The sequence below is a fragment of the Phragmites australis genome, chromosome 4, assembly GCF_958298935.1.
Source record: "Phragmites australis chromosome 4, lpPhrAust1.1, whole genome shotgun sequence".
Lineage (NCBI taxonomy): Eukaryota > Viridiplantae > Streptophyta > Magnoliopsida > Poales > Poaceae > Phragmites > Phragmites australis.
In genome coordinates, this window is record NC_084924.1 from 23,723,926 (window position 1) to 23,796,014 (window position 72,089).

Here is a 72,089-nt window from a genome sequence, read left to right on the forward strand (position 1 = left end):
GAGGTGTCAGAGGATGAAGAAGAGTGCGAGGAGGTCGCTAGTGGGGCCTTCTCTCTCACCTTCCCAGCCTCCTCCTTCGCTGTCAAAGTCATCATCATCTCCGCAGACGCTTGCTTCTCCTCATCGCTCTCCCCATGCAAGAGACCCCAGTCGGTCTCCTCATCATCGTCGGAGACATCGGTGATCCCAACGGGCGTGGCCTCCTGATCCAAGGGTCAGGACGGAATGGCAGGCAGCCGCCTCCCCTGCAAAGATGGAAGCAGCATGTCCGCCAGTGCCTCTGCCGACGACTGAAACGGTCCAGCTCCCGAAGAAGCCATCGAGATCATTGACATCTCCGAAGAGGATAAGGAGGAAGACAACGCCATACTCAAGTCATGGTTAACTGCTAACTCATAGGGGTTTGGAGAATCCAGCGGGGTGATCCCAGCTTTATACCCGGGCCAAGCAGCCACATAATCTTGGGAGATGAAGCGGAACCGGCCAAGTGGTGTTCCCCATTGAATGCTTGAGGTGACCATGGCCATACCCCGGTCGTTCCACCAACACGTGGTAGCATTCCACGACGAACACCTCGTTTTCTCGCACGGACGTCCTGTCACATTAATAACCCAGACTCCTTTTGGCGCGTGACAGGGGTGTGGGCACAAGACCCTAAACGACCCCCTGCATTGTCCAGTCAGAACATGGCAGTGGAACATCTTATCCTGCTAGGCATATGCATGGGGTCCCCTGATCCTACACGTAATCTCTACTCTGGCGACCTCAAAAGGCAAGAAGAACCAGTACCGAAGGAATCCGGATAGCCTGTATCGGCCTCGGCACGTACCCTGAACTGCACCACCTCCATCAACGCCCCTCTGGCCCGGGGTCCCGACACTGCGCATACCAAGTCCAACAGGATCCAGAGCATATCGCCACCACCAATACACCATCAGCCTTGGGCCTTGCCATCGATGCCCACGGTTCCCAACGAAAGAAGTTCTTAAGGACAGGGAATTGCCATCGGGTATCCTTGATACTATACCAGGCTGGAGTTGGTTTTCCTCTACATCCTCTCCCCCCTCTAGAACATCGGGGCTTGAGAATGAGGAGGTACTATTGGGGAAAAATAAACCATCCTAAGGATAATGGTTGAAAATTACTATCCAGGTCCCTCTGAAGCCTTAATCTCCAGACCCTCAGCTAAAGGCTCGACCTCCGAAGGCATCGGGCTCCTGCGTGCCACCTCTTCGTACTCGCGAAGCCTTCCCATGACTCAGAACCACACCTAGCCCCTTCGAAGCCTTCGGCCTCCGAACTCTCAGTAGCAGGCCTGACCCCCAGAGGTTGTGGACCCCTTCGGGCCACCTCACCGGCGCCTGGACAGCTTTCCGAAGCCTAAGATATAGCAGGCCTCCGAAGACAATATCAGGGGGAAAAATGTCTCCCCCTGCCACTGACCTGATGTGAAGTGATGGGCGATCAATGCCGATGCAAGTGGTGCTATCTTGACACCCCAGTGCATTTAAGACTGCCCTGACACCCCTGACAGTACATCGCTGTTGGGGGTCGTTGTTAAGGACCCCGATGGCCCCATGGCTTAACCAGCCTGGCTTCCCGAAGGCTCAGCCTCCCAAAGCCCGGTTTCCCAAAGCCTCGGTCCCCTGAAGCCTCGGCCTCCCAAAGCCCCGGCCTTCTGGAGTCCCGCCTCCTGAAGCCTTCACCTCCCGGAGCCATGCCTCTTAAGGCCCCTGTTTCCAGCTGCTCGGGCCAGCTTCCCGGAGGCTACAAGGTGAGTCATCAGGCCTCAGGAAAGATCTGCCAGAAGGGGAGCACCGATCATACTTTGCCTGCAAGGAAGTGACCGGCATTAAACGCCTAGGCTAGTGCATGCCAATCTGACACCCCGTCGTAATGGAGGCTATCCTGACACCCCTGACAGTGCGGCACCGGGCCGCAGTTGGCGACCGGCTCACCTCTCAGGGTGCTGGCACCGCAATGGTTACTACGGTATATATTATCTCCCATGTAGGGTAGAAATTAGTTATCCGAGATATGGCCAAGTAATTTGATCAGATCCCAGATATTTGTACATTGTTAAAACTTGTATCATCAAGCTACACACAGCCCTACAAATAGGAGCCATGGTGGCCTGGGTTAGAGGGGGTTGTATGGTAGAAAGAGACAGAGGTGAAAAATCACCAAGTCATGCTATCATACTCCTCCCAGATCGATCCATTTTTTCTACCATCAATACATTCATGGTGTTCCTTCCTCTTAAACTTCATTTCCAAGCTTGAGTCTCCTCCTTAGAAGAAACTCTCGCCGTACTTGCTGAGGCAAGAAGTACTCTTGCTCCAACACAATTCATTCCCAAAATGACATCCAAACCCATTGAGTCAATCACAATCAAGTTAGCTTGGAAGGTGACTCCATTTGTGAGAATCCAGGCATCTCGAACTATATACTTGTCACACCCAATTTTAACGGCCAAAACTAGATGAGGCTTATGTGTGCCCAAGATATTCAACACACATAAGGACGTCACAGGTGAAGTAACAAAAGAAATACTTTTATAGAATAAACGTTTAACTCTTACAGCAATTGACATCTATTGTCTACTATGAAGATATCTACAGCTAAACAGAAACACTGGTGCCCAACAACACCACATGCAACTGACCGGGAGACACACGCCTAGAACGTCACAACCTCGTCTTGACAGTCTTCAACATCTTTACTCACTGAGCAGCACCACACATGTCGCATGGCATAGGGAAAATAGCAAGTGTGACCACATGACGCGTTTAGCAAGTATACAGGAGAATAATGGTGTGCAGGCTTATAACAAGGACAAGGTGACACAAGGGTTTATTTGCATAAATGCGAGTAAAGAAAACTATGTAACTTTAAAAACATTGAACAATTATCAAGTGAATGCATAATTCATCAAACCATTTAACTTCACCTAGTGCCAACCCTCTTGCCAACTATAACCACCTAGTACCACCAGTACTACCATACTATAACCATAAGCATTTCCACCACCATACCCAAAACAAACTTATCATGTGAGGATCTAAGTCTCCCATAACCGCAGGCATGACTGTTATTACAGTTTTACACTCTGCAGAGAAGTGAACCAACTTTCCCCACGAGTCGTGATTTCCATGTTGCCATGTTTGCAAGACACTTAACACACACTAGTGGTGTGCCGCTAGGAGATCACTACGAAGCATTGACCTGGTTAGATCCTAGTACTCCAACAAATGTCAGCCAGGTGTCTATCCAATATGCTAAGCCTTACCCATATGAGCCTCGTGGTTGTTACGTTACTTTTTGGGTCCTTATATGTGATACTTGGGCAAAGACTATCCAACTAGAAAATAACCAACAAAACCTAACTCCAATGCTTGGAACGTATCCACAAGCCCACCATGTGAACCACCATATCAAACCAACTCCTTGCCCAAGTTTTAGGGTTCCATGTTACTAAATCAAGTTCATCATCACCAATGCACAAGTCCATTAATCTATTAAAAGACACTTCCCAACATCCCATCAGCATGGCTAAGAAATTCTACCCAAAAGACCAATATCGACTATCATCTAGGATTCAAGGGATGTGAAGGAAAAACTAGGGCAAACCCTAACATAGGTGATTACCCATCAAGTTACACTGCATGCAATTTTGTAAAGCGAAACATTTAAGAACATAGGTTCAAGATGATCAAGAAGTGCACTTGTCTTTTACCCAATGTTGCTTAGTGTTGTCAAAGTCTTGGTCTTGAAATTCCTCGAACAGATCTGAAGTGTTGTCGACTAATCGTGATCTCTATCGACAAACAAAGGCAACATCGAATAAACACCAAACAAACTCTATATTGGAAAACAAAAAAAATAGAATGATAGACTGGGATCTTTGATTGGGCTAGACCAGGAGAACAGAAATTTACTGTAGTTTTTATGGGGAAGGGTAAGGTTATAGAGATCTGGATGTTAGCAAGGGAAAACTACTATAAAGATATGAGAGTTGGCACCTAAAACTAGCATGATTGGATAGATCATATTTCTAGAAAAGTTTGAGCGCAAGAATCACTCAAATCAGAGCTAAAATGAAGAAGTTATGGCTATTTAAAGATCCAGGGTTTTTCTATAAAAGGCTTTTTTTTGGAATTGTTTTTGTACTGGAACATCTTTTTACTGCACAAGGGCTGACTGGGCTGCTGACTGAGCGATGATTGGGCTGACATGTCAAAAAAATAGATGACATGGCACTGAGGTGGCAGATGACGTGGCTGGTTTGCTCTGAGATTAAAGAGGGACATGTGTCAACACGATGCTGCTGGATAAGGGGTATTCTCTAATCTAATCGGGACCGCACACTTTAGATCTAACGACTCAGGGGCGGTGGGTGGCCAGAGGAAAAAAACACGGTGGAGCCGAGGGGAACACGGTTGTGATCTTGCCAGAGATTGGCGCAGACCTCATCTTTGGCTTCAGAATACGACGACGAACGACGGAACACAATAAGGAGAAAACAACGAGTCCGATTAGGGCCTTACAGAGGGTGGCACGGCTCGAGAAGGAGGTCGGCGACGATGGAGGCAGTGAGGGAGCTCGGGATCTTGACGGGGAGGCAACTCCGACGGCCAAGAGGAGAAGGTGAGGGCGCACAAGATTCGTGGAGGGCCAGCGGGTTTTTTGGGTGGCTTGGGTGCCGCCGAGCGACACTAGAACGATGTGGCGGTGAGCTAGGCCAAAGGCGGTGGCAATGGCGAAGGCGGATCGCAATCTCGGTGACTTGGCTTAGGATTTGGTGAGTTTGCTTCATGGAAAAGACAAAGGGGTGGCGGGGGATATATATAGGTGAGTGGAGAGGTCTTGGGGACTCTTGGGACTCCGAGGCGGTGGCGCTGTCAGACTTGGACATGACGGCGAGAGTCTGGGTCAGGGACGATGAAGGGCACGGGCCCACCTAGCAGTGGCGCAAGGCAAAAATGGCAAGGGCTGGGGCACCTTCAGTGCGAACTGAGGCAACGGCAGCTGGGTCGATGGGCGTGTGCGGAAAGGGGCCGGAGTGGTCGGGTCCAGACGGGGAGAGGAAAGGAGAGGGAGAATAGGTCGGCTCGGCTGGGCTGAAAGGGGAAAAGGACAGGGAGCGGGCCGGGTTGAGATGGGCCAAACCGAGAGAGGGAAGGTGGGCTGAGATTTATGATTTCTTTTGATTTGGGAATTCTAGAAAAGAAGAAAAGCAAATAAAATCCTAAATAAAATACCAAATGAGGCCTAAAATTCTAGGAAATTTCAACAAGCTTTTGAAAACATTTTAGAAGCTGAATAAAATATTTTGAACTTATGAAAACATTTTAGAACTTACGAAATTTTAAAGAACTCAAAAGAATTCAAATAAACTCCAAAGAAGCTCAGATAAAATCCAGAGAAAATCAACAACTCAAAATAAAACCTATATGCCTATTTATCAACATGAATGCATTCAAACAAATAATAACCTTATTCAAATTTTAATTTGAATTTAGAAAATAGGATTTTTCCTATTCTAATTATTTAATCTATAATCTAATCTTGAAAAATTTTAAAAATTTGAGAAATCTAAAAATTAGGGTGTGACAATACTTCAAAAATATATTCCCACCAGGCGTTGTTACGAGATAAGGAGTAGACATGACTTGAATGGAAAAAGCATGGGTCATGGCACAACTCCACTTGACAAAAGAATGAGAAGCCCCATAAACGAAGAGCACCATTGTCGAGTGACAGTTGACGGGGAGCATGCTTAAGAGCACACCGATCTCCTCTTGAGCTTCCTTAACGGTGATGATATTGATATTCCATGCTTCAGAGCTAGAACCCTCTATGACCCGTGAGGTGATGGCATAATTGGGGTATTTACCACACCGTCTTGTTTTGGATATTGGCAAGGTGCCCAACTTGGCTACAATTGAAGCATGGACCCCCTTTTCCATGATCTAAACTGCTTCTCTAACTCTTCACGGCTCCTTGGAATTGCTTGTGGGAAGGAGAAAAATGGGCCAACCACATGGATTGTGGAGGCACCATGGTCATAGCATGAGATAGAAGTGACAGTTCTGTGCATGGGCATTGCCCAGTGTCTCCGTAAGAAAACTGTGCATCCCTCTTGCGTTCCTTCTCCTCTTCATCTTATACTCCACCATGATTGACTTGCTCACCATCATGTTGAAATCCTCAAAGCTATGGGCGTAGAGCATCTCTTTCATCTTCGTTGAAAGCCCGTCCATAAAGTATTCTTGTTTGAGTTCATCGCTGGAGACATATTCAGGTGCATACTGAGCCAGATAGTTGAACTCCTGAACATAATCCATTACGTACTTGTTCCCTTGCTTGATGTCGAGGAACTCTTGCTTCTTGATGTTCCTCATACCCGTAGGGATATAGAAAGCACGGAAAGCTATGTGGAACTCTGCCCAAGAGATGAGGTGGCTAGGTGGTTGCATGGCAAGGTAGCTCTACCATCATGCCCCGGCTGTGCCTTGAAGTCAATGGGTGGCATATCGGATCTTGTCATGGTTGTCACACCGCACAAGACTAAGCTTCTGCTCAATGGTGCGAAGCCAATCATCAGCATCACTACGGTCTTTGACGTGGGTGAAGATAAAAGGTTGAGTATGGAGAAACTCAAAGAAACCTCCATGCGGGTTGACTTCGCCTCCAATAGGATGGGCCGTGTTCTTAGCCATGATCTTGAGAAGACCCAACATCTGTGTCATAGTTGATAGCAGAGGTAGTCCTCCATCACGAGTTTCTGAACCTTCTGAGTTGTTCTCACTAGCACCACTATGGGTTTCATCCTATTTGTGATGACTAGATGAAAAAGAGGAGGACAGTCAATCTCTAACTTAGCAAAAAGTGGTGTCGGTCGAATCCCAACAAGTGACGCAGGACAAGGAATCATACAATAGGGAGAATGAATGGTCAAAGGTACAATGCAACATAAGCGAACACGTAGCCTAGCTCACAGCCCACAACAGCTAGACTACATGCTGGTGGTTAGACCGCTACTTGGGGGTCAGATCGCTGAAGTCTGGTGCTAGCAGTAGCCTTTCCACCGCAAGTCCCACACAACAAAACTTTCAACTATGAAAACAACTCAATTCGACAACCACGATCGCCATCTAGATAAGATCACGGACATATTACACTTAGGGGCATATTATAGCTAATTAATCATTCAAAAGCTAATGAAGAAGAGGGTATGCCCCATCACTTCTCTTGTCTTCACCATCTTAGCGTTCAAAGGCGATCATCCTCAACCCATTAAGAAGGAGGTGAGTTAGGAATCAAGATTAAACATGTTATGAACAAGACAATGTATGAAAAAAATCTAAAGACTGAAAGTGCATCTAGCCCCTATGTGTGGTTTTGGTAATTAATGACAATACCTATGGACTAACAATGGTGTTGAGTTTGTTAGTAGGTTGTTCCATAGGTGATGCATGGATGAGAGATATGCATGAGCTCTAAGTGAATGGGGAGAATGAAAATGCATCAAGATGAATGAGCTCTAGGTGATGCTCGGGTAAGTGATGACAATGCTTATGGACTAACAATCATATTGAGAATTGCTATTAGGTTATTCCATAGGAGATGCATAAATGATGAAGCATGGATTCTTTGAGAAATGTCATGAGTTCAAAGAATTACATCAAAAGTCATTGAGATTTTAATGATGCTCATAAGAAGAAGAAGAAGCTCAATAAGATTAGCAATAAGCTTGAAGGCTAAGTTACTTGTAGAGATCAAGTAACTAAAGGTATGCTTGTCAATAGAGTTTTATGGACTAACCCGTGTGCTATGTGTTTAAGAATGAGTGGGGTTAGGTTCTATATGAAGATTGACAATATGCATGAAGGCTAATAAGTTACTTGTGGAGATCAAGTAACTTAAGGTATAAATATTGTCATTTAGGTTTTATGGACTAACCCATGTGCTTTGTGCTTGAGAGTGAGTTGGGGTTAGGATCTATAAGAAGGCATAAGTTGAATTGAAATCATATATGCCAAGAGTGAAGAACAAGAGTGGACTCCATATTTGATAAAATAAATTCCTTGAAGATGTCGAATACAAAATGGTTTTCTATGGCAAGACGGTGAAGGGCAAGCAAGACTCGGCTGCGATGGACCATCCGGTGGTGAAGGGCAAGCAAATGGCTTGGCGCCGAAGGACCAAGGCGATGGTGAAGAGCGAGTGAAGCTTTGCGCCAATGGACTGTGCAAGGCCATGAGAAGCTATGAGTGATTCGCATCAATCACATGAGGAGTCAAGAATAGATGGAGTGAAGATTTTATGGAAGTTAGTAACCCTCAAAGGTTTGAAAGTAAGAAGCGGTACCTGAAAGTTTTCAAATGCTCAAAGTGGTTCAAATGTGTTTTATCTTTGAAATTGAGTCTAGGTATGCCGCACTATTAAGAGGGATGCAACGTGAGCTAATTATCGCATCTCAGTGCTCAAGAGTTCCCAACCAAACCCAAAGTGAGAGTTTGTTGTTAAGAGTCCAGAGCGGAAAGTGTGAAAGTGTCCAAAATGGGTTTTGGAGTGTTGCTAATTTTATCCTATGTATTTTAGGTCATGAATTCAGTTGGGATGTGTAGCCCTCTGAATAAGCTTTCCATAGAGTCCAAAATCGTCAAAATCAGACTTCGGGATCAAAAGTTATCGCCGTTTTTCGGAGGTCAGCTGTGCTGTACTCGGAGACTCCGGTGAAGACCGGATTCTCCGGTACCTGGAGTGGCCGGAGACTCCGGTATAGTCCGGATTTTCCGGTAAAGTCCAGAAAAGAGCCCAACGGCTAGTTTTTTGAAGTGGGCTATTTATACCCCACTCACCCCATCCTTTGGGGTTGCTGTAAGGGCACGAAAGAAACACTTTTTAGAGCCAAAAGAACTTCATCCCACTCCATTCTAGTGTGTGATTTGAGAAGAAAAGTGAGTTGGGTTGAGAGATTGGAAGATTGAGTGCAAGTGAGCTAAATCCATTCTTGAGCACTCGAGTTCATCGGCAAGAAGTTCGATTGCGTTTGTTACTCTTGGAGGTGAAGCCTCCTAGCCGGCTAGGTGTTGCCCGGTGAGCTCCCGCACGTGTGGTGAGCCGCGGGATAGTGTGTGAAGGTCGATCTCACCTCCGAAAGGGAAGAGATAAAGCTAGTGGATCGAGGAAAGCGGTTGAAGGAGACCCGGCTCGTTGGAGCTTCCTCAACGGAGACGTAGGATTCACGGTGGTGAATCCGAACTTCGGGAAACAAATCTTTGTGTCTCCTCTCTTGCTTCTTTACTTTTGAGTTCTTGTTCAAATCTTTGTGCATTTTGCTCGATCTACTTATTTGTGTGTATTTGAGTGTAGGTTCTCCGTGGATCTACTTGGAATCATCTCCGGGAACACACGACATCACTTGGTTTGAGCTAGAACTCTCTACCCATCCTTTTTATTCAGTTTCGGGCTATGTTCTGTACAGAAACCGGAAAATCCGGAGTTCACCGGAGTTTCCGGACCTGCACAACCCGGAGACTCCTGTCTTCACCGGAGTATCCGGTAAACAGTAATTTCAGGCATATGAACAGTGTTTTCAGCAATTTTCAATTTAAGTTTTATTGCATATCTCTTGCTAGAATTGAATAATTTTAGTCACCTTAGGATTGTAATTTTCATACTTATTTAGGGTGATTGTGCACTAGTTGAGCCTAGCATATTTAGGTTTTTCACTTGTGAAAAACCCGTTAGTTTATATTCCGCTACAAGTTTAGGCCAACGGTAAAAGGGCACGAATTTTTGTAAAAACGCCTATTCACCCCCCCTCTAGGTGATATCATTGTCTTTTCAAAGACAAGGTGAGGAATAAAGTTGAACAAACACTTAGGATCTAAAGATAAACTTTAGTGGGTTGCTTTAGTGATGTTGACACATTTTATTAACCCATCTCCTAAGCATTTTTGGGCTACTTCATTAAACCAAGCTCTGATACAACGCTATGAGAAACCATCTAAATAGTATTCTAATTTATCATTTAGTGGATCATTTACATAATAACGACTGCAATGATTAACTAGTATACTATCTCGGTAGTCCCGGCATGTGTTTTATGCCCAAGATCAGAACATACGCCTTTCCAACATATATCATCACAACAAAGCTTAATAAACAGTGAGTAATGAAATTATATTACAAGTCTTTCAAGGATTCTCATTCAACGATTTACAACGCACGAACACTAGGAGGATAAAAGAACAGCCTCACCTCTTAGCCACCTAGAGATACTATGCAGCGGAAAACAAAATCTATGAACAACCAAAGATGGGTGAAGCCATTTGTCCTGAGGCACCACCCCAAAATATCGCCACTCGAGTAGTTTGCACTACTCCTGCTCATCACCTACATCGGCGAGCGTGAAGTAACCAAACACTAGCTCCTTCTCACCTATGGCACCTGAAAAAGCAGCGTGAGTATGGAGTTACTCGCAAGACTTAATCCATAATGGAATTAGACTAAAAGGGAGTGTTATGCTTGCTACTAAATCTGATCTTGCTGAAATTTATGCTAATAAGCTGTCATGCTATGCTTTGATATGCAAAGAGGCCTTAGTTTCACTCAAGAATATAGCTAGCTCTTTGCCTCCTGCTGTTGCTAACCTTTTGCAGGAGTTTTTGGATGTATTTCCAGCTGAAGTTCCCCCGGGATTACCACTAATTCGAGGGATAGAACATCAAATTGATTTGATTTTGGGAGCAACTTTGCCAAACCGTGCTGCATATAGGACCAACTCGGTTGAGACTAAGGAAATTCAGCGACAAGTTCAAGACCTTTTGGATCGTGGGTACGTACGAGAAAGTCTTAGTCCTTGTGTTGTTCCTGTTCTTTTGGTTTCTAAGAAAGACGGTAGTTGGCATATGTGTGTTGATTGTAGAGCCATTAATAATATTACTATAAGATATCGTCGCCCTATCCCTAGGTTTGATGATATGCTTCATAAGTTGAGTGGTTCTGTAATTTTCACTAAAATTGGCTTGTGAAGTGGATACCACCAAATTAGGATGAAACTTGGAGATGAATGGAAAACTACATTTAAAACTAAGTTTGGCTTGTATGAGTTGTTAGTAATGCATTTTGGGTTAACTAATGCACCTAGTACTTTCATGCGATTAATGAATGAAGTTTTACATGCTTTCATTGAAAGATTTGTGGTGGTATACTTTGATGATATCTTGATTTATAGTCAATCACATGAGTCACAGTTTGATCATCTACGTGTTGTTTTTAATGCTTTGAGAGATACATGTTTCTTCGGTAACCTCAAAAAGTGCATCTTTTCCACGGATTGAGTCTCTTTTCTTAGCTATGTTGTTTCTCCACAGGGAATAGAAGTGGTGACAAAAATTGAAGCCATAAAGAGCTGGCCAACCCCTAATACTGTTACTCAAGTGATAAGTTTTCATGGTCTTGCAGGGTTCTATCGGCGTTTTGTGCGGGATTTCAGCACCATTGCTACCCCATTGAATGAATTGATGAAGAAAGGAGTGGTTATCAAATGGGCACCTACACAAGAAAAGGTATTCAAGTTGTTGACAGAAACACTTACCCATGCTCCTTTACTCCAACTCCCTGATTTTGGTAAGACCTTTGAGCTAGAGTGTGATGTTAGCGGGATTGGAATTGGTGGTGTGTTAATTCAAGAAGGTAAACCTGTTGCATAGTTCAGCGAGAAATTAAGTAGGCCAAGTGTGAATTATTCTACCTATGATAAAGAATTGTATGCTTTAGTTCGTGTGCTTGAAACTTGGCAACATTATATATGGCCCAAAGAATTTGTCATACATTCTGATCATGAATCACTGAAACATATTAGGAGTCAAGCTAAATTGAATAATTGACATGCTAAATGGGTCGAATTTATTGAGTCTTTTCCATATGGCATAAAACATAAGAAATGAAAGGACAATGTGATTGCTGATGCGCTTTCTAGGCGTTATACCGTGTTATTTCAACTTGATCATAAGATTTTTGGTTTAGAGACCATTAAGAACTTATATGCTGCTGATTTGGACTTTAATGAAGTGTTTGAACATTGTAAAGAAGGGAAAACATGGAATAAATTTGTACTGAATGAAGGATTGCTATATCGTGCTAACAAGCTATGCATTCCAGCTAGCTCCGTTCGTCTTTTGTTGTTACTAGAGGCGCATAGAGGAGGATTGATGGCACATTTTGGAGCAAAGAAGACTGAAGATGTGTTAGCCGCCAACTTATTTTGGCCAAAGATGAGACGAGATATTGAAAGCTATGTGTCCTGATGCACCACTTGCAATAAAACTAAGTCTCGCTTGAATCCATATGGTCTTTACATGCCTGTTCTTGTTCCTAGTGCACCATGCGAGGATATTTCTATGGATTTTGTTTTAGGACTGCCTAGGGCAATGAGGGGGAGGGATAGATTTTCTAAAATGGCACATTTTATACCTTGTCACCAGAGTGATGATTCTACAAAAATAGCTGACTTATTTTTCAGGAAAATCGTTCGACTACATGAAGTGCCTAATACTATCATCTCGGATTATGACACAAAGTTTTTGAGTCACTTTTGGAGATCACTTTGGAATAAATTAGGGATGAAGCTGCTTTTTTCTACTACGTGTCATCCCCAGACCGACAGTCAAACAGAGGTTGTCAACCGTACATTATCGACCATGTTATGGGCTATTCTAAAGAAAAATTTGAGGATGTGGGAAGAGTGTTTACCGCATATTGAATAGGCTTACAATAGGTCGGTACACTTCACCACCAAGGTAACTACGTTCCAGGTAGCATATGGATTTAATCCCCATGCTCCTATTGATTTACTACCTTTGCCTACTTTTGAAAGACTTAATTTAGATGCCTTCTTAAGTTGAATGAAACAACTAAAAAGAATATAGAGAGCATGACTGAAATGTATAGGTTTGCTGGAAGTAAAGGTAGGAAGAAAATAAAATTTGAACCAGGTGATTTAGTTTGGTTGCATTTGAGGAAGGATTGATTTCCGGAACTAAGAAAATCAAAGTTAATGTCTAGAGCTGATAGACCATTTAAAATAATTGAGATAATTAATGGAAATGCATACAAATTGGACCTACATGTAGATTTTAGGGTTAGTCCCACATTTAACATTTCAAATTTGAAGCCCTACTTGGGAGAAGAAGACGAGCTTGAGTCGAGGATGACTCCAATTCAAGACGGTGAGGATGATGAGCCCATGGCTCCTTCAAATACGATCAATACCGCCAATAATCCTCAAATCATACAAGGTCCAATTACAAGAGCACGTGCACGATAATTAGACCACCAGGTGAACTCGTTTCTCACTGTTCATATTTCCTTGGATGGATTACTACTAAATTCTTTTGATATTTTATTGCTTAGGAGCATGAGAGAAGCGCTACAACCTTACCTAGATATCACCCCTCGAATGTCAAGTCTACTTAGACTCGAGGCTGAGCTCTAGTCGAAGTTGTGGTCGTGGTCGAGTCTCAAGGCAGCACGCCAGTAAAATGGGCCTAACTCCCTCGTACGAAGTCCTTTAGGCGTTCTTGGACTTGCTGGAAAGCTTCTATTGAGCCCTTCCTAATGGATCTATGCTTGACTAAATATTCCTTATAGTTTAGTCAGAGTAGAAGGAATAAGGTGATGCATCACCGTTCTGGACCCTGTCTGGTTTTGTGCACGCCTCTTTCCACGGCTGCACAACCCTAGGTTGACCCCCTTATGTCCCCCTATAAATATATGGTAGCTGTCATAATTTAGGCTCGGGTTTAGCTTATATTATTTTGTTTTAGACAGTTTCACCATTTATCGATTTGTTGAACCCCAAACTTGAGTATTTCATTGGTAATTAGCAATATTCAGATTGCATCTACCTGTTCTTTCTTGTGTTCTTGATTCGCTTGCAGGAAAAGACTTCTTGGTGAGTTCAACCATGTCTTAGCATGGTTGATAACCACGGAGTAGTGGTGTAGTGGTTGCGAGGGTTCTCGATCTGTTCTGTTCAGAGCCTTTCGATCATCAACGTCGAAACTCTACCAATCGACTTATCATATTACCTTTTAGAAGATCGGGCAAACACGCATCTAGTGGAAACTCCTTCGGCGAAGAGGAGGAAGGGAATGAGCTCGGAAAAGCCTTTGGGAAGCTCAGAGGAGCCTCTCCTGTCGATCTTCGGTCGTCAGGGCCATCCTATCCCTTCTCTCCCTCGGTCCGTGTGAAGAGAATGAGAGTGAGAAAGAAGTGAGAGAGAGACCAGTCGATGGATTAAGTCGAAAGCCACTGCACACTGAAACCACGGGCTTAGGCGATCAGACCACTCTCGGTCAGAGGCTAAAATGGCTTTGCACGCCTCTGGCGGTCAGACCGGCCGTAGTGCGGTTGGACCGCTAGGGTAGGGTCTTTTCCCAATTTGTTCCTAAGGGTCTAGGGTCTTCCTAATCATCTCCAAACTATTTCTACTAAAAAATGGTGGAAACAAGCATAGACTTAGACACCTATTTTTGAAATTTTTTTAAATACTTAAAACATGATTCTAATATGCCATGGTGATTATACATACTAAATTATATAATTAACACCTTGGGATGTGACAACAGCTCACTCAATCACAGTCCAAACCTCATACCCCTTAAAGGACATTTGCACGGATCTTGAAGCCATGGGGATCATCAAGAAATGGGTTGTCACGCTGTCCCCTCTATGCATTACATTCGTCACGTGCACGGCCATCATGTCTCAGGTCCTAGCTAAATTTGTTGCTGATTGGACACCGCATGCCAGAGCACTAGCTGAGCCGAGCCTGACCATGTGTGGACCAATTACACAAACATAGCCTGGGGGCTTCAGGCGTAGGTGAGGCAGCTATAGTTGTCTCTCCTAATGGATCGAAGCTCTGTTACGTAGCAAAGCTACACTTCTGCACAACAAATGATGTAGCTAAGTACAGAGCAGTGTAACAAGGCCTTCGTAAAGTCAGGGCCATGGGGGCTCTACACGCTCTGGTGAAGAACGATTCATGGCTCATCGCGGGCCAGATCGATAAGTCCTTCTAGATCCGAGATACAGAGCTAGCCAAGTATTTTCAGTCAGTGCTAAAAATGCAAAAACATTTCTTGGGTTTCACAATAAAGGCCATACTGAGAGGTGAAAATCAAGAGGATGATATGTTAGCGAACGTTGCGGCTCAGCGCACCCCTTTACCCCAGAGGTATTATTTGAAGATCTTAAGGACCTAGTGGCAGGACATGATGAACCCCTGGTGCATGTGGCAGTATTAATGGAGGCAGACTGCTGCACACCATTACTAGCTTATCTGTAGGGTTAATAGACCACTGAGGATGACACTGAAGCTAGGGGAATAGCATGTAGGGCGAGGAATTATTAGATCATCAATGGAAAGTTGTACAAACGGGTGTGTGCGCACCACTGTTTTGATGAGTGTCAAAGACCAAAGGTGGGGAACTGCTTCAAGAGATCATCAGGGACTCAGTGGATCCCATGTAGGTCTTAGGACCCTAGTATTTAAGGCATTCTACTTGGTTTTTATTGGCCCATGACAGTATCAGATGTGGAGGCTATTGTTCATGCTTGTCCAGGTGCCAATGGATGGGAGACAATCGGACGTTCACCCAAACCCTCTTCAAACAATCTCTCTGGTATGGCCCCTGGTGCATTGGGGAATGGACATCGTCGGTCCATTCCCTCATGCATCCGGGGACCTCAAGTATGCGGTGGTAGAAGTGGAATATGTCTCCAAGTGGATCAAAGCCATGCCTCTTGCCCATATCATAGCGAAGAACATAAAATGCTTCTTTTGGCAATCAATGGTGTGCTAGCTTGGAGTACCCAGTGAAGTCACATTGGATAATGGCACGCAGTTGGACTCTTCGTTGTCTCAGAAATTCTGTGAGGATATCGGGGTTAAGCTATGTTTTGCGTCTGTTGGTCTGTCGCAATCTAACGGAGCAGTCGAGCAGGTCAACAGATGCATGTCTACTGCCTTGGCCAAGCGGTTAATCGGAATGCCAAAGCGTAATTGGGTTGAAGAGTTATTGAAGGTCCTATGGTATCTCCACACAACTGCCACACAACCAACAAGGTTCACTCCATTCTGTTAGTTGTTCAAAGACGAAGTTGTCACTCTAGAGGAAGAGAAGACCCAATCTCTGCAAACACTCTCTACCGCTCCGGGTGAAGAGTCCCTTTCGAAGGACCTACTAGAAGAAACTCGTCTATTGTTAGTGGTGAACCTCACAAAGTACCAGCAAGAAAAGAAGCGATGGGTAGATAAGAAAATCAAGACCAAGGCATACCAACATGGAGACCTCGTCCTTCATCGAAGGCTCAACCATGAGACGGTTGGAAAACTCCAAACCAACTAGGAGGGCCCATTCCTTGTAATGGAGTCCTAAAGACTAGGATCCTACCATTTAGTCACACTGGATGGTGAAGCACTCCCTCACACATGGAATGCGGATGCTCTATAGGTTTTGGGTTAGACGACATGCTCCGTCTGTTGAAGTTGACAACCTTTTTGTTATCTAGTGAATGTAGATCGGTTTTTTGCTTATTTCTCTTTTACCAATGTCAAGGTAGTATCTTTGAGAGCTATACTCTTTTCCTTGTAGGGAAAACCCCACTTCGAGGAGCATGTTTTTTTTAATTAGGCATCCTCGTTGTGTAATCCCTTGTCAATAAAGAAAAGATATTCCCCCACATGTTGCATTACTTTGAGCCTACGACAAAAGGGGGTTATATCTAAGGGTTTCCCCATGACCGAAGTCAAAGGACTTGCCACTTCAAAGATGGGATAAAGTCTAAGGACTCTCGAAGGCATATGTCTAAGGACTAGCCTACAACAAAAAGGGGTGACATCTAAGGGAACCCACATGGTTAAAGTCTAAGGACTCGCCACTCCAAAGATGGGATAAAGTCTAAGGACTCCCGAAGGCTGATCCCTAAGGACTAGACTACGATGAAATAGGGGCGATGCGCAAGGACTCCCCCATGGCCAAAGTCCAAGGACTCGTCACCATAAAGACAAAGTAGGGTCTACAGACCCCCAAAGCCAAGCTTCAACAACTCATCACGATAAAACAACAAGATATTCATACAACAATAATCAAATCATGTTACAAGTTACAATACATAAGGATGTTTTTCAATAGAACCCAAGGGGTCTCATTCTAAATCTTGAAAGTTCCTTTGGCCTTGTGCGACTAACTAAAATGCGAGGCGATGACTAGCGATGAAAGGCACCTTCGGGTCGACAACTTTGCTGGCCAGTTATCTGAACTGTGTGAATCTGAACACAAAGTGGGCACCATGAAGGATCCATAATCCAATGGTTCTACTTCCTCTATGGGCTCCAATTTTAGTGTTTGCAGGTCTTCAGCGATCGGGCATTGGGTGAGCCTTTGTTCCCTTTGTGTTCCTATCATCGAGCAGTTAAAGTTTGCCCTGAATTCTTCGGTTTCGATGTTTTCGACATTGTGAAGTGCCTTGTGCTCCATCTAGTAATCCTCAAAACCCCTATCAGTGTGTTGATGCAAAAACCTTTACCATGTTGGACCAAGTGCAAGGAGGCTATCATGTTCGATGGCTAGCAGAAGTGCATCCACCGAAGGGGGCTAGTTTTTTGGCTTGGGTCCCTAAGCCAATGCCTTCTCTCGTCTATGAGGAGGACGTCTTAAATGCAAACAAAGAGTATGAAAAGTAGACCTATGCAAATAAAGTTTTCATTACTAATACCAAAGTTTATGATGTAAATTTTTTTACAAGGTAACGAAGCCTACCTTCGAAGCTACAAAGGTACAGCGAGTTCGAAGCCCAAGGACGCACCTAGGCTCCGCCTATGTCACCGCCCCTAGAGGTCTCTCTGCCGCCACCACGTAACCCAGACAGGGCGGTCGAGCCTAATGCTTGACTATCCTTACACATCTTTCGAGCTATGACAACAACTGCCTCGCGCTCCCATGGGAACCAATACTTAGTGAATAAAGCACTAGCCGCCTTTTTTATCCCACGATAGAGGCTCAACAACATCACCTCTAGGTGAACTCGAAGCCGTTGTGGGCAGTCCATTGAAGTGGGCACACCTGATGGCCTTCAGGGCGCCAAAGATGGGGTCATGACAGTTCCAGTGCATAAGTGTAATAGCCCAAAATTCTTATCATAAATACAAATTTATTTTTATACAATGAATATAAAAATAATAAGATAACAAAACCAAAAGAATGTATATATATATACATATAAAAGTATATACACAAGGTTTTATATTTATTGCAATTGTGTATATATGGTTTGATTGTTGCCTATATATATGCAAATATTTGACCTATAGGGTATTATGTATGATAGATATGTATATTGCATATATAGTTGTATACATGCATATATGTATAGGAATACAAAGAATAGGAATGAAAATAGAAAAGAAAAGGGAATAGAAAAGGAAGAAAGGTGCATCGGGCCAAAACTACTCACCCAACCCACCTCACTCCACTCGCCCAGCCCAACTCTCCTTCCCTCTCTATTTTTCCAGGAAGAATGTTGCCCTAGCCACCAGCAAGCTTGCCCTTTCCCTCTTTCACCTCCCCCCTCTCTCTTGTTGTTGACCAAAATCACGTTGTCCTGGCCCACTCACCCTGTGGACGACGCAGCCTAGCTGGCCTCCTTCTGATGTGTGTTTTTTTGATCTTTCGAAGGTAATATGATAAGTTGATTGGTGGAGTTTTGACATTGATGATGCAAAGGCTCCGATGAGAACAGATTGAGAACCCTTGCAACTACTACACCACTACTCCGTGGTTATCAACCATGCTAAGATGCGATTGAACTTGCTAAGAAGGCTTTTCTTGCAAGCAAATCGAGAAAACAAGCAAGAACAGGTAGATGCAATCTGAATATTGCTAATTACCAATGGAGTGTTCGAGTTGGGATCCAACAAACTGATAAATGGCGAAACAATCTAAAATAGAATAATCTAAGCTAAACTCAAGCCTAAACTATGACGGCAACTGTGTTTATATAGGGGGGAAGTGAGGAGTGCACAACTGGACTCTGACCTCGACATGATTAGAAGACCCAATAGGGTCCAAAACGGTGATATAACACCTTATACCTTCGACTCTGACTACACTATAAGCAATATTTGGTCGAGCATAGATCCATTGGACAGGGATCATCATAAGCTTTATAGAATGTCCAAGATCGCCTAAAACGGACTTTGTATGAAAGAGTTATGCCCGTTTTACTGACGTGCTGTCCTAAGACTCGACCATGACCACGACCACAACTAGAGCTCAGCCTCGAGTCCGAGTAGACTTGGCCTTCAAGGGGTGATATTCAGGTAAGGTTTTGGTGCTTCTCCCATATTTCTAAGCAATAAAACATCACAAGAATTTAGTAGCAATCCATCCAAGAAAGCATCAACAGCAAAGAACGAGTTTACCAGGTGGTTTAATTGTCGCGCACGTGCTCTTTTAATTGGATCTTGTATGATTTGAGAAATATTAATAATATTAATCATATCTGAAGGAGCCATGGGCTCATCGTCCTCCCCCTCTTGAATTGGAGTAATCCTCGACTCAAGCCCTTCTTCTTTTCTCAAGTATGGCTTCAAATTTGATATGTTCAATGTGGGATTAACCCCAAAATCTACATGTAGGTCCAATTTGTATGCATTGTCATTGATTTTCTCAATTATCTTAAATGGTCCATCAACTCTAGACATCAGCTTTGATTTTCTTAGTTCTGAAAACCTATCCTTCGTCAGATGCAACCAAACTAAATCACCCGATTCAAATTTTATTTTCTTCCTACCTTTACTTTCAGCAATCCTATACTTTTCAGTCATGCTCTTGATATTCTTTTTAGTTGTTTTATGCAACTTAAGAATAAATTTAGCTTGTTTCTTAGCATCTAAATTAAGTCTTTCAAAAATAGGCAAAGGTAGTAAAAAAATGAATAGGAGGATGGGGATTAAATCCATACACTACCTGGAGCGGACTTACAGGTAAGCAAATTCAATATACAGTAAACACTCTTCCCACATCCTTAAATTCTTTTTTAAATAGTGCACAACATGGTCGATAATGTGCGATTGACAACCTCTGTTTGACCATCAGTTTGGGGATGACATATAGTACAAAATAGCAGCTTCGTCCCCAATTTATTCCAAAGGGATCTCCAAAAGTGGCTCAAAAACTTTGCATCATGATCCAAGACAATAGCATTGGGCATTCCATATAGTCGAACGATTTCCCTGAAAAACAAATCAGCTATGTTTATAGCATCATCGCTCTTGTGACAAGGTATAAAATGTGCCATTTTAGAGAATCAATCCACAACTACAAATATGCTATCCCTCCCCTTCTTTGTCCTATGTAATCCTAAAACAAAATCCATTGAAATATCCTCTCAAGATGCACTAGGAACAGGAAGAGGCATGTAAAGACTATGTGGATTTAAGCGAGACTTAGCTTTATTACATGTGGTGCAATGTGACACATATCGCTCGATGTCACGTCTCATCTCCAAAAGAAATGAGCAGCTAGCACATCTTTAGTCTTCTTTGCTCCAAAATGTGCCATCAATCCTCCTTCATGCACCTCCTGCAAGTATAGAAGATGAACGGAGCTAGCTTGTTAGCACGATAGAGCAATCCGTCATTCATCACGTGTTTATTCCATGTTTTCCCTTCTTTACAATGTTCAAGAACTTATTTAAAATCCAAATCAGCAGCATATAATTCTTTAATGGTCTCTAAACCAAAAATCTTATGATCCAGTTGAGATAACATGGTATAACGCCTAGAAAATGCATCAGCTATCACATTGTTCTTTCATTTCTTATGTTTTATGACATATTGAAATGACTCAATAAATTCTACCCATTTAGCATGTCATTTATTCAGTTTAGCTTGACTCCTAATATGTTTCAATGATTCATGATCAGAATGTATGACAAATTCTTTGGGCCAAAGATAATGTTGCCGAGTTTCAAGCACTCAAACTAAAGCATACAATTCCTTATTATAGATAGAATAGTTTAGACTTAGCCCACTTAATTTCTCGCTGAAATAAGCAACAGGTTTACCTTCTTGAATTAGCACACCTCCAATTTCAATACAACTAGCATCACATTCTAGTTCAAAGGTCTTACCAAAATCAGGGAGTTGGAGCAATAGAGCATGGGTGAGCTTCTCTTTCAACAACTTGAATGCTTGTTCTTGTGCAGGTCCCCATTTGAAAGATACTCCTTTCAATTTAATTCCATCGGACTTAGAAGTTGTTATTGCTTTCTCCTTTTTGGGTGGAAAAACTTCTTCCGCTACTTGCTAATTTTCAGATTCATTCTCAAACTCTTTTCTCTTATTTTCAACTATCTCTTGTTCACATTTCACAATTTCAGCAGGGATTAAAGGTAGAAAAGTTATTTTCTTTCCTTCATGTATTAGAGTGTACTTATTACTTCTACCATAATGTGTTGCATCAGTATCAAACTCCCATGGTCATTCTAGCAAAAGAGAGCATGCTTGCATGGGAACTACATCGAAATCAGCACAATCATGGTATGAACCAATAGAAAAATGCACCATAGCTATTTGCATTACCTTCACCTTACCACTGTTGTTGAACCATTGGATATGATAAGGGTGAGGATGGTTTCCTGTTAGCAAGGCAAGTTTTTTTATCATATCTAAACTTAACAAGTTGTTGCAGCTTCCTCCATCAATAATGAATCGAACACGATAATCCTTGACTATGAAGAACATCTAAACAAATTGTGGTATTGTAGCTGTTCTGCTTGCTCCATTTGAGTGCTTAACACTCGCTGCATAATGAGGGTCCAATAATCCTCCATGACAGTGGCATTGAACACTTCCTCATGGTTGATATCCGTCTCACGTCCATCCTCATCACCTGCGTGATTAGCGGCAAGAGCATATTCATCCTCAACATCACTAGCACTTACATATCCACCATCTTTTGTTACAATGTACGCTCGCTGACTTGGGAAATCCTTCATGACGTTGCCCATTACCTAGCATCGGTGGCATACAATCCCGATCGATCGGGCTGTAGAAGCAACCGAAGAAGAGCTCTTGGCTGGACCCTGCACACTTACATATTTGCTTACCTTGGAAGCGTGTGATGGTGTCAAAGGAACTACTGAACGCACCCTACTCAAGAAGGGGGTAGTAGACCGAGTAGCTAAACGTGGGAATATTTTGACTTGTCTTGGTGTTTATTTTGAAGTAGTCGTACTTCCAAAATTGCTCCTTGGCCTCTATTGTCATCCTTGCAATTCTTTTTCTACCAAACACGCAAGCTGAACAATCTAGAAACACTATCATTTTCTTTGTACAACTATATCCTAAATTTCACACCTTAACCCTCCATAAAAGCATGTCATTGCAGCCTCTTCATCCTCAATAATATCACAACGCAACATACTAATTGGTAGCTCCTGATAATATTCTTCTACAGATCTATCACCTTGATTTAAGCGCTGCAATTTCTTACACAAATCACGTTTAAAAGAGGGTGGAACAAATCTGTTGCGCATAGCAACCTTTAAAGAATTCCATGTAGTAGGCGCTAACCCTTCGATGCAAACTCTATTCCACCAGAATAGTGCAAAATCCTTAAATTCACTAGTGGCTTGCCTAACTCTATACACTTCAGGAACCAAATGAGCATTAAACTTCTGTTTGACCGTCATCTCCCAATATAAATACTTTTCAGCATCATAAGCACCTACAAAAGATGGTATAGTAAACTTAACCTTAGCAAATGGATCATCATTAACATGTGGGTTATGTTGTTGAAAATTATTACCTCTCATACCTTGACGGTTGAAGTTCAATTGATTCCGTTGCCGTGCATCAAAGACGTCTTGTTCTTGCCGATTCCGTTGCCGTGCATCAAAGACGTCTTGTTCTTGCCAAAATTTCATCATCTGTGATGGACTCCTCTTGCTCATGGGCTGCGCCATGAGGATCCACACGGCGATAGTTTGGTGGCTGATTAACCACTCGATCAAAGCGTGTATTGAGCATGGCAATACTATCATTAATTCGTCGCAATGTAGTGTTTGTCTCTGCAAGTTTCTTATCTATGTCATCAGTAATAGCTTGTCAATGATCATTCAACACCATTGTGAGTTCTTCCCTCAAAACACACTCATGTGCATCCGATGCTTCTCCTGCCATGGTTAGTAACGGACAGAAGATAACAAAAGATATTATCCCTATCAACTACTATGTGGTGAAAAGTGAATTGGAGTCATACACTCTTAAGCATCTTACCACGCTCTTGCAAGTGTTCTTACCAAACATAGCAGTTGGCACAACCGGTGGCTAGTTCGTGATACCTTATCGGGAGCGAGTGAGGTAGTTGCAAGGGGAGAAACTGTTCTGATCGAGAGAAGGTGTAGCTTGGATAGGAAATATTTAGTAGCAAGGAATAACAATAATTAAAATCAGATTAGTAAAGCTGAATAAAAGTCCACAATACTCGTCACAGTTGCTAGCCCGAACAAGTTCCTAGAACTAGCTCAAGCAATCCGAAAACTATAAAGGACACAAGCACAATGGAACAAAATTCGCAATGCAAACCGATTCTGTTTTTTTAATTCTCTCTCTTTTTTGCACTGTTTGCTTCTTTTTGTTTTTTTTGCACTCTTTGCTTCTTGCTTGCTTTTTTTTTTGCGAACGTGACACAAACTCAAAACTCTTCTACTGCCTTTTCTAAGCCCAGTGAGGTACGTAGGTTACAAACTTTTTTCCGGAGAGTAGGGGTATAAAGGTAATAAAAACTTTTTTTGCGAATGTGACACAAACTCTAAACTTTTCCACTGCCTTTTCTACTGCCTCTCTCTCTATCTATCTCTCTCTCTCTCTCTCTCTGAACTTTGGCTACTTCTGTTTCGGCTATGGTGGTTGGATCCAAGAAGGTGGGTGACTCTAACTAGGTGGTCGGATCCGAGAAGGTGGGCGAATCCGACTAGGTGGTCACAATGACTAGGTGGTCAGGCTTGAGTGGGTGGTCGGAGTGACTGGTCGAGATCCCAAGTGGATGGTCAGAGTGACTCGTCAGGACCCCGAGTGGGTGGTCGGATCGACTGGTCGGGACCCTGAGCAGGGACACAAACTCGGTTATAGCAGACTAGGGCAAACTGAGTAACTCGACGACTAAATTAGCAATGACTCAATGTTAGAAACTAGAATACGATGACTCGACTAGCAATAAAGACAACAATGATGGACTCAAACTCAATAATGCGAAAACTTAAAACAAAATTGCATTGGGCACAAAGTGGTTTGGACAGCGGAAAACTAAGATCTAAATCCTTTATTTGTGGGGCAATTTTCTGGACTCTAGGTAATGAAACTCGACGAAACAAAAGGGATAACTGAGATTACCTATCGGGCAACCGAGGCTCTAATACCACTTTATGTGTGCTTACCCGATCTTCCTGAGGTAATATGATAAGTCGATTGGTGGAGTTTCGACGTTGAATATCCAAAGGCTCCGACCAGAACAGATCGAGAACCCTTGCAACCACTATACCGCTACTTTGTGGTTATCAACAGTGCCAAGACGCAGTTGACCTTGCTAAGAAGGCTTTTCCTGCAAGAGAATCGAGAACAGAAGCAGGAACAAGTAGATGCAATCTGAATATTGCTAATTACCAATGAAGTGCTCGAGTTGGGGTTCAACAAACCGATAAACAGAAAAACTGTCTAAAATAGAATAATCTAAGCTAAATCCAAGCCTAAATATGATGGCTACTATTTATATATAGGGGGGGGGGGTGTGAGGAGATCCACCAAGGGTTGTGTAGTCATGGAAAGAGGCGTGTACAACCTGGACTCCGACTCCGACACAATTACAAGACCTAACAGGGTCCAAAATGGTGATACAGCACTTTATTTCTTTAACTATGACTACACTATAAGGAATATTTGGTCGAGCATAGATCCATTGCAAAGGGATTGTCATAAGCTTTACAGAATGTCCAAGATCGCCTAAAATGGACTTCGTATGAGAGAGTTATGCATGTTTTACTGACACGCTATCTTGAGACTCGACCATGACTTCAACCACAACTAGAGCTCAGCCTCGAGTCCGAGTAGACTTGGCCTTCGAGGGGTGATGTCCAGGTAAGGTTGTGGTGCTTCTCCTATATTCCTAAGTAATAAAATATCACAAGAATTTAGTAGTAATCTATCGAATGAAGCGTGAACAGCAGGAACGAGTTCACCTGGTGGTTTAATTGTCGCGCACGTGCTCTTGTAATTGAACATTATATAATTTAAGGAATATTAATAGTATTGATCGTATCTGAAGGAGCCATGGGCTCATCACCTTCCCTCTCCTTCTTCCTTCTTGCAATGCTGTTGTTCATCGACTGAAAAGGGGCATGGCAACACGGATGAATCTGCCTTGAATACGAGCGACTGACCGTCTAAAAGGTTGCATACACCATTAAGACAAGCTCCACATGCTATTGGGACACTATTGACAATGGGATGTTGTTTGAAGAGGAAGATCAAGCTCGGGATTTGAATGTGCCACCACCGGACTCATCTCAAACCCTAACCAAATCAATCTCGAGTTCTACCACATCCCGGATATAAATAGATGGCAGTATACCTCTTCTAGAACACCCCAAGCACGTTTCGCACCTCCTCGTGATGAGTTCGGTCTCGAAACCTCTTCTACATCGAGCTCTGAGAGCCGCCACTGCACATCACCACTGCTAGACACCTGCGAAGCCCGCTGTCACCCACACATAGCTCAAATAGATTCATTGTAAGCCGATAACCATCCCATCACTTGTCATCGAAGATCAAGCAGCGGAGCTCGATTTTGGCATATGCACCATCATGGAAGAGAGCATCGCCATCATCTCATTTGCCGGAGCAGAGCTAGGTGAGAATCTGCCTTCTGATTAAAACTCATCGCCAAGATTATAACATGCGTGCCCCTTCGTTAGATTAGATCTTAGCCGTCGGATTAAGATTGAACAATCTAGATTTAATGAAAGTTTGCCACGTTGACTGAGCCACGTCAGCCAGCCGTGTCACCTTGTTACCAGAAGTGTAGTCCTAGTCGTCGGTCCACGTTAGAGCAAGGGCTAGTTTGGTAGAGCTCACCCTGATCCAGAATCTCTAGGGGGAGTGATTATCTGGAGAAAGTGATTATATGGCTGAAAGTGATTCTCTAAGTTAACACTGTAGAGGAAGTGATTTTGTGGGGAGGCTAGTTTTTTCACCTCCCCAACACATAGTTCATTTAAGGGAATCACTCCCACAGAATCATTTTGGAAGTTAAAAACTACAAACTACCGTTTGGCAGATCTCTCACTGATTCTACTCTAGGAGCTACACTAGGACCTCTGCCAAATAGGCCCCAAGCCTAATCAGCAATTCCTTTTTCCTTGTTAACTAATGTTTGTGATGATGTCATATATAGTATGTATTGCGCAATAATTAGGTTTTCTAGTATAAAAATAATTCTAAAAATAGGATGAATTTGAAAATAGTTCTAATAATGTTTATTAATTTCGTGTAATGTTTTTTATGGTTTAATAATTCAAATAAATTCTAATAAATTCTAGATAAATCCTAGGAAATCCCATAAAATCATATATCTCTTTGAATCTTTTTTGAAAATTCCGAAACACATAGTTTCATCTATAGTGAATCTTTTTGTCCTGTTTTAATCTTTTGGAGGACGTAACTTGTAAACTGTAGCTCCGATTTGATCTGTTCTTTTGCAAAAATTTCCAGAAAACCTAATCTGGAAATTTGTTATGTGTGATGATGTTTGTTATGTGTTATTTGGTTCTTTTTGGATTTTGATGTTTATCTGTTGCTTTTTGCTTATGTCCACGAGTAGACGCCTACATTCTAGTGGATATAGAAAGACTTCAGGATCAAGATTTTGAAGACTCAACTGAATATTGTGAAGGTAAGTTGTGTTCTTGACCATATTGATCCTAATTTTTTTAAAATGTTTTGTTATACAAACATGCATGATAATAATATTGGCGGGGATCTCAAGTTGTGCTTTATCCTAGTTTTCCTTTAACATCCTTGTTTCCATAGTTATGGTTTTTGTTTTAAAATGGTAGATCATCTTAACCTGCTTTGGGATGGTGATCATAATAATGGCTCAACTGAGTATGATAATGGGCTTATGAAACTATGATAAAAGATGGAGAGATTCCACAATTTACCACTGAATAACTTGTTATGTTCCTTATATGCCATCATTGTATTCATGACATGTGAGTCCAGGTCCCACATGTCATCCTCAAATTGGATGGCCTATTATGGATTACATGGTTATGAGGTGGCATATCATGGGTTTATCCTGAAAGATGATGGCATAATTTTGTAACAACTAGGAAAAGCTCACATGATTAGAACTTGATGGTATGGTTAGTTTGGTCAATCATGGTGGTAGGAACTATAATTGAGGTGTTGGTCAACCTTGGTGGTGGGAACCATGGTTGGCGTGTTAGAAGGCTGGTTAAATCAAGATGTTTGAAATCTTAAGGTAGTTGTTTATTTACTGTTATTCACTTAATTATTACTCGTTTTTCAATTGTTTTAATGTAAATGCCATTTTATACAAAAGATCCATATTGTCATATTATTGTTCATGCCTTCAAATGCATATTATTTCCATATAATTTGCTGAGTATGACATGTTCTCACACTTGCTATCACCAAACAAACTCAGTTGGAGAAAACATTAGAGAGTTCACGGAACATAGATTGTTCTAAGGTATTTTTCTATGTCGGCTTGCCTGTGGAGTCGTCATGAAGGATAATGTCTATGTAGTTCCATTGTAGTTTTATTTGGATCTTGATCTTCGATGGACACTTTTGTAAGATGATTAATTGTGATTAAGTTGGTTATTGTAATGATTATCATATATAAAGTCACTATGTGTTGGGATTGATTCATGGCCTCAGCGCATAGATGAGATTGGTTTGTTTATAGGATTGGTCTTGACAACAAGTCCCCGAAGGCAATGGTCCCCAACCTTAGGGTGTCCGCCACAACTTGGAGCCACCCTAGCCCCCTCCCCCCTGGAAGATCGACATCAGGTAGGGGCCAGCAGCTATCCCCAACTCATGCAATAGGGCAGTCACCTCCGAGGAGACTTCTTGGGACTCGTCCTTGATGAAGCGTTTCTCCTCCACCCAAGTTTGGGTCTCCTATCGATTTGAGAGGTGGTACAAATATCTAAAGAGTCTCGGCTGCAGCCAATGAAGTTGGACCTCAACCAAGAGGGGCCTCTGTTGGGGGAATGTAGGTACCACATTGACTCCCCTCGGCAAGCCTCAGCAAACCCCATAGATAATAAATGATCTATGAATCTAGCACTTCCATTGAGCTACTTTGGTCACAGGTGCGGATTCAAAGGGTGGCCAAAAAGCAAGGAGCCTGAAGGCTAAACTTCCAGGAGATCGAAGATCGCTAAAGGAGTCAACTAAGCCCGAAGGTTCAGCCGATGCAAAGCAAGGAGTCCAGATGAATGAAGCTTGCATTAAAGCGTGAAGGAATGAAGTTTGAAGAGGGTTCAAAGGTTCAACGACCAAAGACCCGAGGGTAGCAGCAACCACAGGAGCGAAGGCCTCGTGTACCGAAGGTCTCTCTGATCAAATATAGCTACAGGGATATGAGTGTAAAATACCATGTTTGTATGGCATGGGATTGATACAATGACTATAATACCCTGAGAATATCCTGACATACAGGGGTACTCATGAAACGTAGATCGGGGTGGTTGAGGTTGGTGGTTCGGTGATCTTGGCCAGTCAAAATGACCCAGGAGGGCTAACTACCCATTAATGCACGTGCCATGATCAAGAGGCACTGATCAACACTAACTAAGGCTTGGTCCCAACCCACGTGCACTATAAGAAAGGGCCCTAGCTTCTCACAGAAGTGAGTGAATCGACTGGGAAGACTACCCCACTAAGCCGATCAAGGAAGCACTGTAGTGGGTTGAATGCAACCACCGATAACAAACAAGTAGAGATTGTCAAACACAAATCACAACACAAGCGCCTGCATCGAGCATGCACGGGTCCTCGCAATAAGCCCAATAGCTTCTATGGCAATCTCAGATTCTTGTTCAGTTCCATCTAATAACTAGGTGTTCATGTTTAAGTCTAGCGACCTTGTGATGATGATGCATGTTTAAGTTCTAACATTTGGTATCAGAGCCACCTAGCCTAATACATGAACCCTAAGATCCTGATTAGCCTTAATTATGCCTTGGATTAGTCAAGTTTGATGTTAATTATGCCTCTGTTAATGATGGTTAGCTCATGTTTTATCCAAAATTGCTATTGGTTAATGCCAGTTAGAGTTAATTTATGCCCTTAATTTTGCATCCAGTTTCATAAAATGAGAAATTCTCTTATTTGTAGACTCGTCTTAAGATTGTTTTGGCTTCCGTAAGCATTGAAGAAGGAGAGGATTTGGGGCAATTGTAGCAAAAATGGGCCTATTAGGCCATGATTGTGATTTTGGTGATTAATGACAACATAGTCAATGGGACTAATATGTTTGTCAAGAATATATGTTAATAGATCTCATGGATGCAATACATGAAGAAGCCACTGTAGCCGAGACAAAGTTGGATTGAATTAGAGAAGTCCCGGATAGTTTTGCGTCACCAAATGGTTCGGTGCTGTGGATGTTGAACTCACTGGATCATATTTGACAGAGGGGGAGAGAGGCCTAAAGATCTCAACGGAAGGTCCCGTGATTAGCAAGTGTGCTCACCGGAGCAATTCTTCCAGAGAAGGGTGTCTTGCTGAAGAATAAAGGCTAAGCCCCACCGGATAGTTTGGTGATCAAAGCATGGCAACACCGGAGTGTTTCTATCCAGAAGGCAGAATGGAATAACTCATCAGATAGTCCAGTGATTAGAGAAAGATACACACCAAAGCATTTCCACCAGAGAAGGTTGCAGCCGTGGAAGATCGAAGACCAACACACTGGAAGGTCCAGTGATGAAGCAAGGCTACACCGAAAAATACACAGGATAATGAACAGTGCAAAGAGGCATAATAAAGTCTAGTGATGAAGTGATGTGCACTGGATGCTTTCACCAGAGCAATTTGCACAGAGAAGAAGGAAATGCTTGGATAGCTTAGGATCACTCACTGGATAGTCTGATGATGGATATGAAGTATACACCGGAGTGTCTCATGTTCACATAGGCTTGAGTGGGATTCCAACAGCTAGTTTGTGAGAGTGTACTCACCGGATGATCCGGTGTTAGTACTATTATTCTCACCGGATCATCCAGTGTTAACAACTTTTCTGAGCCGTTGGCTTAATGGCTAGTGTGCGGGTTTGAGGCTATAAATACCCCTCCTCGTAGTCATTTGAAGGTGTGGCATGCTACTGGAGTCTAGAGGAAGCTCATACACACTTGAGAAGACATCCAAGCCGCCAAAGTGGTTAAAGTGATTATCTAAGATAATTAAGCACAAGATTAAAGAGTGTTTAGTGCTTATAGTCCTAGAGTGAGTTGTAGCTAGGTGCTACAGTTTGAAAAAGGGATCAAGGAGTAATCCTAACTTGTACCGAGTGGTACGTTGGCGCCTTGAAGTTTTGGTGACTCACTGACATCTTGGACCTTGGTGGCTCAAGCTTGTTGACCATCCAACTTGGTATGAAGCGCCAGCAAGACACGTGTACAGGGACGCGAACACCCTTGCCTTGGTGGAGCTCCAACGTGGACTAGGGATGGCATTCATACCATCGATACCATAGGATAAACATCCTTGTGCTGAGTTTGCTCTCTCTACCTTATTTACGTTTCCGCATTTACATTATGTTTCCGCATTTACATTCTTGCAATTTACCTTCTTAGATAGGTTACAAGCGCTTTGATCGGTAGAGTAGACACACTAGATAAACCTAGAGCACATTTATATAGAAATTGATATAGGTTTATCTTGTGTAGTTTTTAGAGCTGAATAGAATCTAAGTGTCCTAATTTACCCACCCCCTCCATCTTAGGATGTCACTGATTCCTTCAATTGGTATCAGAGCTAGGCTCACATCTAGCTCTTCAATTTGTGTTATAGCTTTACACCTTTCACAATGTTTCACCAATTCTAGTGGCATTTGAGCCTTAATCTCATTGTGATCGGTTAGGCTTCACCACCTAGTGAGTAGTGATGTTTTGGACTGGGATGGATTCCCATAGTGCTTCACTTTTCGATGGCACAAGTTTTCCCTGGTGGAAAATTCTAATATCTTATTATTTCCAAGCCCGAGGATTGGATGTTTAGAGAGTCACCATGGAAGGAATGAAACCTTGCATCACCAATAAGGAGAGATAATTAGATGGATTGGCCAAGAGTATCCTTTTATCATCTATATGTGTTGATGCATTTAATCGTATTTATTCTCTCACCTATGCATATGATATTTGGAATAGTCTCACTGAAATACATGAAGGCATAAAGGATGTGCACAACGAGAAATATCATGTGCTTGTTACTAAGCTCAATGGCATCAAACAACTACCCCATGAATGTGTTAATGACATGTACTCACGTTTGAATATTCTTCTCAATGAGATTAATGGGTTAGGTTTGACGCCAATTGAAGATGATCAAGTGGTGAGAAGAATACTTCAAGCTCTTCTTCCAAAGTACAAGTTGATAGTCTCCATCATCTACGAAAATAATGATATCAAGAAGACGACTCCAAGTCAAGTGCTCGGTAAGATCACCGCCTATGAGATGACAATGAATATGAGGGTGGAAGCTTCTTCCTCATCCGACACCAAGAACATTGCTCTCACAAGCAAGCAAGCTCAGTGCCAAAACATGAAGGCAAGGATGAGGAGACAAGAGTAAGAGTCAAGCTCAAGTGAAGATGACGGAGATGAAGATAAAGAGAGCTATGAAGAGGATGATCAAAGCAGATCAATTGATGAAGAAATTGATCCTAAGATGGCCAAGCTCTTCTCAAAGTTAGATAAGAACATAAAGATGATCAATGCCAAGGTTAATCATCCTATCTCCATTAAAGATTTGGTCAACACAATGATCATATCAAGAAGGAGAAGAAGACCAAGAACAAGAGTGAGACAAGGGGAAGAGCCAAGGCATTCGCAAGCTTAGGAAGATGGGTGAGCAACGCTGAAGAGTCAAGCTCAAGTGATGAAATATTCACCATCCTCCCCTCCAAGAAAAGCTCTTCCTCAAGGTCGTGATCACACAAGTCGTCATCGCGCAAGTCATCTCACAAGTACCTTATAGCCAAAGGTATAGATAGCGATGTAAGCGATGATGAATCCAATGAGGATTCTCCTTCCTATGATGAACTATTTCACTTGATAAATGAGCAACAAATAGCCTTTAAGAAACAATCTAAAGAGCTTAAGAACTTCAATGCACTTAATGACATTCATGCTACCTTTGTTTCTAATTATGAACAAGTATTGAGCAAATTCAATTTGCTAAACAAGGAGCATGATGAGCTCAAGGCTAAATTTGAGTGAATTGAATCTCAAACTATGGTCCATTTGAAGCAATCTACCTCTCTATTTAATTTCAATCCTAAGGTAGATGCTTCTACTTCTTATGATGATTTATTTGCTTTATCTAGCTCACCCTTTAGCAATAAGATTTGTGTTGAGAATATTGTTATAGAATGATCTAACTACCTCATTGCATAAGAGAATGATGAGCTTAAGCAAGAAGTGAAGAAGCTCAAGAAGGACTTGGCGAGTTTAAAGGGAAAAGAACATGTCCAACCTCCTCAAGATAACCATGATTTCATGATGAACAAGCTTGTAGAGGGGTCAACCATGACATGCTTCAAATGCTATCAAGAAGGTCACAAGTCCTTCCAATATAAGCAAGTGAAGAAGGAGACCAAGGAGAAGAACAAGATGGCGAACTTCTCCAACAAGACATCCAACCTTTACAAAAAACCCAACTACAAGATAAGACTAAGAGTAACCACTACAAGCTCAAGAAGAAAGATAATGACAAGGTGGTTGCACACATGGTTAGGAGAAAGGATCGGAGATGGAACCAACCCATTTAGGTGTCCAAGGAAGTCATCACCAACATGATGGGGCCCCAATTCGTTTGGGTTCTAAAGAAGACTTGAAGCCCAAAATAGCTATAGACATTTGGAGACTTAGCTAACAAGATGAAGTGAAGGTTCAACCAAAGAAGTCAAGTATACAAGTTTGGGTGGTTTGATGAAAATCTTGATCATCGCATACCCAAATTCCCATCCAAAGGTAAAAGAGGTAAATGGTAGCTAGATTTATGTTAATGCATTTTTTTGGTTCTAGCTTATTTGTCTCATCTAGGATTGCATATGCTTATTTCAATTTATTGCAATGCCTAGTGTAGGTTTTCATATGATAGGTTGCTTGTGTTTATCTCTAACCCATGAGCAACCTACATGGTTTATTAGTTGTAGGTTTATTTTATGACACTAATTTTTACAATCGGTATCTTGCATGTGCCATGATCCAATCTATAGGATAAATTCCCATTGTTATCAGTAACAAGTGCATATATCTCACAAATATTCAACATTTGTATGCACACTTTTAAGGAGAGTATATCCTATAGGTTGTGATTTTGAGACTAACATATGTTGCAAGTTGTATCTCTTGTAGTCTCATAAAAAATCAATATATCCTCGTAGGTATGCAATGCTTAAATGCTTCAATTGGTATCATTGTCAAATCTTTTATTCATTTAAGCTACTTCTATGCATAATATAGCTTAAACTTTCTATCTTGATATATTATCTAGTTGTGCATATATTTCTTTCTCATCATATATATGCACACATATAGGGGGAGTTTAGACTATATTATGTGAGTTTCATAAATTATGATTCATGTGCTTTCATAGCCTACAATTGGTATCATTCATTTTTAGTGCTATTCATACAATTGGTATCCTTTTAATTGGATCATGATTTGTGAAGCTCTCCCATGTGCTCTAATGTTTTTTCCTTTGAGTTCAACATGTACATATAGTCTTTTGGGAGATTGTTGACAAAGGGGAAGAATTTTGATGACCAAAGTAAGATGCAAGTTGCAAAATGAACATTGTGGAGGAGAGAAAAAGAAGCTCTTGCATGAGTCGATTAAGGGAGACAGTGACAATAGAGAAAGGGGGAGCCACAACAAAAGGGGATTAAGTGGTAAGAACATGCATCCAAGAAATGTGGTAAGACTTTATACTCGTTTATGATCTATACAATTGGTATCATTTATTATTTACCACTTGCTTCGGTTGTGTTGTCATCAATTGCCAAAAAGGGGGAGATTGTAGCAAAAATGGTCCTATTAGGTCATGATTGTGATTTTGGTGATTAATGACAATATAGTCAATGGGACTAACATGTTTGTCAAGAATATATGTTAGTAGGTCTCATGGATGCAATACATGAAGAAGCCATCATAGTCGGGACAAAGTTGGACTGAATTGGAGAAGTCCCATGTAGTTTTGCCTCAATGGATGGTTCGATGCTGTGGATGTTGAACTCACCAGAGCATATTTGACAAAGGGGGAGAGAGGTCCGATGACCTCACCAGAAGGTCCCATGATTAGCAAGTGTGCTCACTAGAGGAATTCTTTCATAAGGGTATCGTACTGAAGAATAAAGGCTAAGCCCCATCAAATAGTCCAGTGATCAAATCATGGCAACACCGGAGTGTTTCTGTCCAGAAGGCAGAATGGAACAACTCACCGGATAGTCCGATGATTAGAGGAAGATACACACTAGAGCATTTTCACCAGAGAAGGTTATAGCCATGGAAGATCGAAGAACAACACGTCAGAAGGTCCGGTGATGAAGCAAGGCTACACCCGCAAAATACACCGGAGAATGAACAGTGCAAAGAGGCAGAACAAAGTTTAAGGCATTGGATAGTCCGGTGATGAAGTGATGCACCAGATGCTTTCACCAGAGCAATTTACAAAGAGAAGAAGGAAAGGCTTGGATGGCTTATGATAACTCACCGGATAGTCTGATGATGTACATGAAGTATACACCAGAGTGTCTGATTTTCACAGAGGCTTGAGTGGGGTTCCAACAGCTAGTTAGTGAGAGTGTACTCACCAGATGATAAGGTGTTAGTACTATTATTCTCACCAAATTATCTGATGTTAACAACTTTTCTGAGCCATTGGGTTAACGGCTAGTACGTGGGTTTGAGGCTATAAATACTCCTCCGCTCAGTCATATGAAGGTGTGCCATGTTGTTGGAGTCTAGAAGAAACTCATACACACTTGAGAAATTATCCAAGCCACCAAAGTACTTAAAGTGATTATGTAAGGCAATTAAGCACAAGATTATAGAGATTTTAGTGCTTATAGGCCTAGAGTGAGTTGTACCTAGGTGTTACAGCTTGAAGAAGGGATCAAGGAGTGTAACACCCTAATTTTTTTTCTCTAATTCCAAATTTTTCTTAATAGTTATTAAAGTTCAAATGAATTTAATTATTTTATTTTAAAAGAGAGAAAACCCTATTTTATAGGAAAGAAAAAGAAAATGACATAGGATATAAGTGAATATTTTGCATTCATGCTGAATTAGGCAAATAGTATTTTATTTGAATTCTTGATGAATTTATTTGAAGAGATTTTGCCTGGATTTTTGAATTTGAAATTGGATTTGAATTCTATAGAAAAGAAAAAGGTTAAAACCACTCTCGGGCTGTCTCTTGCTTTTTCGGCCCAACATCTCAGCCCCGGCCCAGCTGCCCGGCCTTCCCTCTCGCCTGGGCCGCGCCCCTGCTCCGGCCCAGCCACCCGCGCCGTGCACCCGCGCGCCAGCCGAAGACGCCTGCGCAGACTCCGTCTTCCCCTATGCCGTCGCCAAGTGGGACCCGCCGGTCGGATCCGTCGTCTCCGAGAAGGACTCCGCCGCGCCGCCGAATCCGAGCGAGAAACTGACGCCGCCTTAGAGTCCTGCGCTGCCCCGTGACCTCCGAGCCGCCTATATATATGCCCGCCCCCTCCCCGAACTCATCTCATCTGCAAATCGCCGAAACCCGAGCCCTAATCGTCGAATTTGAAGCTCGCCGAGCCGCCATTGCCGCCGCTTCATCCGCCCTCGCCGCCACGCCGTTCCAGAGCCAAACCACGCAGCCCGAGCCCACCATTGCACGCGCCTACCCTTGCTGAAGCTTTCCCCGCCGTCGCCTTGACCCCTGCGTCGCCGGAGCACCCTCTCCGACGAGTTCCCGAGGCAGCCACCGCCCCTTCCGTCGTCGATCGCCTTTCTGTGCCGCCAAGCCCGAGGTAAGCCTCAAAACGGATTCCCCGCGCTTCCCTGAACCTTTTGCGCCACTCGTCGTCGCCGCCGGCGAGCCCTAGCCGATTCCGGCGAGATATCCGGCCGTGCGCCGCCGTGAACCCCTCGGTGCCGCCCTGTTCTTCCCCTCCGGCCGCCCGATCTTCTCCGTGCCGTCGGATCTATCCTCAACGATCGAGATTAGATGTAAATCATACCCCTTCAGCAACCAATAGCGTAGCGCCACGTGTTTACTCTTAAACCCAGTCAGCTGTATTGCCCCGTCACCCTGCCACCACAGCTGCCATCTCAGCCCTTTTGCCTATGTGTCCAACCAGTCAGCAGCCACGTCATAAAGGAGGTTTTTCAATCTAAAAATAATTCCTGATAAATCCTTTAATTGGTAATTTTGCAATTTAGCCCCTGAACTTTTCTGAAATAACAAAAGAGCCCTGTCTTTTTACAGTTAGGTCCTTATACTTTTTCACAATTACATTTTGGTCCCTCTATTTTTACAAAAAGGTCCCTGGACTTTCTGATAATTCAATTTAAGTCCTTTTCCTTTTTCCAGATTTAACCCTAGACTTGTTTTAGCCCTAACTTTTCCATCGTAACTCCGATTTAAGCGATTCTTGCGTCGATGGATTCGTTTTTCAGTGCTCTTTCTTGTTAGCAAGTTTTTGTCTCATTGTTCTTTTGCTTTATGCTCTGTTCTTAGTGTATCTTGTTTGCTTGTTTGCCGGTAATTGTGCGATTAGCCGATAACGTCCCGGATCAATTTGAAGAACATCAAGACCAGGAGCAAGAATACACTGAGCAGCAGCAAGGTGAAGGCAAGTGTCCTTGATCATATTGAACCTATGTTTTTTTAAATGTTTTGTTTTACAAAACTGCATGCAATGTCTGTCAATATGATGGGTAGTCACCTATGTTAGGGTTTTTCCCTAGATTTCCCTTACCATCCCTTGGAACTTAGATGGTTTATGGTTAGAGGTCTTTTATGGGTAGATTGCTTAGCCTTGCTTTTGGGATGTTGGGAAGTGTCATAATTTTGACTAATGAACATATGCAGTAATGATGATTAATATGATAATGTTTTAGCAACATGGAACCTTAGGCCTTGAGCAAAGTGGTTTTGATGATTATCATGGTTATGATGCTGGTTTAGTGTTTGCTCAAGTAACCTAAGTAAGGACCGGTTCGTGGAGCGACAACCCAAGAAGTAACGTACAAACCACGAGGCTGATATGGGTAAAGTGTGACATACTGATTAGAGTCTGTCCAGTGTGCGTTGGGTCAGCACAAAAGGGGGCTTCTGGGTAGGAGCTGTTGCTTGCGTAAAGCCTGGCGGTGAAACCTAGTGGGCAGACATGCACTGGATTAGTCTCTGGTTAGTGGAAAGTGTCATACAGTGATTCTTGGCGGCACACCACTGGCGTGTGTTAAGTGTCTTCCAAACACGGCAACATGGAATTCACTGACTCGTGGGTAAAGTTGGACAACCTCTGCAGAGTGTAAAACTGTTATAACAGCCGTGCTCACGGATATGAGAGACTTGGATCCTCACATGATTAGGTGGTGGTTTGGTTTTGATTCTGGTACAGGGAGTACTAGATGTTGTGGTCTTGGTCTTAGTGCGGGGAGCACAAGACAGATGTGGTATGCAGGGTGGGGAGCCTTGTATGCTAGTTGATGGATTGTTGGGTTACATTCATTTAATATATGTCTAATGCTTTTGAGTCCAAATGTGTTTTTTTTCATTACTCGCATTTACGCAAATAATACCTTGTGTTAGCCTATTCTTGATATAAGCCTGCATGTCATTATTTTCCCACACTTGCTGAGTACATTATGTGCTCACCCTTGCTTTCTCCTACCAAAAACATATGCTGCTCAGTGGAAGACTTTGAGGATTTCCAAGACGACGACCTGGTGTTCTAAGGAGCGTATCTTCCAGTCGGTGCCTGTGGAGTCTTGGTCGCCAATGCTTTCATTCCGCTGCCGTCGTTTAGATGATGTCGTTTAGGTTAAATTTTGAGTTTTACTTAGGTAAAGTCTTTTATTGTAAGAGGTGAACGTTTAAATAAATAAAGTATTGCTTTTGTTACTTCACCTATGACGTCCTTATGTGTGTTAAACTTTCTGGGCACACATAAGCCGCACTTGGTTTTGGCCGTTAAAACCGGGTGTGACAGATGTGGTATCAGAGCCATACTGACTATAGGATCGCAAGCTTAGTTAGCATGGTCGTCCTAAGGAAATTCCTAGTCGTCTAAAACCATCCAAGCTTTTCCATAGAGCTCAAACTTGTCTCTTGCGGTCCATAAGACTATCTCTTATATCCCATCTCTTCCTTTTTAGATGGTTCGCCAGCTACTTACTGCCCGCAAGTCAACCGGAGGACGTCTACCTATTCTACCACGTGTGCCAACTGAAGAGGAGATTGATGACCCCACCTTCCGGAATATGGATCCCGTTCCTGATGTTTATGAGAGTGATGGTCTTCATGCGGGACATCTTCCGCACCTTCTTTGGGGAATACTTTCTGGACTTGGACACACTCAGAAGCCAGTCTACAGGGGAGTGAAGAAACTATACCCTGGATATGTGGAATGGAAGGTTGAAGTCACTATTTATGACTACGAGCGGAGTCAAGACGAGGGTATGGAAATTCGAAGAGTGGTGGGCATTCACTCAGCAATGGTCCCGAGAGCAACCTTCACCGCTGGAGTTCGAGATGCGGCTCGTCAAGCCATATCCCGAGTTCGTGATCAATACAACAACAAGATGGACAACTCTCTGTATGCTTACTGTCCCCGCAGAACCCGGAGAAGTGACGAGCTGTTCATGAAGAGCACCTTCGGGGAAAACCCCAAGCTACGAGAACAAGTTGCCCTTACCATGGCCTTGGAGGACGAGCTCAACTGTGCTTTATGGGAGTTGGGAGAAGTTCGCCAGCACCTTGCCTTCGTCTCCGCTTCCCTTGAGGATGAACAAGATGCAAATCAAGAGGAATCTGAAGATGACGAAGAAGACTTGTCTATCCACTCACCCCCGCACAAGAGGATCTGCTTCAACACCCCCGCTGCCTCTGAGGATGGATCAGTTGATTCCTCCCCCTCAGGGTCCCGCACTAGAGAGGAGTCCCAGTAGTGTAGTCTTTTCCTTATTAGAACCTAGCGTCGATGTAATCGTTAAGGGTAATATTAATGTTAGTGTGAGCTTTGTTATGGTGCTAAGTGTGCAAGTTGGAGTTTTTGCTTGAGTGCTGGTGCAAGTTGTGGGATGCTTTGGCACTTTGTCCACAGACGCATCTTTATTTCTATATATTATAATATAGATGGGTTCCTTTAGTTAAATTTCTCCAGACTTGCTCATCTACTTCAGTTCTTTTCTTCAACCCTAACCAGATGGTTAACACAAGGAGGAGCATTAACACTCAAGAGGAGAACAACAATAACCAGAATCCACCCCCGCCCCCTCCATCAACCTTGGAGCAGCAGATGGCTATGCAAACTCAAATCTTGCAAGCTTTAGCTCAAACAATGGTGCATATGCAACAACAACAACCAAATCATGTTCCTCAACCACATCAACCATCAAGGCTTGGAGAATTCAAACGAACTCAACCCCCAGTCTTCAGTCACACAGTAGAACCAATGGATGCAGATGATTGGCTGAAGGATATAGATAGGAAGCTACACGTTGCACAGTGTAATGATAGGGAGATGATTCTCTACGCCTCACATCAACTCACTGGTCAAGCCCTAGATTGGTGGGAAGCCTACTGCGCAGCACATGAAAACCCTGCAGCTATCACATGGATGGAGTTTAAAGCTAGTTTCCGCACCCATCATCTTTCCTCTGGGGATGTACGTCTGAAGAAGAAGGAGTTCATGAGTTTGAAGCAAGGACCCATGACCGTAAGGGAGTACCTGACCAAGTTTACTCAGTTATCCAGATACACACCAAATGAAGTGGACACGGAGGAGAAGAAACAGGAACGTTTCCTGGAAGGCCTGAATGACGCCATAGAATATGCTTTGCTACCCCAGGAGTTTCCCAATTTCCAAGCATTGGTAAACAAAGCCCTAATGGTTGAGCACAAGCACCGCCAGCTGGAAGAGAAGAAGAGGAAGATGTCATTCCAAGGACAAGGAAGCAACACACGATCCCGTGGAGCTACACAGATGTCTCCACAAGGCCCCATGTTTCGTTCCAACGTTCAGTATCGGGCTCAGACACAAAACTCCGTTCAGCGCTCCAACTACCAGACGCCCCGATCAACCCCACCGGCCACGCCTCAAAACAAGAACAGCCCAGCAACTCCAGGCCCGAACAAAGGATGTTTCTATTGTGGAGAAGAAGGGCACTATGTGAATAAATGCCCTAAGAAGACGCAAGATCTGGCCCGAACCAACAACACACCAAGGACAACTCCAACCCCAACCCAGTCACGCAATGGAAGTCAGAACCCCAACCAGAATAATCGTGGACAACAGAACTATGTGCATGGAAAGGTCAACCATGTCACAGCAGAAGAGGCTATTGATGCTCAAGATGTGGTGTACGGTATGTTCCTCGTTAACTCCCGACCTGCATCTGTTTTGTTTGATTTTGGAGCTTCGCATTCTTTTATCACCATTCAGTATGTCGCAAAGCATGGATTGCCTATGGTTATGATGAAGAATAATATGTTTATTAGCTCGCCTGGGGGGAAAATGAAGGCAAAATATATATGTCTTAGGATGAGGCTTAGCATAAGGGGGGTAGAATTCCCCGCGAACCTTATAGTTCTGGAAACCAATGGTATAGACGTAATCCTTGGAATGGATTGGTTAGCCAAGTTCAATGGAGTTATAGAATGTGCCAGAAGAGCAGTTCACCTAACCAATGGAGAGGGTACCAAGGTGGAGTTCGTAACCATGGAACCAGCAACAGAGGAACAGTCTCTCTATTCACTTGAAGGAACAACCCTTGAGCAGATCAAGATAGTTTGTGAGTTTCCCGATGTCTTCCCCGACGAATTGCCAGGTATGCCACCTGATCGAGAAGTCGAGTTTGTCATTGAGTTGGTACCTGGTACGGCCCCTATAGCAAAAATGCCATATAGGATGTCGGCCAACGACCTAGTCGAATTAAAGAAGCAAATTCAAGAGCAGTTAAGCAAAGGTTTTATTAGACCCAGTGCATCACCTTGGGGAGCCCCAGTTCTCTTCGTAGATAAGAAGGATGGTAGCCGAAGGATGTGTGTAGATTACAGGGCACTTAATGAGGTAACCATTAAGAACAAGTATCCGTTGCCCCGGATTGAGGATTTGTTTGATCAGATGAGATGAGCCCAGGTGTTCTCCAAGATTGATCTAAGATCAGGATACTATCAGTTGAAGATTCGACCGTCGGATGTACCAAAGATGGCTTTCAGTACTCGATATGGGCTATACGAGTATACAGTTATGTCATTCGGATTAACTAATGCCCCAGCCTACTTCATGAATCTCATGAACAAGGTATTCATGGATTATTTGGACAAGTTTGTGGTGGTGTTCATTGATGATATTTTAATCTTCTCCAGAAGCAAAGAAGAACACAAGGGACATTTGAGAATTGTGCTACAGACACTCAGAGAACATCAGCTGTATGCCAAGCTTAGCAAGTGTGATTTTTGGTTAGACCAAGTCGCGTTCCTTGGCCATATTTTAACCGCCGGAGGTGTAGCGGTAGACCCTGGTAAAGTGAAGGATGTACTGAATTGGTTACCACCAACCACCGAATCAGAAATCAGAAGCTTTCTTGGATTAGCAGGGTACTATCGCCGTTTCATAGAAGGGTTCTCTAGGATAGCCCGACCTCTTACCTCTTTGCTTCAGAAGAATGTGGCGTTTAAATGGAGTCCTGCTTGCCAGGCAAGTTTTGAGGAGTTGAAGAAGAGATTGACTACGGCCCCAGTGCTAGTACTACCTGATATTAGCAAGAACTTTGACATCTACTGTGATGCTTCGCGACAAGGACTTGGATGTGTTCTCATGCAAGAAGGTCGAGTCGTGGCCTATGCGTCAAGACAATTAAGGAAGCATGAAGAACACTACCCCACACATGATTTAGAACTAGCAGCTGTGGTTCATGCCCTGAAGATTTGGAGGCATTACCTCATTGGAAAACGATGTGAAATATACACGGATCATAAGAGCTTGAAATATATTTTCACTCAACCGGATCTAAACCTTCGTCAGCGCAGATGGTTGGAGTTAATTAAAGATTATGATGTGGGAATACACTATCACCCAGGAAAAGCAAATGTTGTGGCTGACGCCTTGAGCCGGAAAGGTTACTGCAATTCTATGATGGTTCAAGATAATCAACCTGGGTTGTGGAAAGAGTTTGAAAAGCTCAACCTTGGATTTGTGGCAGACATGGAAACAGCCACCATGGTGTTAGATTGTACCCTTGAACAAGAAATTAGGAAAGGTCAACTGGAGGACGAGAAGCTCAAGGGGATTAGACAGCTTATTAAGGAGGATAAAGCTCCAGGTTTCACGGAAGATAGTCAAGGTACAATATGGTTCAGCAAGAGAATTTGCGTACCTAACCGGGAAGATATTAAAAAAACAATTCTGAGAGAAGCTCACGAGTCAGCTTATTCCATTCACCCTGGGAGTACCAAGATGTATCATGATCTTAAGGATCGTTATTGGTGGTATGGAATGAAAAGAGAAGTTGCAGAGTATGTAGTTCTGTGTGATACTTGTCAAAAGGTCAAAGCAGAGCACCAGAGACCAGCAGGTTTACTGCAACCTTTGAAGATACCTGAGTGGAAGTGGGAAGAAATTGGAATGGACTTTATCGTTGGATTGCCCCGTACCCAGAGTGGATATGACTCTATCTGGGTGGTAATTGATCGCCTGACAAAGGTCGCCCATTTCATCCCAGTAAAAACCACGTATAGTGGAGCTAAACTAGCAGAGCTGTATATGTCAAGAATAGTATGTCTGCATGGAGTACCAAAGAAGATTGTCTCGGATAGAGGAACTCGGTTTACCTCTAAGTTTTGGCAGAAGCTACATGAGTCTATGGACACGAAGTTGAATTTTAGTTCTGCCTATCACCCTCAAATGGATGGTCAAACAGAAAGGGTAAATCAAATATTGGAAGATATGCTGAGAGCATGTGCTCTTAAGTATGGAAAAAGTTGGGACAAAAGTTTACCTTATGCCGAGTTCTCGTATAACAACAGCTATCAGACAAGCCTCCAAATGTCTCCCTTTGAAGCCTTGTATGGGAGAAAATGTAGAACACCACTGTTTTGGAATGAGACGGGAGAGAGTCAGGTTTTCAGACCAGAGGTTCTACGAGATGCAGAAAAACAAGTTCAGGTGATTCGGGAAAATCTGAGGATTGCACAGTCCAGACAGAAAAGCTATGCAGATAATAGACGAAGAGAATTGGTTTTCGAAATTGGGGATTTCGTCTATCTTAAGGTCTCGCCAATGAGGGGTCTCCGAAGATTTAAGATTAAAGGAAAGTTATCACCAAGATTCATCGGACCTTTCAAGATATTGGATAAAAGGGGAGAAGTGGCTTATCAGTTAGAATTACCACCTCAGCTGTCAGATGTGCATGATGTTTTTCATGTTTCCCAGTTGAAGAAGTGTCTTCGAGTACCAGAAGAGCAATTACCTATGGAAGAATTAGACGTTCAGGAAGATCTCTCCTATATAGAATACCCTGAGAAGATTCTTGAAAGATCGGAAAGAGTAACCAGAACCAAGGTAATCCCAATGTGCAAAGTACAATGGAGTCACCACTCGGAAGACGAAGCAACTTGGGAAAGGGAAGAAGATCTGAAAGCAGAGTTTCCTCATCTCTTCTCTGTTCCAGGTGAATCTCGAGGGCGAGATTCACTCCAAGGGGGTAGGTTTGTAACACCCTAATTTTTTTCTCTAATTCCAAATTTTTCTTAATAGTTATTAAAGTTCAAATGAATTTAATTATTTTAATTTAAAAGAGAGAAAACCCTATTTTATAGGAAAGAAAAAGAAAATGACATAGGATATAAGTGAATATTTTGCATTCATGCTGAATTAGGCAAATAGTATTTTATTTGAATTCTTGATGAATTTATTTGAAGAGATTTTGCCTGGATTTTTGAATTTGAAATTGGATTTGAATTCTATAGAAAAGAAAAAGGTTAAAACCTCTCTCGGGCTGTCTCTTGCTTTTTTGGCCCAACATCTCAGCCCCGGCCCAGCTGCCCGGCCTTCCCTCCCGCCTGGGCCGCGCCCCTGCTCCGTCCCAGCCACCCGCGCTGTGCACCTGCGCGCCAGCCGAAGACGCCTGCGCAGACTCCGTCTTCCCCTGTGCGGCCGCCGAGAAGGACTCCGCCGCGCCGCCGAATCCGAGCGAGAAACCGACGCCGCCTTAGAGTCCTGCACTGCCCCGTGACCTCCGAGCCGCCTATATATATGCCCGCCCCCTCCCCGAACTCATCTCATCTGCAAATCGCCGAAACCCGAGCCCTAATCGTCGAATTTGAAGCTCGCCGAGCCGCCATCGCCGCCGCTTCATCCGCCCTCGCCGCCACGCCGTTCCAGAGCCAAACCACGCAGCCCGAGCCCACCATTGCACGCGCCTGCCCTTGCTGAAGCTTTCCCCGCTGTCGCCTTGACCCCTGCGTCGCCGGAGCACCCTCTCCGACGAGTTCCCGAGGCAGCCGCCGCCCCTTCCGTCGTCGATCGCCTTTCTGTGCCGCCAAGCCCGAGGTAAGCCTCAAAACGGATTCCCCGCGCTTCCCTGAACCTTTTGTGCCGCTCGTCGTCGCCGCCGGCGAGCCCTAGCCGATTCCGGCGAGATATCCGGCCGTGCGCCGCCGTGAACCCCTCGGCGCCGCCCTGTTCTTCCCCTCCGGCCGCCTAATCTTCTCCGTGCCGTCGGATCTGTCCTCAACGATCGAGATTAGATGTAAATCATACCCCTTCAGCAACCAATAGCGTAGCGCCACGTGTTTACTCTTAAACCCAGTCAGCTGTATTGCCCCGTCACCCTGCCACCTCAGCTGCCATCTCAGCCCTTTTGCCTATGTGTCCAACCAGTCAGCAGCCACGTCATAAAGGAGGTTTTTCAATCTAAAAATAAATCCTGATAAATCCTTTAATTGGTAATTTTGCAATTTAGCCCCTGAACTTTTCTGAAATAACAAAAGAGCCCTGTCTTTTTACAGTTAGGTCCTTATACTTTTTCATAATTACATTTTGGTCCCTCTATTTTTACAAAAAGGTCCCTGGACTTTCTGATAATTCAATTTAAGTCCTTTTCCTTTTTCCAGATTTAACCCTAGACTTGTTTTAGCCCTAACTTTTCCATCGTAACTCCGATTTAAGCGATTCTTGCGTCGATTGATTCGTTTTTCAGTGCTCTTTCTTGTTAGCAAGTTTTTGTCTCATTGTTCTTTTGCTTTATGCTCTGTTCTTAGTGTATCTTGTTTGCTTGTTTGCCGGTAATTGTGCGATTAGCCGATAACGTCCCGGATCAATTTGAAGAACATCAAGACCAGGAGCAAGAATACACTGAGCAGCAGCAAGGTGAAGGCAAGTGTCCTTGATCATATTGAACCTATGTTTTTTTAAATGTTTTGTTTTACAAAACTGCATGCAATGTCTGCCAATATGATGGGTAGTCACCTATGTTTGGGTTTTTCCCTAGATTTCCCTTACCATCCCTTGGAACTTAGATGGTTTATGGTTAGAAGTCTTTTATGGGTAGATTGCTTAGCCTTGCTTTTGGGATGTTGGGAAGTGTCATAATTTTGACTAATGAACATATGCAGTAATGATGATTAATATGATAATGTTTTAGCAACATGGAACCTTAGGCCTTGAGCAAAGTGGTTTTGATGATTATCATGGTTATGATGCTGGTTTAGTGTTTGCTCAAGTAACCTAAGTAAGGACCGGTTCGTGGAGCGACAACCCAAGAAGTAACGTACAAACCACGAGGCTGATATGGGTAAAGTGTGACATACTGATTAGAGTCTGTCCAGTGTGCGTTGGGTCAGCACAAAAGGGGGCTTCTGGGTAGGAGCTGTTGCTTGCGTAAAGCCTGGCGGTGAAACCTAGTGGGCAGACATGCACTGGATTAGTCTCTGGTTAGTGGAAAGTGTCATACAGTGATTCTTGGCGGCACACCACTGGCGTGTGTTAAGTGTCTTCCAAACACGGCAACATGGAATTCACTGACTCGTGGGTAAAATTGGACAACCTCTGCAGAGTGTAAAACTGTTATAACAGCCGTGCTCACGGATATGAGAGACTTGGATCCTCACATGATTAGGTGGTGGTTTGGTTTTGATTCTGGTACAGGGAGTACTAGATGTTGTGGTCTTGGTCTTAGTGCGGGGAGCACAAGACAGATGTGGTATGCAGGGTGGGGAGCCTTGTATGCTAGTTGATGGATTGTTGGGTTACATTCATTTAATATATGTCTAATGCTTTTGAGTCCAAATGTGTTTTTTTTTCATTACTCGCATTTACACAAATAATACCTTGTGTTAGCCTATTCTTGATATAAGCCTGCATGTCATTATTTTCCCACACTTGCTGAGTACATTATGTGCTCACCCTTGCTTTCTCCTACCAAAAACATATGCTGCTCAGTGGAAGACTTTGAGGATTTCCAAGACGACGACCTGGTGTTCTAAGGAGCGTATCTTCCAGTCGGTGCCTGTGGAGTCTTGGTCGTCAATGCTTTCATTCCGCTGCCGTCGTTTAGATGATGTCGTTTAGGTTAAATTTTGAGTTTTACTTAGGTAAAGTCTTTTATTGTAAGAGGTGAACGTTTAAATAAATAAAGTATTGCTTTTGTTACTTCACCTATGACGTCCTTATGTGTGTTAAACTTTCTGGGCACACATAAGCCGCACTTGGTTTTGGCCGTTAAAATCAGGTGTGACAAGGAGTGATCCTAACTTGTACCGAGTGGTATGTCGACACCTTGGAGTCTTGGTGACTCGCTGGCATCTTGGGCCTTAGTGGCTCAAGCTTGTTGACCCTCCGACTTAGTGTGGAGCACGGTAAGACACGTGTACGGGGACATGGAGATCCTTGCCTTGGTAGCTCAAGCTCCGAAGTGATCACGGTGGTAAGGAACAAAAAGAGAGACTAGTGGTGAGATCTTGCCTTGGTGGCTTGGTTGCTCATTCGGGTGGAGCCCTTATCTTTATGACTTGGTAACTCAAGAGCCCTGACTGGGTGCATATCCTTTTTGGAGCTCCAACGTGGACTAGGGGTGGCATTCATGTCATCAATACCACAGGATAAACATCCTTGTGCCGAGTTTGCTCTCTCTACCTTATTTACGTTCCCGCATTTACATTCTTGCAATTTACCTTCTTAGATAGGTTGCAAGAACTTTGATCAGTAGAGTAGGCACACTAGATAAACCTAGAGCACATTTAGATAGAAATTGATATAGGTTTATCTTGTGTAGTTTTTGGAGCTAAATAGATTATAAGTGTCCCTAATTACTCCTCCCCTCTTTGGATGTCATCGATCCCTTCAGCAATTTTAAGAAACTCTAAGAAAATTCTCCAAATTCAAAAACCCTAAACCCAAATTCATGTTTTCCCCATCCCTAACCCAAGCTAAGCAAATCCCTTCAACCTTAACCCAGATGAGCGGATTAGTCACCTCTTGAAGTCGACGCATTTTCTATGGTTGGATTAGCTGCCCGCTAGCTTGCTTGGCTCGTGTCATCATCGTCATCGCTGTGGGGTCCTTCCCAACGTGTGAAGCTACCGTGTTGCCAAACCTCTTAGGAACTGCAACAGAACAACTCATTTGAGCCGCGTGCAAACTGTGGTTGCACACGCACACCGGTGAGGAGTCCTACAGCGGCACCGCTTGCTCTCCTCCCTCATGGCTCTTTCTCTCCATTGAGGCCATTCGTTGGTGAGCTCAAGGTGTCAGGATCATGTCACCATCGCACGTGAAGAACACGGAAGGGGAAGGAAGGGGCAAAATGGGATTAGGGTTAGGTTAGAAACCGGTTGAGGCTAGGTTTTGTTCAGTCTGGAGGTGAAGCTGACCATCGGATCAAATCTGACAGCTCTGAGCGTGTGCGAGTGTTTTTTATGGGCTATGACTCCTAATGGGTTGAGGCCGAGTGCTAACGAATCGTCTCTACTCATTAGACGGGATGGCTACGTAGTTCTTCTGGGCCTAGTATAAATGTTCGGCTGCATAGTACACAGTTTTTGGGCCCTGCACAAGTTATATTGTCCAACAATGATATTTTGACTTATGTATCCTTGATTAATGCTTGTAAGAATATTATGTTTTGGTATATTGAAGTTATAGGCTTTAATGTTTTTTTCAGTGCATTTTGCTTTGTTAATGCTATTTCAAGCACTGTTCAAATAAGTTTTGTTGCCCAAAATTAATGTTTAATTGCCTAAAATAATGCAATTGTTTCATGATAACTAGGAAATGCACAACTTTTAGTTAATGTTGGTTGATTTTATGTGATATTTCTTGCTCTTATGCTTAAGTTTACCTCAAATCAAAATGGAACCAATGGGAAATTTTGATTAGGACCTGAACTAGTTTTTGGAAATTAGGGTAATTATCTTGACAATCCATGGTTGTGTTCTGATCAAAGTCATTTATAATCATGAATTGTTAGAATTTTATTGCTCACCAATGAAATATTTATGTCCCTAGGCCATCCATAATTAATGGGCCTTTTGGATATTTCTCAGCTAGACCACAAATAATGTTTAAGTGCATTCCGAGGATAATCTAAGATGGAGTCAACTAATCAAAGGGTTATGTCTTTTTCCTAAATTATTTAATTGATCTCGCAAATGTTTATGTTGTCTCGAATTTATTATGCTTTAATTTTGCCCTAAATTATGAGCTTAAGTTTTTCCCTTGTTTTCATTTTAGCATTTATTTACTACTCATTAATTATGATATTGTTTAATGCTTATGCTTCTACAATTAAGTAATATTTGATGCATATTAATTTTGATCATATGATTAAGCTTGCTTCTAAATAATATATTTTGCTTTGAGACTTAATGCGATTATGATTAGTCTTATGGCTCATGGCTATATACTGACCAACGTCATTATGGTCATGTGTCATTTAATTAATTCTTAAATTAATTGAGTTATTGAGTCATCTTTTCTTAAGCATTTAAGTGATCATGATTATGTAATAATTAAATTATCTTTGATTAAGATGGAACCAACGAGAAGTCTTAATTAGATATTTGATGATGTTTAGGAATTATGTTGTGGCACACAATTGCATTCATACCAACGTTGATTGTAATCATGTGTCATTCAATAGTTTCTCAAATCAAAATAGAATCAGTGAGAAATTTTGGTTAGAAATTTCATATTGATTTAAGAATTATATTTTATAACTCATGGTTACATACTGACCAACGTTGGTTGTGATCATTTGCCATCTCCATTAGTGAATCTAGTTATTCTTTATTTTTTGCCAAAAGGTGATGCAAAGTTGGACTGCTGATTCTTTCTTCACGATTAAGTTCTTCCTTGTTTCTACCAAATGGTGAAGTAAATTGGAATTATTAAGTTTTGTTATTAGCATGTTATTAACCTGACCATCGTAGGGTTAATTTTATTACAGACAATTATTCATAACTTTTGTGGATATTAAAGTAATGATCAGTGATATATCCCTATTATCAATTTAGTCATAAGTTCTTCGGTTGTTTCTAGTACCCTAATAAGGAATAGAGTAATTTATTAGTATATTATTCTTAAGGTTATATATATTGATTACGTACACAAACATAATGATAATTATTGGCTCCCATTAGATAAGTATCTAATAATTTGGACATTGATGAATATTCAATATTTTTATGATTAGTGGGAGCAACTTAAGAAAATGTCCCTAATGATCATACAATTTAGAATCAGGGGGAGCAATCCTCAAGTTAAATTAAGATTGTCTAGCTCCTTAAAAGTTCTTGTCAGTACACTAATCATAAGAGTGCTCATACGTTAATGAGCTAGTACATGATGAATTATTAGAGCCTTTCTGATTCACTTAATTATGTCATTCTTTTTTAACAGGACCAACAATGCAGAATGAGAAGTGAACTATGATTATACCCATAAATATGTGCATTCATAAAGAAAATTGGCAAGATACTAAGATAAAAAAAACTACATTTATGCTGCTAGCATTACACCAAGATCATCAAAGTTTTAAAGCGAAGTCTTAGAGAATGGACATGAGGCTAATGTTGAAGCTGCTGGAATGTTTCCATCAGTACTAAATTATGTTTTCACCCTCTATCCTAATAATAAAATTTATATCCCATTATGAGAAGTAATTTTCTTGTGTTTCTTATTGTTACACTCTTATGAATTATTTGGGGAGCATTAAGCATGTTGTCAACTCTATTGGCTTCACTTAGAGTTCATCTAAATTGTGGCATTGATGATTATGCCACATTTCGAGGGGAGGAATGGAACGTCTCAATAAGAAATGAAATGCTTCATTATCTGAGACATAACCCCATGAACAAATTGCTTACTCTATTAAGTATATGGAAGGATTAAAGATAACCGCACAAATTTTATGTCGGTTGGTGTTGGGGGAAAATAGACCAGCCTGAGGATAATGATTGAGATTGCTATCAAAGGTCCCTCTAGAGCCTTCGATCCTCCGGACCCTCAGCAAGAGGCCCGACTTCCGGAGGCTGCGGGCCCCTTCGGGCCACTTCTCCGGTACGTACGTTGCCTTCCCAATCGGAGCTACAGCAAGCCCTTATGAAGCCTTCAGCCTCTGGACTCTTAGCAAGAGGCCTGGCCCCCGAAGGTTGCAGCCCCTTCGGGTCGCCCCTCCAGTGCCTGTGCAGCCTTCCGAAGACTAAAGATGCGACAGGTTTTCGAAGATAATATCAGGGAAGAAAGGACACCCCCTAAAACCGACCTGACTCGAGGTGATGGGCGATTAATGTTGGTGCAATTGGTGCTTATCCTGACACCCTGGTGCGATGAAAGTCATCCTGACACCCCCAGCAGAGCAGTGCCAGGCTGCAATTGGCGACCGGCTCACCCCTCAAGGGGCAGGCACTATAATAGTTACCACGGTAGATATTTATCTTCTATGTAGGATAAAAAGTAGTTATTCATGATAAGGCCTAGTAATTCAGCCAGGTCCTAGATATTTGTACATCATGATAACTTGTACACTAAGCTATGTACCACCCTATAAATAGGGGATCGTGGTCATCTGGGCAGGGATGGGTCAAAAGGAGAACACTCAATACAACACAAAGGGCAACACACAGGACACAGAGGTGCACAAACACAAAGTCACACTGTGATACTCCCCCTAGACCGATCTATTTTTCTACTATCAATACATTAGTGGTGTTTCTTCCTCTCAAACTTCGTCTCCAAGCTTGAGTGTCATCCTTAGAAGAAACTCTCACCGTACTTGCTGGGGCAAGAAAATCTCTTGCCCCAACAGCGCTAAAGAGAGATAGGAATCCACCAAAAAACCACCAAAACACTAGCTTTAGCCGTCATATCCACCGTTGCAACCATGTAACTATATGCGTGGCTATCTCAGCCATGCACATCGCGTGCAGCCTCCAACCCCGCTGTCGTGTGGGACGGCATTCCTCCGGCCTTAACCAACCCAGAACCTTGGGTCGGTATGAAAACTCCAGACACCGCGGAGGCCTTCCAACCTCTACATGGCGAAGACCTCGCCACACCAGGAGAGGTCGCGGCCGAGGCCACAGCCAAGCAGGCCGCTTTCCAGTGGTTCCGGGCCCTTGTGACGCCAACCGCGTGCTGGGAATTCCATGTTCACCTCATCCAGGGGGGCGTAGTCGGAGCCACTCCGGCTCTGAAAGCCGGTTCACCGAACGACCTTGACAGTCTCCCCAAAGGAAAGGAGGCCCTAGGGAAACCACGGGCTCCCGGGCACGCAGCCCCCTGCAGCGACCTCAATGTCAACCACAAGCTCCGGTACCCCTGGTGGCATACAGGTGCATCCTGCATGGATCAGGGTGCAGCCACAACACCGACGACTGCCGAACCCTCATGACCTTCCGGGAGGAATACCTCGGAAGACAAGCAGGATAGCTGGCCACAGAGGGAACCGGCGAAGGATGACACAGGGATCAGAAGCTTGGGGAAAGCTCATGTGATGGGATTGTTGGCCTGATCTTCTGATAGGTAGCGATAAGTCGGTAGGTGGAGAACTCGACGTTGATGATCCAAAGGCTTTGACTCGAACAGATTGTCTCCCTTGCAATCACTACACCACAGCTCCGTTGGTTATCAACCGTGTCGCACGGTTGACCTCGCCAAGAAGGCTTAATCCCTGCAAGTGTACCGAGAACACAAGCAAGAACGTAGAAGATGTAATCTGAAATATTGCGAATATAATTCAAGCACTCAAAGTTGGGGTTCCACAAACACCTGCAGCGGCCTAGTCGGTCCGGAACAAGAGCGAAAATCTCACAATCTGTGTGTAGATCAATATCTAAGCAAAACCAAACCCTAATTGGGGCAGCGGCTACTGTATATAAGAGACTAGGGTCGGCCAAGGACCCCTAGACGCGTCCCTAATGGACTCCAACACGTTACACGGCCCAGCGGGCCAAAAGATGGTGGCGCAGCACCCTGACAGATTCTGGACGTCCACTTGCTTCGATGATTTCTGTTGACTCAAAAATAATTTGGATATGGGACTAGTCCCATTGGAAAGCCTATCTCCATAGCTTTCCAACCATGTGTAGAACGTCGAAAACGGAGTCCGTATGCGTCCTGGGCGACGATTTTAGTGCAGTCTGGTCCTGGACTCCGAAACGGACTCGAACTTGATTAGACCTCCACCTTGGCTTGGGCGCCCTTGCTGGTCTTCTTCCGTGTTCCTAAGTAACAATACATCACAATTATTCAGTAGCATCCCATCCTTATCAAAATATAAAGGAACACTAAGGAACGAGCTCACCTCATGATTTAGTTGACGTGCACGAGCTCGTGTCAATGGACCTATTGTTGGAGGAATACTCGGTGTGTGTATCCGAAAGAGTGATGTCCTCATCATCCTCCCCCTCTTGAGTTGGAGTCATCCTCGACGCAATGTCATCTTTTTCTCCCAAGTAAAGCTTCAAATCTGAAATGTTAAATGTGGGACTAACCCCATAATCTGCAGGCAACTCAAGCTTATATGCATTATCATTGATCTTCTCCATAATTTTAAAAGGACCATCAGCTCGAGGCAGCAATTTAGACTTTCTCAAATCAGGAAACCTATCTTTGCGCAAATGTAACCACACAAGATCACCAATTTCAAAAGTGATATGTTTCCGACCTTGGCTACCATAAGTTCTATACTTCATCTTTTCAATATTTTGCTTAGTCAACTCATGCATTTTCAGAATCAAATCAGCACGTGTCTTAGCATCAAAATTCAATTTCTCGGATGTTGGTAAAGGCAGTAAATCAATAGGGGCACGGGGATTAAAACCATACACTACCTGAAACGGACTTACCTTGGTGGTGGAGTGAACTGATCTGTTGTAAGCGAACTCAATATGGGGTAGACACTCTTCCCACATCCTCAAATTTTTCTTCAAAACAGCCCGCAACATGGTGGATAATGTGCAGTTCACAACCTCCATTTGTCCGTCGGTTTGAGGGTGACATGTCGTCGAAAACAGCAGCTTTGTCCCAAGTTTATTCCAAAGTGACCTCTAAAAGTGGCTCAAAAATTTTGCATCACGATCCGAAACAATGGTGTTAGGCACTCCATGCAAGCGAATGATTTCCCTGAAAAACAAATCAGCTATGTTTGTAGCATCATCGCTCTTGTGACAAGGTATAAAATGTGCCATTTTTGAAAAATGATCCACAATGACAAATATACTATCCCTCCCCCTCTTGGTCCTAGGCAATCCTAAAACAAAATCCATAGAAATATCCTCCCAAGGCACACTAGGAACAGGAAGAGGCATATAAAGTCCATGTGGGTTCAAGCGAGACTTAGCTTTATTGCAAGTAGTGCAGCGTGCCACGTAGCGCTCGATGTCGCGCCTCATCTTAGGCCAAAAGAAGTGAGCAGCCAGTACATCCTCGGTCTTCTTCACTCCAAAATGTCCCATCAAACCACCTCCATGCGCTTCCTGCAAGAACAATAGGCGAATAGAGCTAGCTGGGATGCATAGCTTGTTAGCATGGTATAGCAATCCATCATTCAACACATATTTATTCCAAGTTCTTCCTTCTTTACAATGTTCAAAAGCATCTTTAAAGTCCAAATCATTAGCATATAATCCTTTAATTATTTCTAAATCAAAAATCTTATGAACGAGTTGGGACAGCATGGTATAACGTTTAGATAACGCATCTGCAATGACATTGTCTTTACCTTTCTTGTGTTTAATGATATAAGGAAATGACTCTATAAATTCAACCCATTTAGCATGACGTTTGTTCAGTTTGGCTTGGCTTCTAATATGTTTCAAAGCTTCATGATCAGAATGAATAATAAACTCCTTGGGCCAAAGATAATGTTGCCATGTTTCTAAAACTCGCACTAAAGCATACAACTCCTTATCATAAGTTGAATAATTCAGAGATGGCCCATTCAATTTCTCACTAAAATAAGAAACGGGTTTACCTCCTTGTAGTAGCACTCCTCCAATTCCAATGCCGCTAGCATCACATTCTAACTCAAAAGTCTTACCAAAGTCCAGAAGTTGGAGTAGAGGTGCATGCGTAAGCTTCTCTTTCAGTGTATTAAAAACTTGTTCTTGTGCTGGCCCCCATTGGAACGGAACGCCCTTCTTTGTCAACTCATTGAGTGGGGCAGCAATGGTGCTGAAATCTCTCACAAAATGCCGATAGAACCCTGCAAGGCCATGAAAGCTTCTCACCTGTGTGATAGTCCCAGGGGTCGGCCAGCTCTTGATGGCTTCAATTTTAGTTTCATCCACTTCAATTCCCTGTGGGGTAACAACATAGCCAAGAAAAGCAACTCTATTCGTGCAAAAGGTGCACTTGTCAAGGTTAGCAAACAAACGTGCCTCTCTTAAAGCAGTAAAAACAACATGTAGATGATCAATGTGTTCTTCATGTGACTTGCTATAGATCAAAATATCATCAAAGTACACCACCACAAATCTTCCTATGAAAGCACGTAAAACCTCATTCATCAATCTCATGAAAGTGCTAGGTGCATTAGTTAAACCAAAAGGCATCACTAACCACTCATATAGACCGAACTTAATTTTGAAAGCAGTTTTCCATTCATCTCCCAATTTCATTCTTATTTGGTGGTAACCACTACGCAAGTCAATCTTTGTGAAAATAATAGAACCACTCAACTCATCAAGCATGTCATCTAGCCTAGGAATAGGGTGATGATACCTTATTGTGATATTATTAATGGCTCTACAATCAACACACATGCGCCATGTACCGTATTTCTTAGGAACCAAAAGAACAGGAACAACACAAGGACTAAGGCTCTCTCGTACGTACCCACGGTCCAACAGGTCTTGGACTTGTCGCTAAATTTCCTTAGTCTCCTCCGGATTGGTCCTATATGTAGCGCGGTTTGGCACAGTCGCACCCGGGATCAAATCTATTTGGTGCTCTATCCCTCTCAATGGTGGCAGCCCCGGGGGTATCTCAGCTAGAAAGACATCCTTATACTCCTTAACCTTGCCGCTGTTATTGAACCACTAAATGTAGTATGGATGAGGATGTGCACGTGTTGGAAAGGAAAGATTCATCAAAAGATCGGAGCTCAATAGGTTGTTGCAACTCTCGCCATCAATTATGGTACGAACACGTGCATCTTTGACAATGAGGAACGTCTGGAATAGATTATGGAGTTGTAGCTGCTCTGCTGGCTCCATTTGAGAACTCAAATCTCGCTTCACAATGAAGGTGCGTGCTGTATAACTCTCCGTGGCAGCGGTACCACTAATCTCCTCCCCCTCACTATCCATGTCATGATCGGCTGCAAGATTAGCTTCAAATGCATATTCTTCCTCGACATCACTATGACTAACATATCCACCATCTGTTGTTGCGGAGTATGCTCGCTGGCATGGGCAATCCTTCATGATGTGGCCAATACCTTGGCAACGACGGCACACAATGCCCGTTGTACGACCTGTGGTAGCTGCACTTGAAGAAGAGCTTGGCATTGGATCCTGCAAAATAGTAGATTTGCTCACCTCACGTGATGGTGGTGGTGCTCCTGCTGAACGCGCCCGAGTGTTGGAGGAGGGGGCAGCAGATCGTGTAGATGTAGAAGGGAAATGTTGTTGCTTGTCCTGGTGGTACTCGTGAAGTAGATGTACTCCCAAAATTGTTCCTCAATTTCTGCACCTGTTGTCGACCCTGCAGTTCTTTTTCTACCAAGATAGCAAAATGGAACAACGTATTGGTAGTATTGTAATCTTTATAATCAACAAGGTCCTAAATTTCACGTCTCAACCTGGAGTAAAAAACGAATGATGGTATCCTCATCCTCTTGTATATTACAACGAAGCATAGCAATTTGAAGCTCTTGATAGTAATCATGCACAGATTTAGAACCTTGATTTAAGCGCTACGATTTCTTTTTCAATTCGCGTGTATAATCAGGAGGAATAAATCTATTGCGCATGGCACGTTTTATTCTAGGCCATGATTCAGGTTCTAAGCCACTAGAAACTAAACCATTCCACCAAATAATAGCATAATTCGTGAACTCACAAGTGGCTAGTCTAACCCTATGCATTTCAGGAACCATATAAGAACTATACTTTTGATCAACTGTCATTTCCCACTCCAAATAAGCATCAGCATCATATGCACCATCAAAAGGAGGCATTGAAAACTTAATCTTAGAATAAGGATCATGGCAACCATTGCAATTAACATTATTACCTCCGTTACCTTGACAACGTTGTTGTTGTTCACGACGTAATTGTTCAGCACGACGACGTTGCTCAGCACGCGCATCTTGCCCAACAAAAACCTCACCATCTTCCTGGTCACCATCTCTGTCACCATTATTATTATCATCATGTGAATATTCATCATCCTGTGGTGGCTGTCGCAACTCAAGGTCGTTCACTCGCGTGACAAGGTTAGCAATGCTTGTTCTAATGTCTGTCAATAGTCTAGTATGATCCTGCAAGGCTTTGTTGAGTTCTTCCTTGGACACACAATCCTTAAAATCCGACGGAGAGCCATCACCTGACATGGTTAGTAGAAAACAAAGGACAACACAATATTATCCCTATCAACTACTAGGTGGTGGAAGGTGGAATCACACACACTCAAGCGTCTTACCAAGCTCTTACAAATGTTCTTACCAACACAGCAAGGAGGAACAACCAGTGACAAGTCTGGAAACTTTGTGAAGTGTGGGATGATTGCAAGAGTGAACCTGTTCAGATCAAAGAAGGTGGAGCTTGGAAAGGCACAATATGGTAGCAAGGATTAGCAATAACTGTAATCAGATGAGCATAGCTAAATAAGTGTCCAAAGTATGAATCATAGTTGCTGGTCTATCACGTGTCCCTAGTCCTAGCACAACAGCTGAAACAAAGCTAAACAGGATGAGCAGATAAAGCACAAGATGGAAAGACACAGCAAACAGCACAATTATCTGGGTGTTCTCTATGTGCTCCTCTTTTTTGTCTTTTAGCACTAGTAGAAATCACGAATTTTTTTTTGTATTTTTCTGATATTTTTTTCTGAACTAGGAGCACACAAGAAACAACCACATAAATTTTCAGCGCAAATGGATGCAAGATGTGGCCTATAGAAAATCAAGCACATTCTCTAAAAAGCGTGCGAAAACTTCGCGGTTCGAATACTCAATCTTCCAAGCCGAATTTGGGAAAAACTTTTGGCGGAACACAACAAAGCATGGGAGCAACAGATGTAACTTTTTCTGTAGATGTCCGTGAAAAAAAAAATTGCCTGATTCCGAGTCCGTATGAGAAAGTTATGGCCGTTTTACTGAACCCCTATCGAGTTAGGGTTTTTTTTCAAAGCACCTCTTGCAGAAATTGTTCTCGTTAAGGTATGGCAAGCAATAGGATCGCAAGAGGAACAAGGAGGGCAGCGGTGGTAGGGCAATTGATACAAGGCGGCTTGCGACCTATCTAGGGTTGGCGTGGCGGAAAGTAACACAAGGCGGCTCGCGGTGGCAAATCGAGTAATGTGGTGGCTCGACTTGTTGGTGGCGATGGTGGCGATGGGATAGCGGTGTGATCAAAACAGCACGGAGCGTTGACTAAAGACCAAGAACACGACTCTAAACCAGCAACAAGACTCGACCACAGACACAAACTCAACAACGAGCAACTGAAAACAAAAATTGCAAAGGCACAAAGGGTTCTAGGGCAGCAGAAATTGATGGAATTTTTTTTTGGATTTTTCTGGACTCTAGGTAATGAAAAACAGACTAATCTAAAGGGGAAAACGAAATTACCTAACGGGCAACCTGAAAATCTGATACCAGATGATGAGATTGTTGGCCTGATCTTTCGATAGGTAGCGATAAGTTGGTAGGTGGAGAACTCAACGTTGATGATCCAAAGGCTTTGACCCGAACAGATCGTCTCCCTTGCAATCACTACACCACAGCTCCGTTGGTTATAAACCGTGTCGCGCGGTTGACCTTGCCAAGAAGGCTCAATCTCTGCAAGCGTACCGAGAACACAAGCAAGAATGTAGAAGATGCAATCTGAAATATTACGAATAGAATTCAAGCACTCGAAGTTGGGGTTCCACAAACACCTGCGGCGGCCTAGTTGGTCCGGAACAAGAGCAAAAATCTCACAATCTATGTGTAGATCAATATCTAAGCAAAACCCAACCCTAATTGGGGCAGCGGCTACTGTATATAAGAGACTAGGGTCGGCCAAGGACCCCTAGACGCGTCCCTAATGGACTCCAACACGTTACACGGCCCAGCGGGCCAAAAGATGGTGGCGTAGCACCCTGACAGATTCTAGATGTCCACTGGTTTCTATGATTCCTGTTGACTCAGAAATAATTTGGATATGGGACCAGTTCCGTTGGAAAGCTTATCTCCATAGCTTTCCAACCATGTGTAGAACATCGAAAACGGAGTCCGTATGCGTCCTGGGCGACGATTTTAGTGCAGTCTGGTCCTGGACTCCGAAACGGACTCGAACTTGATTGGACCTCCACCTTGGCTTGGGCGCCCTTGCTGGTCTTCTCCCGTGTTCCTAAGTAACAATACATCACAATTATTCAGTAGCATCCCATCCTTATCAAAATATAAAGGAACACTAAGGAACGAGCTCACCTCATGATTTAGTTGACGTGCACGAGCTCGTGTCAATGGACCTATTGTTGGAGGAATACTCGGTGTGTGTGTATCCGAAAGAGTGATATCCTCATCATCCTGGGCAAATCCATGGCCCTTTGACCCCGCTCCATCGCCACCAACTCTGCCACCGACGATGCAATATCCCAGCGATGAGGACAAAGTCAGAGAACGCTGTCGCCAGGCTCTTACCTTCGGAGCGGAGCAACAGCTAAGGGCCGAGGGGCTTAAGGACCACCTCTCCCGACTAGCCTTTGGCTTCGCCTCCGACATGCCATCGCCAGGCTCCGGACAGATTACCTCCAGAGCCGAGCAATGGTTAAGGGCCTAGGGGTCGAGGACCAGCTCTCCCGACTAGCCTTCAGCTTCACCTCCGACACATCGTCGCCTGGCTCCAGACAGATTACCTACAAAGTTGGGCGGTAGCTAAGCATCGAGGGGGTCGAGGACCACCTCTCCCGACTAGCCTTCGGCTTCACCTCCGACACGTCGTCGCCAGGCTCCAAACGGATTACCTACAGAGCTGGGCAGCAGCTAAGCATCGAGGGGGTCGAGGACCACCTCTCCCGGCCTAGCCATAGGCTTCGAGGCCTTCAAGCCTCATAATAGAGGCCTTATTCTGGCAAAGGTACGTCCACTATTACCTATCGATAGTTTTCCTAGTTGGTCTATCTTTTCATACAGTAAGACCAAAACATGTTGGAGGCCTCCAACCTTACTGCTAGAAGTTTGTACAACAGATAGCCACTAGGTAGAAATGGTAAATCTAGATTATGTGCCTGTTTAGCAGTAAGCAGTAGAACTTATGTTACATCTTCATTTGGCATGAGTTATGAATAGTTGTCTGACCTAGCTCTGTCTTATACTGCAATTAGCTGCTTATTGCCAATAGTAGACTACAAAACTTAACTAGTACATAACCATACAAATGAGTACACATCGTGGGCACACAAGCCTAGGTCACCGCGAAGGTATCCAGCCTAGGTTTTCTGGAAGGCATTGCATAGCCTCAGTAGTGTGGACGCCGCATATCAAGGGACGACCTTGATGTGAGGATGTAGTGCTCTGAGGAATGCTGTCGCAAGGAATCCTCAACATGCTTATACACTGCGAGTGCAGCATTCCTAGGTCACCGTGAAGGCATTAAGCCTAGGTTTCCTGGAAGGTATTGCATAGCTTCGATTGTATAAATGCCACGCGATAGGGCACACCCTTAGTGGACAGTGTTGCGGTGCACCCGGGGTGTTACCTCGAGAGCAAGACAAGCCTACACACCGCGGGTGTAATATACCTAGGTCACCTGGAAGGCAATACTACCTTGGTTTCCTGGAAGGTATTGCGTAGCCCCAATAGTGTGTAGGTCCTTTGGCATTAATACATGCTGAAGGGGATACAAAACCTCTCCAAAAAGCGGAGTGGCTTCCAAAACCTCCTCAAGGTGGAGAGTCTTCCACAAAACCTTCGGCAAAAATGGAGAGTCCTACGAAATCTCTCAAAAATACGGGAAGTACTACAAAACCTCCGCCAAGACGAAGTGTCTTAGAAAACCTCTACCAAAATAGAGAGACCTACAAATACTCCGCCAAAAATGGAGAGTCCTACAAAACCTCCACTAAGACAGAGCGTCTTACAAAACCTCCACCAAAACGGAGAGTCCCACAAAACCTTGGGTAAAAATAGAGAGTCTTACAAAACCTCCGGTAAAAACGGAGAGTCTTACAAAACCACCACCAAAACAGAGAGACTTCCAAAACCTTTACAAGATGGAGAGTCTTAGAAAACCTCTGTAGGATGGAGAGCCTTGCAAAAACCTCCACAAGTTGGAGAGTCTTCAATAACCCCTGCAAATGGGGATGTCTTCGAAAAACCTCCGCCAGATGGAAAGGTTCTAAAAAATCTATCAGACAAAGACCCTCCGGCATCTTGAAGGTACCGCCTCCATGCCGGAGAGGTAAAAACCTCTGGCATCTTGAAGCACTGCATCCGTGCTAGAGAACAAAATCCCTCCAACATCTTGAAGGCAGTGCCTCCGTGCCGGAGAAGTATATCCCTCCGCCATCTTTAAGGCATGGCTGACCTATGTGGCGGAAAGGCAAAGACCGCTCCAGCAACTTGAAGGCTTAGCCTTCGTGCTAGACAGGAATATATCCCTCTGCCATCTTTAAGGTCTAGCTAACCTACGTGGAGGAGAGGCAAAGACCACTCCGGCATCTTGAAGGCATTGCCTCTGTGCTGGACAGGCAAAAGACCCTCCGTCATCTTTAAGGACTAGCTGACCTACGTGGCGGAGGGATAACCTCTTAAGCATCTTGAAGTCCTATTCTCTGTGCCAAAAAGGATTCATACAAAGTAATGATCCTCCGGCACCTTGAAGACTAAAAGTCTCCGTGCAAAAATCATTTGACCCCTCCGGTATCTTGAAGGCATAGCCTCCGTACTATAAGGCGTCACACATCGAAACGTTAGTAAATAATACGTTCTTCCCTGCTCACACCTAACGCAACGCAGTAACCCTCGGATCTCACACCCCACAGCCGCTAACAGCAGCAGAGTGCGAAGGGGTTGGGATAGGGGGCATAGGCGAAGCGTTGATACGATAACGAAGCGTTGATGCGATAAATTATAAACGCCAAAAAACAAAGCTAACACAACACAAGTTTATTCATACATGACATACAAAGAGTTTGCATTCAGCTAATCATTGTACATCGAATATATGACTAGCAAACTTGCTAGCCTATTATGCCTCCCTGAAATACTCCGGGAGGACGAGGGTGTGAAACCCACTGGCCTCCAAGAGGCACAACCAACAGACCAAAGGGGTATAAATCCCCCTCCCCGCAAGAAGAGGTATGGCCCACATGACTCAAACACATATGGTAAAAGGTAAAATCATTACCCCACAATCTTTTCAAAGACACGATTCATATGTCGTTTATGAAGACTATGCTAATATTAAGTAAAAGCTCACTCTGCGTGGCACGGGAATAGTATGGAATCCCCAACTATTCATTGCAGAGGCAGTAGCTTTCAGCACGCCGTTGTCAAGCTCCGAATAGATTGCCTCTCTCGTCTAGCCTTCATCTTCACCTTCGACACGCTGTCGCCAAGCTCTGGAAGGATTACCTCCGAAGCCAAGGCAGCGGCTAAGGGCCGAGGGGGTCAAGGACCATCTCTCCCGTCTAGCCTTTGGCTTCACCTCTGATACACCATCGCCAGGCTCCGGATAGATTACCTCCAGAGCTGGGTTGCGGCTGAGGGCCAAGGGGGTCGAGGACCACCTTCTCCCATCTAGCCTTCGGCTTCGCCTCCAACACGTCGTTGCTAGGTTTCAGACGGATTGTCTCTGGAGCCGGGCAGCGGCTTAGGGCCGAGATAATCGAGGACAACCTCTCCTGTCCAGCCTTTGGCCTCGCCTCCGACACGACATTGCCAGGCTTTGGACGAGTTGCCTTCGGAGCTGAGTAGCGGCTAAAAACCCGAAGGGCTGTAGACCACCTCTGGAGCTTGTCCTCAAATGTTCCAGATGGACTTCATTAGGTCAGAAATCTAGAACAAATTTGGAAGAAGGCCGTACTGATGCCGAACCTAAGGAGTACACAATGGCCGGGAACGACGAGGAAGGAGCAAAGAAGTGTGACACGAAGGCACGAAGGCACATAGACATGCGGTGACCTGTTCAAAGGATCCCCTTACACTTCGGCCCAAAAAGAGATACAATTACCCCCAAAAGTCCAAATTATATTATTAACAACTCGTGCATCCGGAGGGAGCGTACAAAGAAGCAACAGTACAAAGGCTGCTATGGAGGAGACAAACCTGAAAGAGCAAACCCGGGGGAGAAAGAGTACAAGGTGGCAAAAGGCAACTATGGCCCGCAGCAGGGCCATAGTCGAACGGCAAGACAGGGACATCCCACGGCTTCACCAGAAGCTCCCCCAAAGGCCGTCTTTGCCTCCTACGGGTCCTGGTAGGGGCCGTGCATGGAGCGGCGTATGCACCTCATATGCGGCCTACCGCCCCGGAAGCTGGTGCAATAGCCGGCTCCCGAGCTATCGGAAGAGGAAGAAGAAACTGAAGGACCCATCGTCGAGGCCTCCTCCCCCTTCTTCTTGGCTTCCTCCCTCACTGTCGAAGCTGCCAGCTTCTCCGCTGATGCCTGCTCCTCCTCATCTCTCTCCCTCCGCAGGAGATCCCAATCGGTCTCCTCATCGTCGTCGGAAATATCGATAATCTCGACAGGCGCAGTGTCCTGAACTAGGAGTTGAGCAAGAGCGGTAGGCAGCTGTCCACCCCACAGGGATGGAAGCAGGACGGCCACAGGTGCCACCGCCGGCAGCCGAGACGGCCCAGCCCTAGTAGAAGTAGTCGAGATCATTGGCCTCCAAATTCTCAGCAAGAGGCCTGGCCCTCGAAGGTTGCAGACCCCTTCGAGCCACCCCTCTAGTGCATGTGCGGCCTTTCGAAGCCTAATGATGCAGCAGGTCTCTGGAGATAATATCAGGGAAGAAAGGACACCCCCCTGCAACTGACCTGACGCAAGGTGACGGACGATTAATGCCGGTGCAAGTGGTGCTTATCCTGACACCCCACTGTGATGAAAGTTGTCCTAACACCCCCGGCAGAGCAGTGCCGGGCCGCAATTGGTAACCAGCTCACCCCTCAGGGGGCGCGCACCACAATAGTTACCACGGTAGATATTTATCTTCGATGTAGGGTAAAAAGTAGTTATCCAGGATAAGATCCAGTAATTCGGCCATGTCATAGATATTTGTACATCGTGATAACTTATACACTAAGCTACATGCCACCCTATAAATAGGGGGTCATGGTCATCTGGGCAGGGATGGGTCATAAGAAGAACGCTCAATGCAACACAAAGGGCAACACACATGTCACAGAGGTGCACAAATACAAAGTCATGCTGTGATACCCCCCTAGACCTATCTATTTTTCTACTATCAATACATTCGTGGTGTTTCTTCCTCTGAAACTTCGTCTCCAAGTTTGAGTCTTCTCCTTAGAAGAAACTCTCACCGTACTTACTGGGGCAGGATGATCTCTTGCTCTAACAGTTGGTATCCCACCAAATTAAGATACTTATGTGCGTGGGATATTGTCTAAGCCACTAAGTTTGTAGAGATGTTGATTCTAATGGGAGTTCTAAGACAGGGTAAACTATAATTGAGGACAATCGAGCTTATGCTCCAATGCCGATAGTCTGAGAGAATAGCAATCTTTTGCCTCTAATATTTGAGGACCTCCAGTTGATTATGAAGTCTATAAATAGTATGAGCCTCATATAAAGATACCTTAAGTTTTAATCTTAAGACCAATGGGAGCACATAAAGATAGGTCTAATATTAAGGGAGTTTACACCGAATATTGATGGCGATAAAAGTTTTTCCTACGCTGCTGTTGTTATGAATGTTATGTATACTTAAGTTTGTATGCACCCTCATTTAGCGTTTGTAACCAGGATACTTGGCAAATGTTGATCCAAGATTGGACCACTGGAAAACTACTAAAGATAGCTTTGCGTTGTACACAAGGTGCTAATGATTACATGCTCACATATGAGAAGTCTCATAACCATAAAGTTGTGCATTAATTAGATGCCAATTTTGCAAGGTGCGTTGATATTAAGAAATCCACATCAAGTCAAATCTTCACCCTTGTAGGAGGAACCATATTATGGAGTTGCTCTAACCAATCTCTTAAGGCATCATTAATGATGCAAGCGGACTTGTAGCATGTTATAAAGCTATTGGATAATAAAAAATCTACATTAGGCTGTTGTGGATTAAGAATGAGAAAATTTTCTTTTGTATTAAGATTCTATCCCAGAACTTATTATGTTAGAGTGCAATTTTGTTTCAAAACTTATCAAGTGGTTCTACCAAAATACATAATATTGTGAAAGATTAACTCAGAATTAAATTATTTATATTCATCCTATAAGAGTTAAGTGTTATGTTCAACATATAAGTGTTATGCATCATGTTTAGCTTAATGATTCCTTGTTAAAGGCTTATCTCAAAATCCGTGCCAACATAAGACTTATTGATAGCCTTTACTTCTAGGACGAAATGAGATATCAAACTTCGATTCTAGAAACTGCAAAATTTTCTTTCACCATTCCAGTGTGCACATGATGACAAATGAAAACAAACTGCATAAAAGTACCATAAGTATATAAGACATCTTTCAAATAAATATAAGTGACTATCCTATTGAGACAGAGTAATACACTATAGATGTGGATGTTTCAGTAATGTCCTATTAACTGTTGTAACATTGTATCTTAGCGTGCTATTCTATTGAGTGTGGAATTTATGATTTCAGTCATTCGTTCAAGTGGGAGAATATTGGTTCGGTGATCTCGGCTGGACAAAATAACCGACTCTTCAAGTAGGCTAACTACCCATTAACGCACGTGCCATGATCGGGAAGCACTGATCTACACCGACCGAGGCTTGGTTTCAACCCACACGCGCTATAAGAAGGGGCCCCGGCTTCTCATAGAAGTGAGTGAATCGACTGGGAAGACTACCCCACTAACCTACCAATCAAGGAAATGCTACAGTGGATTGAGGGCCAACGCCGACCGCTAGCCATCGATAGTGCCGACGTCATACCGATGCCCTCCATCATGGCTGCAACAAACAAGTGGAAGTCATTGTACACAGATCACAACACCAGTGCCTGCATCGAGCAGGCATGGGTCCTCGCAATAAGCCCAATAGCTTCTACAACAATCTTATATTCTTGTTCATTTCCATCTAGGTCATTGTACACAGATCACAACACCAGTGCCTGCATCGAGCAGGCATGGGTCCTCGCAATAAGCCCAATAGCTTCTACGACAATCTTAGGTTTTTATTCATTTCCATCTAATAACTAGGTGTTCGTGTTTAAGGCTAGCGATCTTGTGATGATGATGCATGTTTAAGTTCTAACATAGTCATAGCTATAAATACCCCAGTCTCTTTGATGTAAGGAGCCAATGAATTCTAATTCCACCTTATATTCATTTAATATGTTGTGATCTAATTCCCACGATCACAACAGTACCCCCCAAGTTACCTATTTGATGTGCCATGCAAATAGATCGAAGTGCCAACCAGAATGGAATCAACAAAAGACGTGAAAATTGAACAAAAGGACATGAAAATTGAAGGTAAAATAACAAGGTAATAAAATCAATACCACAACCCCTTAAGATCACGAACACTTTTGTTAAGAAATAGAGCACGTGAAGCTCAGATTCACCGTATCTTTGGATCCACGAGAATACAAAAGGGTTGGGAAGTTCAGACTTCAGATACAGTGAATTGAAATCGCCCCCTGCAGCTGCAAACAGAGCAGTACCCCGCTTGATGCTGCGTTGAAAGTACAACTCAAGCACATCAAACCACATCTTTTCCCGGACAAACAGTCTGTCCCCCTGGTTTTGTTTAACCTTATTATTACTCCTTCAGTTTCAGTATACTTATCACTCTCTTTTACTGTAGTAAATTTGACTAAGCTTTTTTTTACTAAAAAGGATTTAGAGATATGTAAAAATATATAATACTAGTAAAGCTTGTTTCATGATAAATCTAATAATATAAAAACTTTAAATATCTATAAAATAATTTTAGGGAAAAACGTACGATCAAATTTACTACAGTAAAAGATAATGACAAGTAAACTAATATGGAGGCAGTATCCTAGAGCCTTAGGTTGCTAAGATGTGATGTTTTGATTCTACTCTGTTCTTTCCAAAGTGAAGAAAAAAAATCCTATCTGATCAAGTAATGTAAGAATAAATCTTGCTATAACAGTCACCTTTAGTGGTGTTTTTACTCCTTATTTAGTGGTGTTTCTACTCCTTTTTAAAACCATTGGAGCCATTAAAGACAGTTTAAAGCCATGTTTTAGAGTTGCTTTCTTGCTGTTATATCAGAGTAACAGAGCCAAAAAGCTACCGTAGCGTTGCAGCACAAAAATTCCTGTGTGTTTCCACCGTGTCCGCGTATGTTCATCAAGGTTGAGTCCAACATCAAGTATTTGACTAGCTATCAACTTTAGTCTCTATATATGTTCTGAATTTCTTTCTTTTGTTCTTGTAATTGTATGATGCTATTTTTCAGAAGATGTAGTCGAGTTTACATGGCGCTTCCTCGGCCTTCGTTGCATTAGTAAGTGATAGCCAGCACCCAATCAGTTTGTGGCGTAAAATTCATACAAATTTCTTACATTTGGATTTTAGAGATTCAATTCTATTTGTTGTGCCAAATACACAAACCTGTCTTAAGTGCTTCTCTATTCTTTTATTTTTTGGCTGAAATCCAGTGTAAACAAATTATGGAATCTACAAAGGTAAAAATCACTGGCTTATCAATCGCAAGTTCGCAACAGCGGAAAAAGGAAAAAAGAAAGAACTGACCGTTCAGTATTCATTGGTGCAGGATTAAAAATGCCAGGTTTGAGCTGTCCAAAATCTAAAATTAGGCGACATATGTGAGTGTATTTATCAAAATAGACAATATGTAGTCGTATTTACGAATTTAACGTCTGTATTCGGCTCAAGGTGTACCGAAAAGATATTTTCGGCACACCGTTGTGCCAAATACGGGTACACGGTGTGTCGAAAATCACCTGTATTCGGCACACCGTGTGCCGAATACGGACAACAGTGCATATTCGGCACACGGTGTGCCAAAAACCCCTTTTTTGGTACACCGTTAGTCGTTACGTCATGTCACGTCACGCTTTATCTTCTACACTTTATTCCTTTACGCTTTATCCTTTTCGCTTTATTCAGCCAGCCGGCTCGCGTACTCCGCTGCTGCTTTCCACTTGTAGCTTTCAGCCAGGCGTTTGCATGCTCCGCTGCCTATAAAATGGTGCGAGCAAGAGCGCAGCAGCAGCTGAGTTTGCACAGCAGCAGTCGAGCAGAAGCGCAGCGAGGAGGAGTAGTGCAAGGAGAGGAGTAGCAGCGTTCAGCGTTTAGCAGTAGCGGAGCAGCGAGGAGGAGCAGCAGCAGCGCTAGGAGAGGACTGCCTTCCGTAATAGTAAGTACGTAGATTATGTATGTAATTAATATTTAGATTAGTAAATGTAATTAGAGTAAGTAGAGTGTTTATTCCGTTTGAATACATTGGTTAAATGGTATGAAGTTGATAAATTAGATTACGTAAAGTATTTACATAATTTATGATCTCGTAACATAATCTACTACAGTGTAGCCGCAGTTATGATCCCGCGATAGGCATGATAACCGAAATTATGATAATGGGAGTTACGATCCCGCCACAGGCATGAATTCATGAAAGAGGAGAGAAAAAATGGAGCTTTGAAGCAAATTAATAGAACTAATTTGATTAATTAGCTTCATCACTTAGGTTAATGTATGGGGCGTAATTAGCTATTTATCGTGCATACATCTAAGTGGTTATTTGCCTATTTACGTTTGTTTAGTAGAGACACTATAACTATCCATATTTATTATGGAGAACATCCCGCTGTTTTGCATGGGAGGCTCGTATCAATTTAGAACTACCAGCACGTAGAGAGTACGGTTGATCTACCTATTGATCTAGATGGCTTAAAATCACATGTTATGAGCCTTTTGCGTGTGAACTAGCAGTCATATAATGTTGTCCTAGAGGGTGTGCGGCCACAGTTTATGCCAAACAGCTCAGTTATTGTCCATACGTTATTCAATTTGAGAAGGAACAACGCATGGGCTTTATACTGACGCAAGGCATTGGAGGAGAACTTTGAAATGGGGGTGTACGTAAACATAGTATCACGACTGGTACAAGGTGAAGCAGTGACTAGCGTGGAAGGATCAGACCATCATATGATGCATGTTGAGGAGGGAGGGCATGTCGGGGAGGGCAGTTCCGGTACAGAGGGACCTGAAGTGGACCCTACTGAGGTAGATGCAGGATGCATAGATGATGAAGCCGGTGGTAGCGGGGATGAAGAAGGTGCTGAAAATGATGATCCGGTGCCAGCGATCCAGTACGTTCATGGTATTGGGCTGCTAGATTGTACCATCATTGAGTATAACACTCTATCTAATTGGGGATACTAGGATAGTGACATCCAGGTGGGACAATAGTTTTGGAACAGGGAGGAGGTCATCCCTAGAAGGGACCACAAGTGCACCCGGTCTAACCCTACGGAGTATGAGGTTAGGTTTCTCAAGCACCCGAATTGTCCTTACTTCGTACGAGCACATAAGCCAAAATACAAGAACTATTTTGTGCTAAGTAGACACACCCCACATACATGTAGCGAAGAGGCTGTTAGGAATGTGAGCCACGCTATTGATGTGAGATTCATAGCCCAACTCCTCATCACCCTTGTTGGCATGAACATATGTTTGTCGCCAAAATCTATTATGGAGGAGGTGCAGACTAAGATGGGTATGCTGATCAATTACCACACCGCGTGGCGAGCAAAGTAGAAGACATTGAAGATATTGTTTGAAAGTTTCGAAGAGTCTTACAACTATGCCCCGAGGCTACTACAGAAGATTATTATGACGAATCCAGGGACTCAGTGGACCATGGCGGATGAGTCGATTAGGCTGGAGGATGGGTCATATAGCAGCACTGACCGATACCTCATTAGGTTTTTGGATGCATCGAAGCTTTCAGACATTGCAAGCCTGTTGTATGTGTGGATGCCACATTTCTTAGCGGCAAGTACCATGGTAACCTTATGACAGCGGTGGCGGTGGATGCAAACAATCAGATCATTCCTTCTTGCATTTGCAATGGTTGAGAATGAGAACAATGATAGTTGGCTGTGGTTCCTCACCTTGGTGAGGACATGTATCGTTGGTAATAGGGAACGAGTTTGCATCATCTCAGACTACAACAAGGGCCTCTTGCATGCGTTGGATGTGTTGCATGACAGCACAAACTACTCCATTGTATGGCCTGATGTGGAGAGAAGGTGGTGTATGCGACACTTGGGTGCGAACCTGTACTCAAGGTACCACAACAAGGGTCTTGTAAAGAGGTTCAAAGGGTTATGTCTTCAGAACCAGCAGGCAAAGTTCAACGAGATATGGCAAGAGTTAAATGAGACCACTCGCAAGATGATGGTAGAGCAGGAAGCATAGGAGGATCATCTGTGGACGCAAATGGTTCGGGGCCAAACCATCATTAGCCATTTACATGCTACGTTTAGCAAGTGGATAGCGGGAAAGCCGGTAGAGCGTTGGGCCCTAATCCATGACACTCATGGTGCCAGGTTAGAACATAGCGTTTCAATGATCGTATTTTACTCTTGGTCATACAAATATCCCATCTAAAATTGTTGTCTCTCATGTTAGGTATATGATCATGACAACGAACATAGCGGAGGCGTTCAACAATGTCCTAAAGGGTGTACGCGACCTCCCGTTGTGTGCCATCATTGAGCTCACATTCTATAGAACGGTTGACTACTTTCAAGACCGTGGTACAGCTGCAATGGAGTGCAGCACGTGGTTTGCACCTAAGGTGGAGGAAATCATATCCAGAAGGAGGAATAAGGCACTTTTTCATCGAACTAGGATCTACGATCGGGCCAACAATGAATTCGAGGTCATATGTCACCATCGGTACACTTCAGGGTATAGCGCCGGGGACACCATGCAACAATGTCAAATTGGCCCTCACAAGGTGAAGTGCACATGCAATATGCCAAAACTGCAACATATCCCATGCTCCCATGTCTTCGCGCTTGCAGGGACATGGGAGGCAATGATGGATCACAATACATATTACTCCACTTCACGATCGATGCATTGAGGGGCACATGGCTTCCAAAGATGCGTTCCTTCAACATCGGAAGCAGCTACAAAGCGATCAAGGGGCCTAAGTGGGTACCTTATCCCAGAGCACGACGCACGGATCCTGGGAGGCCTAGAGTCACAAGGCTGCAAGGTGACATGGATGCAACAAATGCTATTGATGGCCTACGTAAGTGCAAAATATGAAAACAATCTGGCCATGATAGGAGGACTTGTCCGATCCAGCGGCAAACTATCAGGCTATGATCGAATTGGATTGTATTAGAGTTGTTGCAATTTAGTTTGTTTTATGAAGTTAATCATAGACATGGTTTGTATTGTAAATTGTTATTCACCTATTAGTTGTTGTACCTATTTTGTAATAGTTGTTGTCTTACATTGTTTTTTTTATTGAACCATGAGGCTTGAAATCATTGGCATGGCTCACGTTCATCTTCCTGGGCTTCTTCAGCTATGGTATGACGAGAACCACAGGGGAAGTATGATTTTCACAGGGCAACAGGTACAATGATAATACGTGATTTCCAATTGC